General features: G+C 60.1%; 5 protein-coding genes across 7 annotated transcripts; 4 read left to right on the forward strand and 1 right to left on the reverse strand.

The window, feature by feature from the left end:
* Positions 1 to 19006: 19006 nt before the first annotated feature.
* Positions 19007 to 24359, forward strand: THY1 (Thy-1 cell surface antigen). Of its 2 annotated transcripts, XR_007908455.1 has the most exons (5): positions 19007 to 19120; positions 21390 to 21474; positions 21603 to 21938; positions 22471 to 22963; positions 23367 to 24359. XR_007908455.1 is itself a non-coding variant. In XM_051812280.1 (4 exons), exons 2-4 carry the CDS (start codon positions 21438 to 21440, stop codon positions 22581 to 22583), a joined length of 486 nt encoding a protein of 161 aa, XP_051668240.1. In that variant the 5' UTR covers positions 19007 to 19120; positions 21390 to 21437; the 3' UTR covers positions 22584 to 24359. The 2 variants fall into 2 exon arrangements, 1 of the variants encoding a protein (XP_051668240.1); XM_051812280.1 differs by having other exon boundaries at positions 22471 to 24359.
* A 1506-nt stretch (positions 24360 to 25865) lies between these two features.
* Positions 25866 to 40087, forward strand: USP2 (ubiquitin specific peptidase 2). 2 transcript variants are annotated; one of them, XM_051812254.1, is made up of 13 exons: positions 25866 to 26109; positions 29904 to 30643; positions 37399 to 37449; positions 37703 to 37826; positions 38120 to 38231; positions 38315 to 38425; positions 38584 to 38648; positions 38741 to 38844; positions 38921 to 39001; positions 39141 to 39219; positions 39332 to 39439; positions 39638 to 39758; positions 39862 to 40087. In XM_051812254.1, the coding sequence occupies exons 2-13, from the start codon at positions 29945 to 29947 to the stop codon at positions 39947 to 39949; spliced, it is 1743 nt and encodes a 580-aa protein (XP_051668214.1). In that variant the 5' UTR covers positions 25866 to 26109; positions 29904 to 29944; the 3' UTR covers positions 39950 to 40087. The 2 variants fall into 2 exon arrangements, with proteins under 2 accessions (XP_051668214.1, XP_051668215.1); XM_051812255.1 differs by lacking the exons at positions 25866 to 26109; positions 29904 to 30643 and adding an exon at positions 34317 to 34876.
* A 2039-nt stretch (positions 40088 to 42126) lies between these two features.
* MFRP (membrane frizzled-related protein) lies at positions 42127 to 46314 on the forward strand. The gene is made up of 12 exons (XM_051812304.1): positions 42127 to 42240; positions 42321 to 42489; positions 42634 to 42762; positions 43252 to 43561; positions 43643 to 43773; positions 43902 to 44027; positions 44149 to 44225; positions 44361 to 44509; positions 44689 to 44819; positions 45229 to 45363; positions 45471 to 45598; positions 45688 to 46314. The coding sequence occupies exons 1-12, from the start codon at positions 42187 to 42189 to the stop codon at positions 45910 to 45912; spliced, it is 1764 nt and encodes a 587-aa protein (XP_051668264.1). The 5' UTR covers positions 42127 to 42186; the 3' UTR covers positions 45913 to 46314.
* Positions 46315 to 47671: 1357 nt separating this feature from the next.
* C1QTNF5 (C1q and TNF related 5) lies at positions 47672 to 50107 on the forward strand. Its single transcript, XM_051812282.1, has 3 exons — positions 47672 to 47794; positions 48568 to 48800; positions 49340 to 50107. Exons 2-3 carry the CDS (start codon positions 48587 to 48589, stop codon positions 49855 to 49857), a joined length of 732 nt encoding a protein of 243 aa, XP_051668242.1. The 5' UTR covers positions 47672 to 47794; positions 48568 to 48586; the 3' UTR covers positions 49858 to 50107.
* A 4353-nt stretch (positions 50108 to 54460) lies between these two features.
* RNF26 (ring finger protein 26) lies at positions 54461 to 58286 on the reverse strand. The gene has a single exon (XM_051812262.1). The coding sequence runs from the start codon at positions 58072 to 58074 to the stop codon at positions 56632 to 56634; it is 1443 nt and encodes a 480-aa protein (XP_051668222.1). The 5' UTR covers positions 58075 to 58286; the 3' UTR covers positions 54461 to 56631.
* Positions 58287 to 65996: the final 7710 nt, after the last annotated feature.

Here is a 65996-nt window from a genome sequence, read left to right on the forward strand (position 1 = left end):
CCACTCCTGTGACTTTGCGGTGGTTTGCATGAGACTTTTTGATCCCTGGGGGAACAAGTGTCGCTCCTTTGGAGCCTGTGGCTTGGAAGAGTCTGGAAGCTCAAAGAGAAAACAAAAAGCAAAGGCAAGACCTCATCTGGTTCTGATGCAAAGTCAAACCAAGCTGCTCATGAAGCACAATCCACAAGCACTGGCACCCCGGTGGGTGCATTGTCAGGGTGCTTTCTCCATGGAACTCCTGGAATATGCTGAGGCACAAATGTTTAATACTGCCCTTAAGCATCCACGGTGCTGCCTTCTCTTAATGCTTTCCCTGGGAGCATTCCTAAAGCCAGAATTCTGGCAGAGAAGGAGAGGGAAAAAACCTGAGGAAGCGAGTGAATGCAGAAGACAAACAGAGAGTGGCTGTGAGGGAGGCAGAGCCTCAAATGTCTGAATTCACCCTGCACTGAAGCCAGCACTGTGTTGGCTCAGGGGAGGGGACTCAGCCCCCTCAGTGTTGTTCTGCATTGTTGGTGGGTTTGTAAGGTTTTCATCCCGGTTTTACACCAGGATGAAACTCTGCAGCTTCCAGACTGGCTGATTTGTGGCAGGAATCCCAGTGGCCATGCAGAACTGCCTCTCCTCGCCCATCTTCTCTTGCTCCTGAGGGCAGCTTAACCAACTCACCTGAAACATTATTTATTTGGCAGTAAAAGCCACAAATAAAACACAGCTGCCTAATGAAGACAACTTGGTGAGTCTGGCCCATTTTTAATTTTAATGTTGCATGTAATCCCCATTCTGGTCCATGGACTTGTCAGTGGTTTTTACAGCTCCTGGTTATATGAGTGCAGCAGGCAGAGACAGCTCAGTGGAAGAGCTGGGAAAGCTGCACTAACAACTGCCCCTGGGGAATCCAGCCACGGGAGCCAAGGATTTGTCTGCACTGTCATTGCAGTGACAGAAAGCAGAGGCTGAGCAAGCACTCTGTGGGGGTGTCCTTTTCACAACCTACCTGGCTGCTTATTTATAGGTAGTCAAATAGCTCTGGGCCTGAAGAACAAGGGAAGAGGAGACTCCTGCATCACCACCCATGCAGAGAGAGACACAAACAGGTAACTCTTACAGAAGGAAAGTGGATACCAGGGATTTGCCCATGGGTACAGGGAGGATGGGCAGTGGCAGGCCTTGGGGTCAAGCCTGTATAGCCAAGTTTGGAATCTTGGGCTACCCACCACTCCTCATCCTCGAGGCTGTCTCTGCCAGTGAAGGAGCCCATCGATAACAAGCAAAGCAGCCTCCTCTCCAGAGCACTGTCCTGCCAATAAAGCCCTCCAGACTCATTCACCTCCTCCCACTGGACAGGCTTGGTGCTAAACAGATCACAGACTGCAGAGTAAATCCATTCAGAGGCTAAGGATTTTCTGACAGAGAGATGGATATAGAGGAAGCAGTTTCCTTCCCAGCATGAATAGAGGCAAACACAAAAGGGTGGGCACATAAAAACTCGGCTCTGCTGCTCTCCTTTGGAGCTCCTGACCTCAGCTGTCCTGCAGGGCTTGCTCTTCTGCCTGCACAAGCCTCAGGCTCACTCCTTCCATTGTGCCATGAAGGGTGCCCTCCTCCACTGCTCAGCAAGCACTTCAGCCTCTGTTGTCCCTCCAGTCAGGGAAGAGAATGCACCCAGGAATGCCTGGAGAGCACAGAGGCTGTTGGGTTCAGCACCCTCACGGCTGAGGGAGCTGGATGCTGTCTCACAGCTGGAGGCTTGGAAGGGAAATGGGAGCTTTGCTCCATGGGCAGTTTTGCCAACCCAGGATCAGGGCTGAAGCAGCACATGGAATTCTATTGCTCTCCTGGATGCTGGGATGGTTGGCAGGAGCAGCCTCAGCCCTGGAAGGTTTGCATCCCCCATAGCCAAGGCAGGAGGTGCCCCAGCTTTTATGGGTGGGAGAATTTGGGCCAGGAGGAATTATACAACTGATGCACAGGGAGTCTGTGGCAGATCTCAGAGTTTTATCCCAGCCCTTCATCGCTTTGCCCTTCCTAGGACTCACAACAAGGTTTAATCAGGTCTGCATCCTCTCCCTTTACAGTTGTGTAAATCAGGAGTGACTCCCCTGGAATTTCGCTGTCCTTTCCTGCCCAGAGCCTGCTCTGAGGGGCTGAGCTCACAAGCAGGCAGCAATTGGGAAGGTGGCCAGAGAAGATGCTTCAGACCCTTGAGTCCCTCAGCCCCAGGCCTGCAGGCTCTCCACTGATGCTGGCCCCCTTTTCTTCCTGGGGAAATTGTGCTGCAGTGCAAAGAGTGCTTGGATACTGTCCACAGGCACCCACCCCCAGGGAGAGAGGAGGGCTCTGCTCCCCTGGCTCCCCTCCGGGGACCAGCGTGTCAGCCACACAAGATGCTTCTGGAATGAAGTGCAGAAACTGCCACCAGCTGTGGAGCTGGTGAAAACCAGCCCAGCCACTGACAAATGCTCCTCTGGAGACGGCTGACTCAGAGCCTGCTCTGCCTCCCGGCTGTCTCCTGTCGTGCAGGGCCTGTCTCAGAGCCAGCCAGGAGGGTTTTCTGCCTTCTGAGTTTGACCTTCTAAGGATGTTGAGCATCCTTCAGCATCTGGCCCGTCAGGGATGTGACATGTGGCACAGCTGGGCAGGACAGAGGCTCAGGCTTTGCAGTGACCTCATTCCTCCTGCTCGTCCTCCCATCTCTTTCCAGGGGCTGCAGACACGTGGGCTGCCTGACTCCTTCAGGTCACAGCAGGGACACTGGGACAACACACAACAGCACGTCCAGGTGACCAGGATTCTTTTCCTGAAGGAGGAATCATTGTCTCACCTTCCTCCCCAAGTGATACTCTCTAATCTCATGCTAATCCTTCATAAATCTGCAGATTGGACCTGGTGGTGAAGAGGACAGATTTTGCTCTGCTCCTGCTACCTTGCACACCTGAAGTCAGTCCCACTTTTAACCCCTTGGTTGCCAGCATGCTGCTAGGAAGCCCCTTTCTGCTGCAGCCAGACCCCTGGCAGGGCTCTCCATGGGATTATCAGCAATGCACTGCAGAGCCAGGGAAACCTCCTGCTGCCCACAGAGCAGGATCTGCCCCTCTCAGGTGCTGGATCACTGATTCCAAACGCTGCTTGGTTCAGTCCCTGAACACATTTATCTGTCTCCAGCCACAGTGGAAATCCCTGTGCACATCAGGGGCTCACCAACCTGGGCTGCAGTTTGGCTTTGTACCAATTCCTGACGCTGCCCTGCTGGCTGGGCTTCCCAAGGGGCAAGGAAGAGGCTTGTCTGCCTTTACAGGTAATTAAATCTGGATTAGAACAAGATCTTACTGGAATCCAGCCTGGGGGGAGTTTAAAGAGCTTCCCAGAGATGAAGCTCTACGACCAGAGTCCAGGCAGTGCTGTGCCCTCCTTCTGTTTCCTGTGCACACACTGCTGTCACTGGCTCTTCCTCCATCCCTCTGGGTGTTTTCCATGGTGTGTCCTTGTGACCAAGCAGCCACCACAGCTCCTGCTCCCTGCTGGATACCCACAGCTCCTGTTCCCTGTTGGATACCCACAGCTCCTGTTCCCTGTTGGATGCCCACAGCTCCTGCTCCCTGTTGGATGCCCACAGCTCCTGCTCCCTGTTGGATACCCACAGCTCCTGTTCCCTGTTGGATACCCACAGCTCCTGCTCCCTGTTGGATGCCCACAGCTCCTGTTCCCTGCTGGACACCCACAGCAGCTCCCTCCCGGCTGCTGCCGAATAAGGGGCCTGAAAACACAGAGAAAACTGATATGCAAATCTGACATTTTAATTTGGACACGAGGGTTTAATGAGGCTGTGGAGACTCTGCCACTCGCAGCCTCCACATCCTGCAACCTGCAGTCACAGAGCCCTTAACTGAGCACGTCCCCAGCACACATGTCTGGGTGCACACACGTGTGTGCACGTGCTCTCCCACACATCCCACCCTCTGCTCCCAAATCCCCTCTCTGCACGGGGACTGGGACTCTCCAGCAGCCACATCTGGTCTTTCCTAAAACATCTGTTAGGAGCAGACACACATTTTCCCACCCTGACCCGGGGACATCTTTTGAGGTGATGCTTTGGTTTGGTGGCTCCTAAAGCACTTCAGCTCTGCAGCCTCTGGGGCCAGGCAGTTCATGAGCTGCTGTGCTTTCTTGTTCTTGAAGACATGGAAGACCAGGAATTGGCTCTGCTGAGAGAATTGGCTCTGGCATCTCTGGGATGAAGAGGAAAGGGCACAGACTGTGCCCTGTGAGGTCTCTCCTCCCATCCCATGAGACCTGGAAAACACTTCCCTGCCAGAACAAGCTCTTCAGTCAGGGAGAATGTATCACATCCACTAGCCCCAGTGACAAAGCAGAGAACAAATAATCAAAGAACAAAGCCCAAGCAAATTCCAGGAACTCCTGCATGCAGCAAGGAGGTATTCCCTTTGTGCCACCTGCCTGAAAGCAAAGGCTTCCACCAGATCCCAGCAACAGAAACTCCACAGTCTTTTTATTTGAAGAGGATTATGGAGCTGCCATTCAGTAAATGAAGTGCCACTCCAACCAGCTGCACTGTGCCCTGCCCTCAGCTCAGACACAGAGCTGATGGGGCCCCGGGGCTGCAGGCCAAGGCTGCTCCTGGCCTTGGAGCTCTGCAGAACTAAGGAATGCTGGAAAGTGCATGCACAGGAGCCAGGAGAGAGGTGAAGAAGGTGGAGGAGAATGTTGTTTCATCATTGCTGCTGCTCCCCTGGCAGGTACAGCCAGGGTTTTCTCCTTCAGCTCCCTCTTTCCTCCCAGCTTGCAGCCAGAGCACCAAACCGCTCCTCTGGCAACCGAAATCTGGATCCTGTTTTCCCTGTTTTCCTGGGAGGGGACAGAAGGACAGGAGAATACGAGTCACTCCCCTTTCCCTGCTGCTTTATATCCCAACAGGTTGCTCCCAGAACCCCATGTTGTGGCCACAGTGATCACAGCACTCCCCACACAGGGCTGATCACCCAGCGCCACAGGAGACAAGGACAGCGAGCTGCAAGCCCCAGCTCCAAGTGTGCCACCCTCAATTCCCAGGGAATATGATCCTAGGAGAGGCCCTGCAGCTGGTGAAGAGACAGGGAGACCCAGCCCGGGGCAAGGAGGGAGGAATGTGAGCTGGGCTGGGGCAGGAGATGAGGAGGAGGAGGCAGGTACGTGGGCCATGAGCTCTCTTCAGCACGAGCAGGCTCGGGGATGAAATATTAATGCTGGCATCCTGAGCAGGCAGCAAGCAGTGGTGTCTGAGCTACTTGGCCATGAATAAAAGATGGTCCCGAAAATGGGGAAGAGCAGCAAATTAATTAATCGAAGCAAAAGTCTCTCCACTCCCATTAACGAACAAGCCTGGAATGCTCCCACGTGCAGCTCAGCTTGGGGAATGTGCAGGGGCACAGAGAGGAGAAGGAAGCAGAGGCAGGGGCTTCTCCCAGAGATCTGGGCTCTTCCCCTGCCCAGCAGTGCCTGTAAGCTCAAATTCACATCCTGGTTCAGCTTCCCATCATGTCTGACCTGGCAGCTTTGGGAGTTCAGCCTGTGCCAGCTCGGACTCCTCGCCTGTGCCACGGATACCTCAGGTTTTAGGGAAGGGGTAAGGTGGGAGCTGCAGTGACATCCCGGTCCTGGCACCAAAAGTGTCTGGTAGAGGTGCCACAGAGCTGTATCACCCCACACTGGAGCCAACATATTGCCCCAAGAGGGCTGAAGGAAGGCTGCAGATTCCCAGTCCTGCATATTCCAAGAGCTGTGCTGGCTGGAAGAGCCCAGCTCTGGGCCAAACCCCGGGGCCCAGCCAGCTGCTCCCAGAAGAACTAGCAGGAGGGTTCTCTCGCTGGTGGAGGGCTTGGAGATGTTCCTGCCTGCAAAGGGAAACGATCCAGTTTCCCTTGATTCAGAGCTGGGAATTTTCTGGGTGCTGCTTGGAGCTGCCTTGCCCAAGGCTGATCCCTTATGCTGCACCAGCTGACTGGAACCAGAGCAGCGAGGGCTGCTGCAGCTGGAGAGACACCCTCAGCTCCAAGAGACGACTGATCTCCCCTTCTGAAGCTTTGCCCATAAATTATAGATTTTAAGCAGTGTTTGTTTAAAATATTCAGCTTGCCACTTTAAAAAGAATACTCACACACACCAGGAACGGGGAAAAAGGATGGGGGCTGCATTCCCACTTGGAAGGAGGGGGAGGGAAGCAGACAGGAGAGAGGTGTTTCCTCCACTAATGAGCCAGCATCCCTGGCTGGGGATGTGCAGTTCCATACGTGAGGCACCTGCACTGCAGCTCTGCCTGCCTCTCCCTCCAGCACACAGCTCAGGCTCAGCAAAGGGCTGTGGGAGCCCCAGCCTCTGCCTTTCCACCCTGCATCCAGGTGTGGAGCTCATCCCACGGGCTCCCCTTCGAGCCTGCAGGACAATGGTGTGCTTGCGAAGTCGGAGCAAAGACAGCTCTGAGGTGCTCTGAGGGCAGGAAGGAGGTGAGAAGGCAGGGGAACATCCCCCTCTACACGATCCCTCTCCTTACCTAAAAACACGAGCATCGCTTTGATTAAAAATTCAGCTCTTCAGCTGCCGCGGCCACAGGGCAGGTCTGCGAAAGGTGGGAGGCAGGGAGCGGTGCCCGAGCTGTTTCTCATCAATGAAAAATACTCCCCTTCGTCTGCGCCCTGGGCACATCCCAGCCCTGCCAGGAACCAGAGCCTGCACTGCCGCCCGATGGGGAGGAAGAGGAAGGGCCCTGCTGCAGGATGAAGAGGTTTCTCCTCTAGGTTGCAGCATTTCCCGGGCTCAGGCTGGCTCTCACTGTCTTCTGGGGTGGATTTCCCATGGAACAGACTGCAGAGAGCACTGGTGAGGAGACACAGCCTTGCAGGAGGGGATGAAGGCATCCCTCAGCCTTCCTTGCCCAAGGAAGCTCACTCAGGGACAGGGTGCAGGCAGCAGCACCCTCTGGTCAGGAAGGCACAGATCTGTGAACCCTGCCTGTCCCACATCTCCTGTGATCTTAGCAGGGTCACACCCAGCTGGGAGCTGGCTCTCCCGAGCCTCAGGTAGCTCTGTGGGATGTCCCTTGGTCTGAGGATGGATGGATGCCAGGACCACCAGCCCAGAGTACTTTCCCTTCCCAGCCCAGCCTCCCGTGTGCCCAGGCTGCAGAGACACCCCTGAGCAAAGACACCTCCTCCTGAAGGGCCCTCCCAGGCTCAGCCCAGCAGGCAGGTAACCTGTGGCATGCCCTAGGTCTCATCCATAGGGAATAAACTAAATGCCTGCCAGGGAAAGCAGCAAGAGGTTGTCCAGGATGCTCCCAGCTCCATTTGGGTGTTTTAGTCAGCAGGTCCAGGGAGTCTGAGGCTGAACCAGCCCTACCTGCAGCTTGAGCACAGTCCAGGCTGGCTGCACCTCACTCCCTCTGGGTGTGAACAGCCCCCCTGTGCCCCCAGGAGACAGAGAACATTCCTTGCTCTCCCTCCCAGGAGACACTGACCATTCTGGCACGTTCTGTACTATATTTTTAATAAATTAGCCCCAAACTCCATTTGTGTGGATAAAAATAGCACCAACGGCTCTGCCAAGCTGTTTTTCTCCTGGTTAACACATTCATCCAAGCTGTTCTATTTGTCTTTCCTCCGCAGACTCATATTCTTCTGGATTCATTTTGTCAAACAAATTGCACAAGCTGGACTGCCCATTTACCCAGTGCTGTTTGATTACAGGGGTTATTTATGAAGCAGCAAGACGTATGGCATTAAGCTCCTTAATAATAATAATAATGAGAGAAGGGAAGGGGGAAAGCGCTAGGAGAGAGGAGGGGGAAAATGTTTTTTTATTACAGACAAAAGCTCCTGCCATCGGTGATAAATTCCAGACACTTTTTCCAGTTGCTCTTCTGCTGCTGGAATGTGATGGATGGCACAGGCAGCTCTGCTGCAGGAATGTGGCCACGGGCTGCAGAGAAAGGAGGGAAATGCTGGAGCATCCACAGGTGGTGAGGCTGGCTCAGGTGTGCAGGGGCCACCGGGCACTTCCCAGGAGGTGCAGGGACACCCAGCCCTGTGTTGGAACCTGATTCCCCCCCTTCTCTCTGACAGAGCCACTTGTTCCTGAGGAGTTTGGGGGCACTCCTTTCACCACAAGCAGAGCCCAGCTGTGTCCCTGAAGACATCCCCCTCTGACCTGGCCATCCTGGCTCTGATAGCAGCTCACTGCAATTCAATCAAAAAGTCTTTCAAAGGAAGATGCTCGATTAAGGGCCTGGGAGACTCTGAAAGCGGAGTCATTCCCGCAAAAGGAAGGTAATTAACCTTTTTAGCCGGTGGGCACTGATCTCAGGGGCTGGGGAAGAGAGGCAGCAGCAAACTCACTCCCACGGACACAGAGTGGAGCCCTGCCATGTTCCTGGAGAGCCCAGGGAAAGGGCTGGGAACTGGACTTGGCACACACCAACCTGCAGAGCTCTTCCACCACCTCATCCTTCTCCCTGGAGGGAACAATCTGGGCCATTCCCTGGGGCACCTTCTGCTTTCCCCCTCACCTCTGACCTTCCCTTCTCACCTTAATTCCTCAGCAGCCCTTAGCTCCCTGTCTGTCTTACAGGGAGGACCCTGGCAGTGGGATAAGCAACCCAAACACAGACTAAAGGCTTTCCCCTGGCACATGCCAACGTTCTGCAGCCCCAGCCCCAGCCCCTGCTCTCTGCTCCTCAGCTGGCACAGGTCAGGTGTGCCAGGCTGAGTTAATCAGGATTTCAATGAACTCCTGCATTTCATGGCCTGCATCCTAAACCTGCTCTCTGATTCCCCAAGGGAGAGGGATTTACACTTTCAATTTTATGTCTAGTTCGTTAATGGTCCATTACTGTCAGAAGGATCAGTAGCTGGAAGTTAAATCCATGGGGATTTATGATGAGGAGGAAGCAAAGGCTGCAGCAGAAAACATCCCAGGGAGGGCACAGGGAACACAGAGGTGGAGTTTGGTGAGGTGGGGAACAGGAAAACCTTGGATGATCAACAAACAGCTGTGTTTGGTAGGGGCTGGACATGGTTTTATAGGTCGAGGTAGCTCAGGCTGCAGCCAGGCAGACAGCACAGCCCAGTGCTAAACCCTGAAACCCAAGGAGCATTAAAAATAATTTTAAAAAAATATAAAAATAAATAAAATAAAACCATAATAAAAATATTTATTTATTTATTTATAAATAATTTATAAATAATTTCTAGATAAATAAGTAAATAAAGTTATTATTTATAAATAATAATTTGTTTATTATTAATCAAAATAAGAAATAAAAATTTAAAAATAATTAAAATAAATAGAAAGAAAAGCAAAATATTAAAAATAATGTAAAAGCTTAAAATAAATAGAAATAAGAATAAATCAAAATTAAAAAGGAAAATAAAAATGAATTGAAATAAAATTTAAAAGAAATAAAGTTAAAAAATAAATCGAAATTGCATAAAATATAAGTAAAAAATAAATAAGAAAATAAAAATGTTAAAAGGAAAAGTAAATTAAAGATTTTAATGCATAAATAAAATTAGAAATAAATTAAAAACGAAAATAAAATAAATTAAAATAAATCAAAATTACATAAAATATAAGTAAACGATAAATAAGAGAATGAAGAGAATAGAAATAAAAGTAAATTAAAAATTTTAATACATAAATAAAATTAGAAATAAATTAAAAACCAAAATAAATTAAAATACATCAAAATGACACAAAATATAAATAAAAATAAATAAGAAAATAAAGATATTAGAAATAAAAGTAAATAAAAATGTAATAAGTAAAATTAGAAATAAATTTTGAAAATAAATTAAATAAAAATAAAAATATAAATAAATATAAATAAAAAAATAAGAAAATAAAAATATTAGAAATAAGAGTAAATAAAAAATTTAATAAGTAAAGAAAAATAGAAATAAATTTTAAAAATAAATTAATAATAAATTAAATTAATAATAAAATTAAATTAAAATAAATAAAATTAAATTAAAATAAATAAAATAACATAAAATATAAATAAAAATAAATAAGAAAATAAAGATATTAGAAATAAAAGTAAATAAAAATGTAATAAATAAGTAAAATTAGAAATAAATTAAAAACGAAAATAAATTAAATTAAAATAAATAAAAATATAAATAAAAATAAATAAGAAAATAAAAATATTAGAAAAAAACAAATAAATAAAATTTAAACATAAATTAAAATAATAATAAATAATAATAAATAAAAATAAATAAAAATTAAAAATTAAAAATTAAGCAAACACCACCTTACCAATGGCCTGCAGTCCCTAGACAAACCCCAGGACTCCTGGGTTGTGGGATGGTTTCTGTTCACCTGCAGGAACAGCCCGAGCCTCCCCTTACCTGTGCCCACCTGCCCAGCGCGGGGCAATGCTGCCCTCCCGTGCTGTCCGGCGGGATAACACCCGGACCGACAGCGCTCCCTGACCCTGGCACAGCCGCGGGCACCCCCCGAAACCCCCCGGGGGACAGAGGTGCCCATCGTGCTGCCCCAACAGCGGCCACACTTCCACCAACACCCCCTGGACACCCGCGCTCACCTGCCCCCCACACCGAGCTCTGCTCTTCCCCTCCTCCTGGGGTTTTTTCAGTGAAAATTCCCTGGATTTTTCCGTGTTCCAGTGGAAGGTGGCCCTCACTGGAACTTTAATTCCTCCCCCAGCTCGAAGCACTGTGGGATTCCCTGATTCCCTCCTGTCTCTCCTGTGTTATCAGGAGGAGCAGAGGCAGAAGCCGGGGCTGGCAGCTCACTGCTTTGCGTGAGGAGGACACACGGGCAGCCTTTGTTGGTCCTTCACACTCGATTAATTCGTATTTACATCGCTTTGCTTCGTTTGACTGGAGCTTTTTGTGATTTATTCCTAATATATTTCCAGAAATGCAGCCCTGGCCTGCCAGCACAGACAGGAATTGCATGAAAATAGGCTGTGGGTTGGTTCCTAGTGCTTGTTTACTATTCTTGGAGTAAAACAGCAGGTTTTGTTGTTCGTGGTGCTTAATAAATCCTTGTTTTGTTAAGTGGGTGTTTACATGTAAGTAGAGCCTTCCCCTGTGCCTGTGTGGATGTATGATTATAATAGCAATGTTTTCCTCTGACAGTCCATGTTTTTCATCTAATTCTTTCCCTGCCTTTCTCATTTTGCCCGTCTTTCTATCCCTGACTCTGATTTACACCAACAGAATATTCCATTTCGCCTTTGTTTGTAAATAATTTGCTCTTCAGTGTTTTGTTTTGGTTGGTTGTTTGTTTGGGGTTTTTTTTGTATTTACTAATACGTAGCCCCAGAAACAAATTACTGCTATAAAACACTTCTTTCAAGTCAACAAACAGCAAGAAATAGAAGGAATCCTAGGGAATGAGTTGCTCACGCTGGATTTGCTGCACCAGTGTGCTGTTAAGTGCCCCTCAGGTGCTGCCAAGGAGCCCCTGGCACACCAGGAACCCAGCTGGGATCTCCATAAATACCTTCCCACCAGCAGGTAGGGGAGGCTCACTGGCAGTGAAGGTGTTGCCCAAGCACATTTCAGTCCCTTTTGCTGGCACACTGAGAGCTGTTTGTGCTTGCTGAGTCAGCTGCAGGAGCACAGGTGATCCTCTCTCTGGCACAAACCTGCTGGGACGAAGCTTCCTCCTTCAAACCCCAAACCAAACTGGAACACACCCCAATCAGCAGAGTGAACTTGCACTGGTTCAGCATTTCGTGTTGGCACAGTGTGTCCAACCTGATAGCCTGGATGTGAGCTCCCAGCTCCATTAAACATCAGACCTTTGACTCCTGAGAGTGGCGAGGCTCTCTAGAAAAGGTAATTAATGAAGCAGATATGGGGGTCCTGCTTTGCCTTGCTCAGGGATTCTTCTCCAGGCTCTTGAGTGCAGGAAACTAAAGTGCACTGGAGCTGACTGGGTGGCTCACCACCTCACCTCCTGAAATATAATAGAATTGTGGAATAACTTGAGTTGGAAGGGACCTTCTAAAGGTTACTTGGTCCAACCCCATACAACAAGCAGGAACACCTTCAACTTCAAGCAGGAACAGCTTCAACTTCTGAGCAACTTCAGGTTGCTCAGAGCCCTCTCCAACTTGGCCTTGAATGTTTCCAGGAACGGGGCATCCACAACCTGTGCCACTGTTTCACCACCCTTTTTTTTATATTTAATCCAAACTGATCCTTTTTCAATTTAAAACCAACCCCCCTTATCCTAATCCTGGCCTGCCCTTTGCCTGCTGTTGCCAGTCTGGTCTTCGAAGCCTCCACTTTTAAATTAAATGCTTAGAAATGTGTTGTGGTGAGACCAGGCCAAGTTTGGAGGGTTTGGGGGAGGTTGGGATAGTTATCAGACTTTCTAGTGCCTAAAGAAGATCTGAAGTTTGCTCTCTAGATCTTCTCTTTTTTTTTTCTGCCCTAGAATTTTAATTAATCGTGGGCTGATCATTTTTTTTCTGTTTCTGACCTGCTCTTTAAGGGTTTTTTGCCAGTGTCTTGTTTAGAATTCTTGTGGTATTTTTTGTCTCTCAACACATTTTTTTGGGTTTTTTTTGCACCATCTTTACAGGGGAGAAAGCATCTGGACCCCAGCATCCACAAAATCCCTGTCCTTTCTCTCCAGGAACAGCAGCTGTGACTTCTGTTCTTGCTGGTCCTCCGCGTCCTTTTTCATCAACAAAATGCTCTTTCGGTCTCTGTGTTTTACTACTTTCCATACACAATTTTTCTTTTCTCACAGCCTCACGATTCCACGGGACTTTTTTAACCTTTCCCCCTGCACCTGCGGGTTCTGATGCCGTTGAGGTGCTTGTCTGCCTGCCCTTGGTGCTCCCAAATCCCGTGTTGTTACCGCTCTGCACCGTGTGGGGCAGAGCTGCAGGACAGCAACGCTCCCTCTGCCAAACCCCCGTGAATTGTCTGTGGTGAAAAGGGCAGTCTGTGATCGAGTGCATCCTGGCAGAATTCCAAACCCCCTCGGGCATGGATGTTACACCTCGTGCTGTGTAGCTTCTGCTTTGGAACCTGCTCACATTCTCCCATCCACAGGGAGGGATTTCTTCCCCTGAATGCAGGCAAGGAGGCATTTGCTTTTTTGCAATAAGGACTTTAAGAGATTATTAAGTAAGTGTTGCCTTTACTTATCTGGTTTGGGTTGTTGGCACGTGGCGCAGTCAACCCTTCCCAGCTGTTCTTCCACGGATTCCTCAGCACCAGAAAGGAGGTCTTCAGCTGGGACTGAGGTGTGTGGTGCTTCTTGCCCAAACTTTTAAAACATGCTGGAAGTGGCAGATAATAAAAATACTGCAGATAATAAAAATAAGTAATAAATAATAAGTGATTGATACCGGATAACAAATAACATGTAATAGATGCCACAGTTGTGACAGGGAGGTGATCCTCTTTCCACCACCCAAACCAAACTGCAGCTGTGGTTTATCTTTGTAGGTAAATGCTGGTGATGGGGTGAAGCAGCCACGTTTTCAAGCATTTGATGTACCAGTGTTGGAAACACTCTGTGCCACGGCATAAATTAAATTATTGCACTGTGTTTGCTGGAGGGCCTCCATAGCAGTGGTACTGGTAAGTGTATTGCAGAGCCCTCACAGCAGCACAGTTCTTTGGGTGCCTGGGTAACTTCTCACTGCTACAATCCTGATTTCTCCCCCCCTTTAATTTCTATCTTTTTTCTAGCATGCTTTATTGCTTCTCCTTACCGAAGCTCAGTGCTTCTTTCTGTCTGTGCTACCTTTATCCACCATCTCTCCTAGACTGGTATTCCAAATCAGAGGGTTGGCCTGGACTGAAAAATAATAAAAGGAAAAGGAAGCAATTTCTTAGGATGTTTTTTTCCTGTGGCAAAACTGCTGCACAGGGCTATGAAGTGACCCACTTGCTGTCCCTGAAGGAGATGGTAGAAGAGATGGGGGCCTCAGGCTTTCAGGGACTCAGGCTTTCAGGGACTCAGGCTTCCAGCTCTGCCACAAGCTGTGGGTTCTCCGAGGTTCTCTGGCAGAGCTGGCACAGGGTGTGGGCAGGCGGGGCGTCCCTGGGGCAGGAGGGGCAGGGGAAGCCCTTCCTCGCTCACCCCACCACGTGCTCCCATTGTCCCTCCAACAATGGGGGAGAGGAGGGAGCTCTGGAGCCGATGACACCAACCCCAGCACGGGCAGCAGCTGCCTGGCTGCTCAAGGGATGCTCTGTGTGTGCCCAGGGTGCCAGCCAGGCCTCCTGGCAGCCTCAGCGAGCTCTGTCTGGTGCTAGAAAGAAGCAAGAACTGCCTTTTTTCTGTCATGGAATCACAGAATATCCACTGCCTCTCATGAAAATGGTGTAGGCTGTATTTAACCTGCTTCTCTCCAGCGTGAGGGGCTTCTCAGCTGCCTTGGAGCACAGGGGGACCCTGCAGGCAGCTGCTCCCAGTGGCTCTTGTCTGGAACTATCCCTAGGAACCTGTGTGCTGAGAGTTAACCACCCTGGCCTACTGGTTTCTTCATGAATAAGGAATGCTAATAAACACTTTCCATTCCTCAAGGCCCAGCAGGTAGGAAGAGAAAATTCGGGGAAGCTATTTTGGTTTTCTGTAACTCGCATTAGTCATCTCTCCTGAGACAGAGAGGAGAGAGCTTGGCTGGGGATGGGGAGCAGAAGCAGGGCAGTGCTTCACACCCCTTTCTCTGCCCAGCACCTTCCAGGGAGGCCCCCAGCAGCTTCTCCTTCCCCAGACAGGTGAATTTCCCTAAAACAAAGGGGTTTATATTTGCTCTGGGAATCAGCTGCTCATCAGGGGCTTCTAGTGCTGCCCAACCTGGTATCAGCCCCTTTTAAACCCTGGTTTAAAAAGGGTGCTGGTGTGTCACGGGTGGAGAAGGGGGGTTTCACTGTCAGAAGTGGCATCTTTTCCCAGTTCCAGCTCTCTGCCCATGTTGACTCCCAGCTGGAGAGCCCGTGGGATGTGGCACCCTTGCAAAGAGCTGGAACACACAGGCCCTCTGGCCGCTGGTAGGAGATGGATCTGCAAACTCTGAGCTGGGAGGTGTTAACCTGCCAAACCTGCCTGGCTCAGCTGGCAGAGGTGCTTCTCCTTCCCCCAGGGATGAGTCTGGCTCTGTGCTCGGCAGAGATCAGGTTTGTGGGGCACGGTGCAGAAAGCAGCTCTCCCAAAAAACCCAGCCCCTGCCAGGCAGGATGTGATGGGAAGCAGTGAGGAGGAGGCTGGAGCAGGCAGCCAAGCACCCTTCCCACTCAGTCTGGGGAGCAGATGGAGCAGACTAAGGACTCTGCACTTCAGTCAGCCCCCACTTCCAGCCTGAGTTGGCTCCCAGTGTCCTGGCTGGATCCCACAAGGACTCCCAGGTGTCTCACAGGACGATTTTAGTGGCCTTGTGCTAGAGGTCACTCACTCCTCCGGGTGGATACCAGTCTGCTCTGCTCGGGCAGGAGAGCTGCACTGCTGGGATCTTGTCTGGTGGATGCCAGCAGGGTGGAAAAGCAGCAGTGTCTGGTGAAGCAGGGATTTATTGTGTGGATATAGGATAACCTGTAGTGAGCACTGACTGCTGGCAGCCTCCCAGAAAAGCCTCCCTGGAAGGTGAGGCCCCATGACAGGCAGGAGGTCAAAACATCCCTGCTCTGCCTGGGTGTGAGCACAGAGCCAGGACTTTGCTGTGGAGCAGCCACAGGACAGGGTGTGCAGGCAAACAGGGAGGAGCCGACGGGAGGGAGGGATGTTCCTGCTGGGCAGGGCTGGAACTGCTTCCTCACAGGCACTTCTTAGCCCCTGTTAGGCTGAGGTCCTCAGCCTCTGGGGCTTCTCTGTGCACAGGACACAGCCCTGAGGCAGGTAGAGGCTACCAAGGAGGAGCCCTGTGTGCTGTGTCAGAGCTGGGGCTCTGTGCCAGCCTGCTGCCTCCTTTGCCAGGCTGCTGGAAGCCCAGCAGACCCCATGCCAGTGCTGCAGCAGGAGCCCTGCCTGCCCCTGTTTTCCCTGGCTCCGTGCTGCGTACAGGAAGGAGGGGAGCACAGTCTCCTCCACCCCTGCTCTGTGCAGCAGTGCCACAAAGCCCAGGGGCTTCTTATCTGGGCCATGCCACATTTAGCATCCGTGGGGCCTCACCAGGCTCCCAGGGGCCATCCTGTCCCTCCAATCAAGGGCAAAGCTCCTCTGCAGCCTCCCTTGCTTGTCCCTCAAAGATGGGGTGGGAAGGGCCTGGGTTTGGCTCAGTGCAGTGAATCCTTTGCATCCCTCCTGTCAGCTGGGGTCTGGGCAGAGCAGGGGGTGCAGGGGCAGCTGAGGTGTGGGGTGAGCACCAACCACACCTGGGGCTGCCATCACTGCCAGATCTGCCAGATCAATAGCACTGATTCCCCCTCCTTTACTCCCCAAACCTGTAACTCCCACCCCTAATGGCCTTGGGGAGGGTATCAGGGGTCTCTCCCCAGCAGTGCTGCCCCCAGGTCCTGTTGTGTGGGTCCTGACATCTCCCCTCCCCAGGAATGAGCAGTGGTTGCTGTGTGGGCATCCATCCTGTGAGCAGGACCCAGAGTCTGCTGCTGTGCAGTGCTGTGCAGGGAGAGACCCTCTAATTCCCGTGTTTGAGGTGGGCTGAGGGGCAGAGGAAAGATGTTCTTCTGGGAAAGGATGTGCATCCACCTTTCTCCCAGAAGAAGGGTGTCCCCTGCAGCAGGATGTCCTTGGGCAAGGCCAGGTTTTAATTGCTGCAGCATCACCAGACACCGGAGTCATGGTCCCCCTCAGTGCCTCTGCTCCCATCCTGCATCCTGCAGCTACTGGGGACAGTCCCTGAGCCACCAGCAGCAGTGAATCTGCCCCAAGGTCTCCCCACACACCCTGGCTTTCTCTCCAGAGAGGAGAGTTTGGCTGATCTGAGCTCCTAGGGGAGCTGCCTGTGCCTGCTGGTCCGTCTGTCCTGCCGCATCCCCTCCTGCCGGTGTCTGCACTGCTGTACTGCACTGTGCCTGTCTGGCTGCCTCCTTGCCCCTCTTCATTCTTGGCTGTGTGTCTCCCTGACTGACACCTGACACTGCAAAAGCTGCCTGCCCCCCTCTCCATTTGCCTGTCATTATTAGGATTTTTACTCCCCACCCTTTTCTTTGGCCGCCCTCCGGAGGCCTCTGCATTAGGTGTGACTTAGGCACTGCTTTTCCCCAGTTCACAGAGAGCAGCCAGGCTGCAATCTGCAGCAAAAGGACTGTCCAGAGAGAGAGAGCCTCTGCAAGGAGCCTCCTGAAAATGCCTGAGCAGGATATTGGCTGCCAGCACTGCCCAGAAACTGCACACTCACGCCTGCCTGCACAGCACCACAGCCAGGGACTGAGAGGCTGCTGAAATCTCTTGCAGTGGGACTTGGGCAAAAAAAATGCAGAAAGCCAGTCCTTGCAGCTTGAATTCCCTAGTTGCCTGTGGGATAGCTGGGGGTGAGGGTGGGGGTGTGGAGGAGATGTGAGGCTGGATGTAAAGAGGACGGGGGGTGTGTGCATGGTTGCATGTGCTGCCCCACATCACAGCTGTGTTTGGATACAGACCTTGTGCTTGCAGTTTTTCCACTCTGACAACACTGCAACGTGCCTCTTGTGTCTGTCTCCTTGCCTTGCATCCATCTGCTTCCAGTCTTGTTATCTTTCTGTGTCAGTTTGCCAGACCTTTAATCACATCCATAGGCAGCCCCACCAGTCTGGGCCATCCTAGGCCACCAGTGTGATGTGTCCCTGTGCTGTCACGGTGACACACAGCGCCCTTGACACCCAGCTGCCACAACAGACAGGGTCAGGCCTTTTCCCTCCTCATGGCAGCACACTGAAACCCTGCTGCACACTCCCAGGGCATCACAGGCCTCCCTGGCCAGCCTGGGGGTCCGTCCCCATCTGGGCCAACCCAGGTGTAGCCAGAGCCAAGCTTTTGTAGAATTAGCAAACCCCCCCTGCACAGCCAGCTTGCAAAACCTCAGCACTCGAGTGTCACCTGGGATCAGGTTCTGCTGGAGCAGAATATGACTTTTCATATCCACTTTCACAGCGTCAGCCCTTAATGCAGAGCCCAGCTGGGGGTGTGGGAGGAGGTGAGGACAGGGCAGCCCATCCTGAGTCCCTCTGTGTCTTCCTGGGATGCCTTGGGACCCAAACTCCCAGGCAGAGCAGCTCCCTCTCTTGTCATCTCCACCCTTCCTCGAGAGCAGGGAAGAGGTCTCTTCCCAGGCTGCTTTCTGGATCCAAAGGCATTTTGCCTGTGCAGAAGCAGCTCTGTTTGTCTCCTTCCCAACCATGTGCTGACAGGAGCCTGTGGGGAGCAAACCCTTCCTGTGCCTGCACTGCCACCAGCCCCAGACCTCAAAGTGATCGTTTGTGGCCAGTGGCACCACAAACAGAGCTTGTAGATGTGACACTTGGGGACATGGCTTAGCGGTGGCCTTGGCAGTGCTGGGTTAACAGCTGAATTCAATGCCCTTAAAGGTCTTTCCCAGCCTGACTAACTCTGTGATTCAGCTGTGTGTCCTGCTGTTCCCACCACCATTTTGGAGGAGACCTGTGTCACACAGGTCTTTGGTGACTTGGTGCTGACTGGCCTTGCTGGGGACCCGAGCTCGACTCACTTGGTGAGGGGGAATGGCATTGCCCCCCTCCCCAGCAAAGCCCACGCCAAGCTCTTCTTCCCCCTTCCCAACCTTTCCCAGCAAAACACCTCCCACGCTGCCGGGAAGGATGAGGGTTGGCAGCCCTTCTCCAAAACGATGTTCCCATGGCAATGGGGATGTGTCGCCCTTTCTGGGAAAGATAAAGGGGGGCGGGGGGGGAGCGAACGGGACCCTTCGCATCACTGCGCGCCCCTGGGGCGGGGCGGGGGGTGTCTGAGTCCCGCAGAGGCAGGGCCCCCCCCGCACCGCCCCCCGCCGCAGGGCCGGGGGCCGAGCCTCAGTGACGCCTCCCGGTCCCCATTCGCTGGGTCCGCCCGCCCAGCCCTGCCCAGACTGCGGGAGCGGCGCGCCCACAGCCCCGCCGGGCAGCCCCGGACAGCGCCGGCAGCCCCGCAGGCAGCGGGCAGCACCGGACAGCGCCCGCAGGTAGGCACCGCACCGGCCCGCACCGCGCCGGGAGCTGCGGGGATGCGCTGCGGGGATGCGCTGCTGGGATGCGCTTCTGGCATCAGCTCCCGGGAGCGGGACGCACCGCGGGGAGAGTCGCGCGGGGCACCTCGCCCCTCGCCCGGGGGATGCTCGGGGGTGGACGGGGGGACGCGCTCAGGTTTGCGCAGCGGTGTCGGTGCCCCCCTCGCCCCGACAGCCCGGCTCGGGACTGCGGCATTCCCGGTGGGCGCGCCCCCGCGCACGCCCGCAACAGCAGCCGCGTTCCCGCTCCGCGCTGCTGCGGGGGGGTTTTGGGGGGGAAGCTCGACCCCTTTCGTCCCCCCGAGCCCTCCTGCCCCTCGCCAGGGTCGCCTGGCTCGCTGGTGCCCCGCGGGGTCCCCGTGTACCCCCCCGGCGCGGTTCCTGCGGGTCGTGGTTTCTCTCATCCTATCAGTCTGGCTCTGCAGCCCCCCCCATCCCCATTCCCATCCCATCCCATCCCCATTCCCACCCCGCGGCTCGTTTTTCACCCTTAGCCTGCCGCTGTGGTGGGCACAGGGGGAGGTGAGTGGGTACCACCGTGGTGTGACCCCTGAGAGGTTGGAGGCTGTGCTGGGAAGCTTTGCCCCCTGCAAGAGCTGGAGTCCCTCCAATGCTGCCGTGCTCCCGAGCCCTGTCCTTACACCAAACCCTTGGGATCATGCAGGAGTGAGGGTTACCTGGAGAGCTCTGCTGTCAGGAGGACAGGAAGGGTCCAGGGGCTCCTGAACCCAGAGCCTGGAAGATGTCAGTGCTTTGGGGCATAGGTGGGAGGAAGATCCCTCTCTGGGAGCTTATTTGCACTGATTTTCTGGAGGAAAGACTGCCTGTGACCTAGATAGTGTCCCAGGACATTCAGAGAGGAATGGGAAATGACAAAGCAGGGGACAGGGGGGCAGTTTCTAGATACTCAGAGGAGACTCAAGTTGTCTCTTCCATCATGCCTTTGCCCTGATTTTCGATCTCTTGTTTGTCAAGACCAAACAGAATGGAATTTTGCTTCCTGGCCAAGGTTTTGAGGTTGTGGATAAAGAGATTTTTGAGAGCTTCAGAGTGAGCAAACGGGTTTGGTATTTCCTCCCTGAATGTTATATGAAAGACCCAAAAATTGCTAAATAAAAAAGATCCAGCTGGCTGCGGTGCAGGCGATTCCTGGCTCTTCCCTGGATGCTCAGCCAAGCTCAGAGGGAGCAAACTGAGGGTCTGCTGCCCCCTCTGCCAGCTTGGGGTACCAGGGGGGTGGTGATTCGCCTCCCCCTCTTGGAGCTGGCCCCACATGCCCAGCCCCGAGGAGTGACTGCAGGGTGCTCGGCGTGTCCTTCAGCCTCCCCCGCCCTCTCCCCTCCCTCCATTCCGCAGATCTGCGGCTGGATTCCCCACGAGGCTGCTTGGCCGGGCTGCAAACCTCTAATTACTTCCTTGTGGCTGGATTGGGCTGATTGGAATCAGCAGCCCCAGCGTTTTGATGGCACATCCACAAGCCCCTTACCCACACACATACATCCTGGAGAGAGACGGGCACCCCTGGGCAGGGACCCCGGGGGTGATGCTGCCACACAAACCCCTCCCTGCCCGTGGCTGGGCAGGCTCAGTGCAGCTCCTGGGGGCTCGGTGCCATCCTTCAGCGGTCTTGGCTCCCTGTCCAGCTGCTGTGTCCCTCCTTCTCGCTGCTCTTGGCCCCTTTCCCTCCACTGCATCGCAGTGACTCATCCTTGCTGAGCTCACCCGCTGGAGCCGCGGGGGGGGGGGCTGGCAGGGCGGGCACCCGCCGGCACCTGGAGAGGGTCCTTCACCTGGAATCCCCCTCCCCGTGAGCCACAGACCTCTGGGCAAGGTGTGCAGGCTCCAGGGGCATCATCAGTTCCCCTGCTTGAACCTTGGCTGGGCATGGGGCAGAAGGGGGGGAAGCACAGACAGGCCTCGCTGCAGGTCTGTGCCACACACATTTGGTGTCTGCTGGGGGGATCCAGACAGGGAAAAGAGAGAGTGGATGGAGCATCACTGCCTGAGGATGTGGAAAGGTGATGCTAGGCAGACACACAGTGCCTGGTTCCCCAGCTCACTGCAGTGCCAGCCAGTCCCTGTGCAGTGAACCAGACGTCGTGATGAGGAGGGAGCAGGCTGGGGAGCATCACTGGTGCAAGGGCACATTCCTGCACCAGAGAGTGCCCACATCTGTGTGCTAGGGCCACAGCCTGACTAACTGCCTCTCTCTCCCCCTGCCCAGGCTCCCCTCTCAGAGACAGCCCCCGGGGGGCACCTCAGAGACAACAAGATGAACCCCACCGTTGGCATCGCTGTCATCCTGACAGGTACAGCTGGCAGAGCACACCCCTCCCTGCTCCCCCGGCCCAGAGCAGCCAGGCCAGGGCCTGGAGGCTGCATGGGCACCCCCAGAGCTCTCTGTTCCCTGCCCAGCTCCCTCCTGCCTCTCTCCCAGTCCTCCAGGCCGCCCACTGTCAGATGATCAAGGACCTGAGTGCCTGCCTGCTGGGGCAGAACCTGCGCGTGGACTGTCGCTACGAGAACAAAACCAGCAACCCCCTGACCTACGAGTTCAGCATCACCAAGGACAACAGGAAGCACGTCATCCACAGCACCATCAGCGTCTCGGAGAACATCTACCGGAGCCGGGCCAACGTCACCATGCACAAGAACCTGGTGTGCCTCCACCTGCAGAGCTTCACCACCAGCGACGAGGGCGTCTACATGTGCGAGCTGAGGGCCACCAACGACTACACCGGCAACCAGATACGGAACATCACCGTCATCAAAGGTGAGGGGGGCAGTGGCACCTACCCATCATTCTGCCTCTCCTTCCCACCCTCTCCTTGGCTTGGAAGGGCCAGCAGAGAAAACACAACACCCAAACCCTCCCCGACCCCCATAAAGGTTTCCCAGCCCTTCCTACTGCACCCCCAGAGATGGGCTCACTCCGCCCCATCTCAGACTGCTTTTCCTGCCTCTCTTGGGTCCCACCTCAGGCACATCACCCAGGTGTCCTTTCACAGAGAGGACAGTGGGGATTTTCCACACCTACGTCCCACAGGAGCAGCCCTCCAGCTGCAGAGCCCTTTGTTTCACCTGGCACCCACCCCCTTGTCACCTCAGCCAGGCACAGGCAGGGTTATGCCTCCCAGGGTCCCCAAAATCCTTGCTGCAACGTGGTGGGAGGGAAATAGGCAAGGGGCCTGCATTTCTGTGACAGAGAAAAGGAGAGAAGCTGTGCCCCGGCACCATCATAACACCCTGTTCCTGAAGGATTTCACTGCTGCTCTTCTCTCCCTCCCTGTTCCTTCCCCCCGCAGACAAACTGGAGAAATGCGCCGGCTTCAGCCTCTTGATCCAGAACACCTCGTGGCTCCTGCTGCTCCTCCTCTCCCTGCCTCTCCTGCAAGCCGTGGACTTCGTGTCCCTGTGAGAGGAGAAGCCCCAGGCGCGCACACACCCGCCCAGGCACGCGCACACCCACACCCACCGAGCCCCCCAGCCGACCCGCCTCCCCCGCCAGGCCGCAGCCCTCGGGAAAAAAGAGAAGCCGACCCGTGTGGAAGCCGTGAAAGCTCTCTGTGTTATCTCTATATAGCCGTGTATCTAACGCTCCCCACCGCCATCCCACGCACAGTGCCCCGCTCTGTGCATGGCGGGCTCTGCTAAGGCAGCGTTGTTGCTTCTCCCACCGTGCCCTCCCCGCTCCGCAGGCTGGCTGGTTTTGCTTGGGCTGGGAGCGCTGGAGCCTCAGCCTCGCTTGTCCCGTCCCTTTAACTTTTGGGGTTTGCCCGTTCTCCACTGGATTGGCAGGTAAGAGAGGGAGGGGTGGGTGGTGCGAGAGCGTGCGGAGGGTCCCCGTGGTTGGTGCTGTGCCCGCAGCCCCCCGAGGTGATGGGGCTGTCGGTGTCCCCACCTGCCCTGCCCACCAGCCAGGTGACTGATTCCTCATCCTGCTCCTCGCCCTGAGTCACCCCAAAATGCCATGACTGGGAGTGGGCATGAGGCGAATCCTGTCTCGGAGCCAGCAGGGAGGAGCAGAGAGGAGCAGCCATGGGATGCTGGGCCTGGCCAGGCTGGGAGGAGAAAAGGGAGCAGGTCTAGGAGACACCTGTGAAAGTCCCCCCTGCCTCCTCAGGGTTCCTCTGAGGCCCTGGGAGCGGGTTCACTGCAAATGTGCTCTGGCAACAAGTTTTTCCTAATCTGTTTCTTGCAGCTGAGCTGGAAGCGAGGCCTCCTCCAGACACCATCTGGTACCTTTGGGCTGCCCAAGCCAGGGCCACCACTTGCTCTCCCCGGGGACCAGCCCTTAGCTGTGACGAGAGAGTTGCTGCCAGCACCCGCTCGCAGTGGAGGCAAGCAGAGCCTCTCTGAGCTAGACACAGCCCTGCCCTCACCCCCACTGCCCTCCCCAGGGCTCCCAGAGCTGCATCCAGGCTGCTGGGGAGGGGGCTCCCCTTTGGGAGCGTGACCCCAAGGTCTCTGCAGGGACTCAGTGTCTTCCAAGGGAACAACCTGGGGTCCCAATCCTTCCCCATGGGTGGGCTCAGCAGTCTTCCAGTCCCATGTGCCTCCTCCCTCCTCCCTTCCAGCGTTTCCCTGTCTCCATTTAAGAGCAGAAGAAGGACCTAAGTGCAGCCCAGCTCTTGCCCACCACCTAAGTGAGGCCAGGATGATCCCAGGGGTTGGCGAGAGTGGGGAGAGGGATTCCCAGCACAGCCCACATCCGCCAGCCCAGGGGACCCTGAGGAGCCTCCCAGGGGAGAGCACAGGGAGGGGAAGGCTCAGGCAGGAGCACCCACACCCACGGGGGTGAACCCCAGCGCTGCTGAGCTGCTTGTGCAGCCCGGGCTGTGCCGCCACGGCGTAGAGCAATTCACAGCAGCCGCTGCCCCACTCCCTGCTCCTCTGCAGCTGCCTCCTGCCCCCGTGCCCTTTCCCAGCCCGTCCCTGCCTGCTTGCTTGCTGTCTAGCTGCTGCTGAGGCCGTGTATAGCTGAGGGCTGGCTGTGCCCAGCTCCCTGGGCGTGCTGGTGAGCGCCGGGGCGGGCGCAGGGCCCAGCGGCAGAGCGCGGACGCGTCTCGAGTCTCTTCATTTTTTTTTGGTGAACATTTGTAGTTGTTTCCACAGCTTTGTCGTCAGAGAAATGATTCTGTTAAAGGGATGGTGATAAAAACCAAAAAAAAAAAAAAAAAAAAACAAAGAAGAAGAAAAGGTTAAAAAAAAAAAAAGAACCCTTACGAAAAGCAACAACGAAAAGAAAACGAGTTATCATGCAGGAGTGTTCCTCTCTGTCTGCACAATAAAACCCTTCCTTAGGTTGTGTGTTGGAGCCACGGGCACCTGTGTGTGAGGCGGTGGGATGAGGGGCTGTGGTGGGGCTGGGCTCCAGCCTGTACCAAGGGCAGGGACAGCCTGTGCCCTCAGCACCCTGGACGAGGGGTACAGCCCCCAGCGTGCTTCCCCCAGGCTTCCAGCACCCCAATCCCTGCGGGAGAGAAGCAGGCAGGGGGGTAAGACTTGTCCCCCCTGAGGAGGGTGACCCCTCCTGCCCGTCTGGAGCACAGACCCCTGTGCCCAGACCCCCATTCCCATACCTGTCCCTATCCCCCCAGCTCCATCCCAGGGGTCCCCCCCTCCGCCCATTGTGCCGGCAGGGAGGCAAAGTAGGGGACCCCAAGTCTGTTCCTGACCTATCCATCCTCTGGGGTGGGAATTCCCAGGCTGGGAGCACGCATGGGAGCAGGGCTTGGTGTGCACGTTTCCCAAAAATCCTGTGCCTGTCATGCCAGTGTCCTGCCTGTGCCCCTGTGCCCACACGCTGCCTGTGGGGCTGCCGAGGGATCCCGTGTCCTCTGGAGCAGCCAGAGCAGTCACTGCTCCTTGCCCAGGGTCACAATGCCACCCTGGCACCGTGGGACACGGTCACCCTCCGTCTGGGAGCAGCCACCACCCCCCGACACCATTGGTGACCCGGTGCAGCCTCCCAGAGTGACGCCCGGATGCGTCCCTCGCGTGTCCCTCCCTGTTTGAGGGCTGGAGCCGGGCGGGAGATGCCGCCGTAATTAGGTCCCTCCTCATTAGCCGCGGCAGGTGCTCGCTGAGTCACGGCCGTGCAGGTGCCGCCGTTCCCTGGGCGGGTCGGGCGTCGGGGAGCGGTGCCGGGCGGGTGTCCCTGTGCCCCCCCGGATCCGTGAGGAATGGCCATGCCACTCCAGCTGCCCCGTGCCCACCTTTGCTGCAGCCTTAGCGGGCTCTTCCCCCTCTGGCTTGCCCCAAGAGGGGCAAAACCCCGACCAATCCATCCCCTCACCCTCGTGCTCTGCTCCAGACCTTACTGGCAGCCACGGACGCCCCTTTCTTCTGCCTCCACACCAAGTCGTGTCCCACCCCGCTCCCTCTCTTAACCCTTCATCTATCCTTTCCTTCTCGGACTTCCATCTCCCTCCCCAAATCCCTCCCTTCCCCACACTTACCCTGGGTCATCCTCCTTCATTCCCACAGCCCCCGCGGCCCCCGCGGCCCCCGCAGCCTCTCCCCTCCCGGCACCCCCTTGCCGTGAGCCACCAGCCCACCTCGGGTTCACGTCCCCTTTAAGCCTCCCCAGGCTGGAATGCGAGAGGAGCATTTCAGCGCCCTGTGAGGTCAGATAAAGACACTATATTTATCTGGCCGGTAACCTGAGCCCTGAATTTCTGCGGTGGCATTTTTTTTTACGTGTGGCCCCACAGCCCTCGGGCTCGGCCCCCTCCAGCCACCGCACTCGCTCCCAGGGTAGAGGGGCTGAGCTGGGGGTGCCCTGTCCCCTCCAAAGGGCTCTGCTGCTGCCCATCTCCACATCTCCCCTCTCTGGGACCAGGGGAAGATCCCAAAGGAGGCAGGATCAGCCCCGTGGGCATCACCTCATGCCTGGATGTTCGTCCTCCTGACCAGCCATCGGCCGCCCACCCCACACGCAGGTGAGTGGAGGAGGTGGAGGGGACACAACCCTGGGGAGGGGGACTCAGAGACAGACAAAACTGCCCCCCGTCTTCCTCCATCTGCGTAAAACTGCAGGGGACAGGTTTCTCTCCAGGTTCAGTTCACACACAAAAAACTTGTCAGCTCCCCAGCAGCCTCCTCGTCCCCCCGGCGTGGGCAGAGCCTCCTGCCCGGGGGTCCCTTCTTTTTTTCTTGCACCCACAGACCTCAAAGCAATAACACATCATGCCCTGGGTCTTACGTCAGGGTTCCCCGTGGGTTTGGGGTTTTGCTGCCCGGGGGGTGGCCCAGAAGGGGTGAGCAGCAGGTTGTGCAGCCAGGTGGGGATGTGTCAGCAGCACCGAGCGAGTCCGGGGCGGTGACTCCCGGCCAGCACATGTGGTGTGAGTTTGGAGGGTTCTCAGGCTCAGGGTTGGTAGGGGAAGGGCCCTGGCCAGGCTGGCCTCAGCTGCCTGAGCCACTTTGGGCAGTGCCCATCGTTCTGGGGGGTGGGAGTGATGGGGGGGCACAGGGGAAGAGCACTGGGATCTCCATCTGTTGACAGGATGACTCCAGCCCCTTGTAGGGAGCAAACATTTTGCGGCACATTCTCCCCAGGGCTTCTCGGGGCCACTTTCCCTAGAGGGAGATGGAATCCCAGAGGGATCCCTTGCCTTGTGCCCCTTGGGGAATGTGCAGGAGGCTGTCCCACCCCTCTGGCACTCTCAGCTGGACATGGAGCCCCTCCATCCGAAACCTGTACACTGGAGCACACAAAGTGCCTCACACAGGGTCCCCACTCTGCCTCTGCTGGGAGCTCCCACGTAACCTCCAGGCTGGGACATTGTGTCTCAGGGGACAGGGCACACAGCTCCAAGCCTGTGTAAGTGAGAAGCAGCTGAGCTGTGACACCTTGGATGGAGCCAGCGCTGTGTAAGCTGAGCTGAGCCTGCTCTGGGGCTCTGTGGCCACCGAGGGGGACAGCAGCCACTGGGCACAGGCAGGACAGAGGGGACAGCTGCCACCAGGCATGGGCAAGAAAAGAGAGTCAGCTGCCACCGGGCACAGGCAGGAGAGAAGGGTCAGCTGCCACCATCATGGGCACAGCAGCAGCAGCTGGGGACAGAGTAGGGTCTCTGATCCTCTGCCTCCAGGGTGAAGGGTTTGCTTCCCCTCTTTTAGCTGAGCTTCCCTTTGGGAAGGCTGGCGGAGCTGGAGGCCAGGGCAGGACTCCCCAGCACTCCAAGCAGTCCCAGGGTGTCCTGCTGCCATGTCCTGGCGCTGGCTCCTGCCTGGCCACGTGAGTGCAGACCGGACATTCCTGTGCCTCAGCTTCGCCTGACACCTCGGGAGGATGATGAGGGAGCAGGAGGGCTGACTCAGCCGTGCCGGCCCCAGGGCTTTGCCAGGCAGCAGGAAAGCTCAGCACTATGACAGGCAGGGAGGGGCCAGGAGCCCAGGAAGCTCTGGGAGGACCCGAGGTTTTCTCACACCCCAGTCAGCTCCTGCGGCTCCTGGCACACTCCGCTCTCCCTCTGCCCTGGGATACACTTGGATGTGACGTGGGGACTCAGCAGCACAGGCAGTCCTAGCAGATGTGATGTTCCTCCATGGTAAGACCTTTCTTCCCAAGAGATGGGATAACTGCCATGCCTGGAGCTGGCTCCTGCTCCTGGGCTCCTCATCCCTCCATCAGCTCCCCGACATTCCCAGGCACCTGCTGCCCTGTGGAAACCTGTCCTGCTGCCAGAGAGCACCTGCTGCCCTCCTGCTTCCAAACTGGAGGCTCTCCTGATGCTGCCAGTGTCAGTGTTGGCACGGCACAGTGGGAGATCACGAGCAACACTGGCACTGGGTGATGGCACAGGGTGCTGTCAGAGAGCACGGGCACTGTTGGCAGTGGGTGATGGCATGGGGCTGTCCCAGCACTCAGATCATCTCTGCTGGCGAGGGGGACAAGGATCAGGGATAGCCCAGACAGGGTCCTGTGCCAGGCTGCTCCGTGCCCCAGCAGGGCAGGCAGCCAGGCACGAGCACACGGAGCCGAGGGGCTCTGCCATGCTCATTCTGGCACTTGCAGAGAGTGCCAGTCCCTTGGCTGGGGTCCCACATCCCTCCAAGCAAGATTCCCTCACTGTCCATGTCAAATCCTGACTGACAGAACCTCTCCTGGGCCCTCACTCCTGGTGAGGGCAGCGGCAGCCTGGCTGGGGAGAGCCGGGTGTTTCGTGGAGTCCCTGCCTGGGAGCAGGTTATTCACCCTCCAGCCTCTGTTCCCAAACAGGTCTGTGTGCTCCACCTTGCTCCTGCTTGTAAATATTTCCCTCTCCTCTGTGGGATGTGGTTGTTCCCTGGGCAATAACAACAGCACCCGGGATGCTGGAAAGCCCGGGGCTGTCTGCCAGGAGCCCATGGGTGCTTCTCACCACCCTCTCCTAAAAGCAATTCCGGGGTGTTTCCACACTGGGGTCACACCCCGGGGCTGTGAGCAGGAGGCTGGGCTCCCCCAGGATCAGGCAGGGAGTGACAAGCTGGGATCCAGCGCCCATCCCCAATCCTGGATGCACCCTGTGTGCTGCCGGGACGGGACCGTGCGAGGGACGGGCCAGGCACAGGCTCTGTCACCTCCCAGCTTGGAGCCGGGCCAGAGCCCGCCCCGGCTGGGCTGGGAAAAGCCTGTGAATCAGGGTCATCTCCCGGGTGACTGGAGACTCTCGGAGCCACATGAGCCACTGTCCTGCCAGGGAAGGGACACCAGGTACAGGGGATCTGAGCGCCAGCACCGCCAGGACGGAGGAGCTCGGCTGGGGTCCTGCCTGCCCCGGTGCCACCCACAGCCCCAGGACAGGTAGGGAACCAGCCTCGGCACGGGTGCTGAGAGAAAACTTTCCTCCAGCTCCACACAGCCCGTGTTTGCGGGCGCTGGAGGCTGCTGGCTGCCACACTGCCCTGTCCCTGCTCAGGGCTGCCTCTGGGTGCCTCTGTCCCTGTCCCCTGTGTGCTCCTCTCCTGTCCTGTGAGGATGCCATGGGGTAGAAGACCCCTGCTGTCTGTGGGGACCGAGTACTGGGGTGTTGCCCACCCTTACAGCCTGGCTTTGCCTGGAGGGTGGGGGCACAGACATCACCTCAACAGGAAGACTCGTCTTGAATTACTGATGGGAGGCTCCCAGGGCACAGCCATGGCGGGGAGATGAGCAGTCGGGTCCTGGCCTTGCCTCAGTTTCCCTTTCAGTTTGTTGGCAGCAAACTGAAATGCCAGGCCCCTGCCAAGCCCCAGCACTCACTCTGAATAACCCAGGGAAGGTGCTGGGCTGGCTGGATCAGTCCATCCCACCCGCCTGTCTCAGGCAGAGCTGGGCCTAAGCACGTGACTGTGACCAGGTGACCATCTCCCATCTGAAGGAGGCACTGGGGACACCTCTCCAGCCATGGGACAGTGTGTCAGGGATGCCAGGGATGCAGGCATGACTGCTGCAGTCCCTTGGCTTGGGTATCTGTGGGTCCTGGAATGCTGGGTGCCCTGGCTGTGCCCTGGGGCTCCCTTCTGTGGTGTGAGGTGCCTGAAGGCACATGGGTGGCAGTGCCAGCTGAGTCCTGCTGCCCCAGGCTCTTCAGGAACGCTGACAGGTGGCAGGAACCATGGTCACACTGCACCCCAGAGCACCCCTCATCCCCTGGATTCCCTGTCACCTGCACACCTCTCCCAGGGTGTTCCAGGACAGCAGGCTGCTGGGTGGGTGGTGGTGGTGGGTGCTCCATTGAAAGCTGACCCCTGGGCTCTTCTCTTGCAGTCGATGCCTCCAGGAGAGCCCTCTGAGCCCCAGCCTGCAGCATGTCCCAGCTCTCCTCCACCCTGAAGCGCTATGTGGACTCCTCCCGCTACACCGAGACCACCTACAGCAAAGTGCCCGGCGGGTACAGCTCCTACAGCTCCTATGGATCCACCCTGTCCTACGCAGACAGCGACAAAATCGGCTTCAAAGCCAGCTACCTGGGCTCCCCCCGCTACCACCACGCGGGGCTGTCCCCGACCAGCGGCTATGACAGGCTGCCCCTGTACCCCGACCCCAGCATCCGCCTGAGCCCCTCCTACATCCGCGCCCAGCCCCGGCCGCCCGGCGGGGGGCTGAGCGGGGGGGGCTGCTACTCCTTCACAGGGACCCCCACCAGCCCCACGGGCTACCTGCCCGCCGCAGCGCCCCTGAGCCGCCACAAATCCATCAGCCACTCGGACCTGGCGCGGGAGTTCTCGGGGCTGCACACCTCGGACAGCGCCTACGCGCCCGCCCGCGCCCGGCAGGAGCCCGGAGCCCTGCAGGGGCTCTACGAGGCTGCCACCCACTCCGACTACGTCCGTGGGTACCTGGAGAGCTACGGGAGGAAAAGCAACCACGGCAGCCTCTCCGCCGGCCACCTCGGCCCCTCTCAGGCCAGCCTGGGCTCGGCCCTGCCGCCCTCGGGCACCCGCTGTGCCAGCCAGCCCTGCGAGAGGAGCGACGAGCCCTGCGATGTGCCCGCCCAGGACCCCACGGTACGCGGTGCTGGCTGGGGCTGGGGGGCTCAGCTGTGTTGTGGTGTTGGTACACGGTCCGTGGTTGTGCTCACCCGGGGAGCCTGAGCGCTGGTGCTCTCCCGGGGAATCTCCACGTGCTGTGCTGTCCCGGGCCTCAGTCTCTGCGCCTGTCCCTCCGAGATGCCCTTGTTGGCGCAGCAGTGCCGGGCTGGAGCTGCTGAGGCAGCCCGTGTGCCGCCAGGAGGGTGTCCTCTGAGGGCTGTGCTCACCGGACACGCTGCTGGGAACAAACCTCTCACCCCGTGGCTGAGGGTGCCCACGTCCTGGCAGGACTGTGCCCACTGCACCTTTCTGCGTGCGTGTGTGACCCGTGGGTGATGGCCCCGGCCCGAGGAGGGGCTTTCTGCTGCCTCATCCCGGTGAGAGAAGGTGACATGACCAGGCTGGGCACTCACAAACCTGCTGGGATGGCTGGTTTTGCTGGTGCTGGCTCTGCCACAGTGAGTTGGTGCCCAGTCAGGTTGCTCACTGGTGCCCAGTGATGCCAGTCCCCTGGCATGATCCATCGCTGCCGTCTCGGGGCTCTGTGCCCCAGCCCCTGTGGCAGCAGCAGTTTCCCCGTGGCAGCACTGCTCTGGGCAGGGTCACCCAGGGTGACAGGTACTCCGTGTCCCAGGTACCCCCCGGTGCTGCAGCAGCCCCAGGGCCCTTGCCCGGGTCGGGAGCAGGAGTCACACACAGCCCGGCTCGGGTGTGCAGGGGAGCAGCCTGGTAATTTTCCACTCAGGTTTCCTTCCAAGATCTGGTCAGGCTGTGCCTGCCGTGTCTCCCACTTTGTTTCCATTCCCCCCTGGTGGAGGCTGGTCTGCCCCAGCCCAGGGTCTGACCTGCCCTTTGCTTCCCTGCGTCTCTGTCCCACTGACATCTGCCAAACTGTGAGGAAAAGTGCTGGAGGATTCTTTTCTGCTTCCCTGGGAGCAGGACAGGAACCTCTTTCCCTTGGCAGCCGGTGCTCTCATATACCTTACCATGCCCTTTTCCCAGTGTCCCTTCCATGACAGAAACAGTTGCACCTGCAGTGCCAGCAGCACCCTGCCCTGGTGTGGGACCCCCTGTGCCCACCTCCCTGATCCCTGGGGCAAGGGAGCAGGTTGGGGAGCTGGGAGAGTGGAGCATCACTGCTGTGGAAGGGAATTCCTGCCTCCCCCTCCCACACCAGGCCCTGGAAGGGGGGGACCAAGGGAGGATCCAGTGGCTGCTGCCAGGCATGTGCACTCTGGAAAGCCCTGACTGCCACTGCTAAAGAAGGGTCCTCACCCCAGTGCCCACACACTGCTGTGATGTGGGTGCCAGCCTGCTGCCATGGGATGTCCATGGGGCATAGCCCCAAACCACAGCCCTGTGGTCTGCACGTGAACACAGCCAGGGCTGGCTGACGGGTGGCAAAGGTGGCTCTGGGACAGCACCACGCCGGGGCAGGCTGGGTCAGCCACACTGGTATAGGTTTCCTTTGATGGGCACACCTGCTATTTTCCACTGCCGTGCCTTTTTTCCCCTCTCCCTTTCCCAAGCAAATGTCCCGATCGTAAAACAGTCTTGGGTGCCTGCGGCCGTGCCAGGAGCCGGAAACAGGCGCATGTTGCAGCCCCGGCGCTGCCATTGGTTCTGCCCCATTACCCAGCCCCTGAGGGCAGTGCCAGCAGCACCCACTCCCGACAGAGCCAGGGCACAGCAGGGCTGGCTTAGTGCCTCCTCTCATCCCTTATTCCCCAGCCACCTCCTGCCTCTACAAGCCACCCTGTGGAGGGGTTTGCAGCCAGCAGGTGAGGGTGCCGGTGTTTGTCCCTGCCCACACCATCACTCTGTGCCTCATTTTACCATCCCACAGGGTAAAGGTGCAGCTGCAGTGAGTGGCTGTGCTTTGCTGTGCTGGCTCCCGGGAAGGGCAGGCTGGTGAGGGGCAGGGCTGGAGCAGTGCCGCCCCATTAACCACCCCGGGTGTACAGAGGGTCAGGAGGCCAGAGCCACCCGCAAACCCGCCGGCAGCTCTCCGCAGTCCCATCCTGAGCAGCTGACGTCCCTGGCCCGCAGCCAGTCCCGGCCCTGCCTGCCGTGGCGGTGCCAACCGGGCCTTGTGGCAACCTCTGCCCGCAGCAGAAGGTCACCGCTGCAGAGGGGACAGCTGAGGGTATGGACCTGGCTCTGGGTGATGCCACCTCACCAGGTCTCCCCTTCTCTCTCCTGCCCCAGCCTCGCCCTTAGAGCCTGTGTGCCGCTCTCTGGCTCGGAGGGGAATTTGGTCCTTGGCCCAGGGCGCCCGATGACACCAGGGCACGAGGTTCAACAAGGGATGTGGCTGAACGTCACCCTCTCACCACAGAACCGGCTCTGCCGGCACGGTGCAGCCCCGTGGGGAGTGCTGAACCAGCATCCCGTGGGGCAGGCTGTGCTCCGGGGCTGATCCTGCCCCTGGGATACCCACCCGGGCAGGGTGGCAGGAGCTCTGGATCTCGGGGAGCTGTGCCACGGCCCCGGGGCCCAGGCTGTGACCCGTGGGAGCGCTGCAGGGCAATCCCACAGGGTGGAGAGGGCAGTGGGTGGGTCCCCACATGTGAACGCCGTGTCCCCACATGTGTACGGTGTACACAGCGCGGGGTGTGTACATAAACACACGTGTGTGAGCACGCGCGGGGCCCGGGATTACGACAGGCGTCCTGTTGTGGTGCCGAGAGCCCCGGCCCTGCAGATGAATAACGCTGCAAGATGCCTCCTCAGATATTTTTTGCCGGTGCCAAAAATAGTCTCCCTTCCTCCCTCCCCCCTCCTCCTTCCCCAGTCAGCCCCTCAGCCGGCTGTGCCGCGGACAGGGGAGGCTGCGTCTGCAGCCGTCAGGATTCGGCAGCCCCTGCCTCTGGATGGGGGTGTGCTGGGGGCTGGCAGGGGAGGGGAGCAGGCGCTGCTGGGTACCCTCTCGGTGTCAGAGCAGCCCAGCCGCACTCCCTGCCTCGGTCGCCCATGGAAATTTCCCTGAGCGGGCGGTAGGACACCTGGGCACGCTCAGCAGGCGCAAAAGCTCCGCCGCTCGTCCTGCTGCGGTCAGAGGGGTGAAGTAGAGGGAGACGCAGGACTAGGACGCAGGACACCCGGGCTCCCTGCCAGCCTCCGCATCTGCCCTTGCTGCAGGAGAAGAGCTGGAGCCCTGCCCGTGCCGTGCCTCAGTTTACCGAGGGGAGACGCCAGGTGGGGTCTTTGCTCCACGTAGGATTGGGGGGAGCTTTTTTCCCCCGCGCGGGGCACTAAAACACCTCTGAGCTCAGCGCCACTGCATCCCCTGAGGAGGAGGGTTCCCCCAAAATGTGTAACCTGGCACTGGCCCCGCAGGGAAGGCACATGCCCGGGAGCCCCACGGCCCTCTCTGACAGCCCCTCTCTGTGTGTTGGCACCCCCTGCACCCACATGCTGTGGGGCCGCCCCTGCATTACCCAGACAGTGTTGGCGAGTGACTCCCGCGGCTGGGTAGCCCCGCTCTCGGCCCGTGCCTGCTCAGAGCACGCCGTGCCCGGGGCCGGACAGCCGGTGCCATCAGCCCCGGGAACGCGGAGCCGGGAGCACGGGGGAGCACTGGGGGGGTGGGCGGGCGCTCCTCCGGCTGCCGCCTTGCCCAAATGCCCCATTGCCCCGCACGGTGCCGGTGCCGGGGTACGGGAGAGTTGAGAGAGGTGCGGAGGGGGTATGGCATCCCCCCGGAGCCCCCCGGAGCAGTGTCCCCCCGCGGTACAGCCGCCCCTCGCGGGCCCCCCCTGTGTCTCCCGGCGCGCTGTACCACGCGGTGCGCGGGGGCTGGCCCGTCACCGAGCCCGTCACCGAGCCCGTCACCGAGCCCCGGCTGCCGCCTCCCCACCCATTTGATGTCAGAGCCGCTCAGGTGCCCGTCAGCCCCGCAGCCGGCACCGGCCCCGGCCCCGCACGCCCAAGCACGGGGGGCTCCGCTCCTGAGCCCGCGCCCCCGGCTCCAGCCGGCCCCGGGCGAGGGGTGCCCAGCCGGCACCCCCCGGCTCCCCCCTGCCCTCGGCGGGTCCTCGCCGCCCTGCCGTGACTGCCGGGGCCACCATGAGGGACTCCTACACCGTGACACTGCCCGAGGAGCCCCCCGCGCTCCCCGACCTTCACAAGGACCTGCGGCCCCGCGCCTCCATGCCAGGGTCGCTGCTGGTCTCCACCTTCGTCGGGCTCGTCCTCAATAAGACCAAGGTATGAGATGCCCGCAGCCCCCCGGTGTGGGGGCAGAGAAGGGGGGCCCCCCCGCCCTCGCTGGGGAGTGTGGGGTACCCCGTGGCGGCCCCCGTGCCCCAGGATGGGGTGCCCGGGGGCGGGTGCTGGCCGCGGGGACGGCGCGTCCCGGCGTCCCGCAGGATGGCAGGGAGCAGGTGAACGCACGTGTCAGGACACCTGGGTTCCCCTCCCGAGCCCTGCCCTTGTGGTGACCTTGGCCAGGTCCCTCTGTCCCAGCCTGCCCACCACAAGGAAGGGGTCTGCTGGCCGCACTGGCCCCTTGGCAGTGTCACCGGACTGAACGCTGTCCCCAGGGCTACGGTGGCGGGGCGGATCTTCCCTGCAGGGATGGCAGAGCAAGGGGCAGGGAGGGCAGGGGCTGGGCACTTATGTAAGCCTGGCTGCTCCGGCTCTCCCGCTGCCCCGACGGGCACGGGGTGTGCGGACCTGGATGGGGCAGGACGGTCCGGGTCGTGTCCCCTGTCCCCATCCCCTGTCCCTTGTCCCCGTCCTGCAGTGCAGCCTCGGGGACTCCCCAGCCGCGCCGCGTGAGCCAGCTCTCCTTCACCGCCTCTGAGCATGTCGTGTCCTAGATAAAACCCTGTACGGGAGAGGGGGATTAGCTGGAGTTGAGTCACCCAGGGGAGGGAAATCCAGGGGGGGGAAATAACACCTTGGTGCACACAGGCTTGCACCACGGTAGGGGAGTACCTGACCCCCTCCCCACCCTGCAGCCCCAGCCCTCCCCTGGGGTCGTTCCAGGCTCTGGGAGGAATCAGGACCAGGCTCAGGTCCTGGCTGTGGGGGAATGCTAGATCTGTGGGGAGGTTTGCACCCACATTGGTGGGACAGCCCAGTCCCTCTTGGCACACAGGCAGGAGCTGCCTGGCCAGGGCCACTGGACAAGCAGTGTCCTGGTGGGGATGGCTGGGGAACACTGGAGCAGCTCCCAGGGGTTGCTGCTTACCCCTGGCACCGTGACCTTCCCTGTGATAGCTGTGGGGACACAAGCAGCAGTCCCTTCGAGGGTCAGACCCTTCAAGTGATGGAGACTGTTGGGGCACAGACCCACCTCTCCTGTGCCTGCTCGGCCCTGTCTGTTTGTGGGCCAAATCCAAGCCAGCTCCTGCAGCCGTGGTGTGGCACTGACCCATCAGACACTGCTGGCACCCCCTGCCCAACCAAGCCTGCCCTCAGCCTGGGGGTCCCTGGGGAGAAGCCGGGGGGGGTTGCCTGGCACTTTTGGACAGCCAGCCCCTGGCGCTGAGGTCTGTGCTCAGCCACATCTGGGCACCACGGGGCACTGGCGTGGCACACAGGGTGCGTGGTCAGTCTGGCAGGGCCACGTGTGCCCACACAGGGCGGCCCGGTCGCCGCTGGTGCCGGTGCCCGCTGCGGTGGGTGATGCCTGTGCCGTCGCTAAGGAGCACGTGTAACTGGATCTGGGTTATTTTGGGCTGCTGTCAGGGCTGGGTGCTCAGCACCTCCCACACACACACCAGCTGCTGCTATTTCGGAGCTGCTGGGCCCCCTCCCCTCCTCTTCCTCTTCCCTCCTCTCCTCCTCCCCCTCCTCAAGCCTGGGGTGGGCAGCTGGGGCGTTTGCCTGAGGATCCTTAAATCCTGGTCATCTGAGGGAGCACTGTCAGCAGTCTGACCCTGCTGGACCCCACCCCTGCTCTGGGACGTTTGTCCCATCACTACCCTGAGCAGGACCCCTGGGCTCCCACCACTCCTCCCCAGCAGCACCCTGTCCCACACGCTGGGAGAGGGCTGGTGGACCCTCCAGACCCCTCTGTGGTCTCAGTGTGTCCAGCAAAGAGTGGCAATGCCTCCCGGCCCCAGAGCCCAGCTGCCTATGCATGTTTCCTTGGCCCAGCTCAGGGAACACCTGGGGACCTGGGACAGCCCCCATGGCACAGGTACAGCACAGCCAGGGCAGTGAGAGGCTGGGAGGGCACCGCTGGGCACACAGCCCTGTTCTGCTGCAGGGTTGGGCTTGCACTTTCTCAGGTGGACTTTATCCTGCCAAATACCTGTGCCAAAGTCTGGGCTGCGCTCGTGCAGGGCGTCCTGGAGGGGACAAGGTGGGCAGTGACAGGGGACTGTGCTCCTCCTGCAGCGTGGGGCAGGCAGGGGGCACTGCCATCCCCAAGTGTCCTGGGGCCCAGGGGGGACAGTGGAGGCAGCCGAGGGGGCCGAACTGGCCCACGGCCCAGGGCATGGGGCAGCAGTGTCACCAGGCAGGGAGAACTTTGAGCCCTGTGCATCGCCCTGGGCCAGCAGCAGCCGTCTGGCAGGCAGGACGGGGCAGGCCAGCCATGGCTTCTCCCCAGGCCCTTGGCCCAGAGAGCAGCTGCGGTGCTGGCCCTGCCCATGATGTCACAGCGGGATGGGGCCTCTGCTGGCACTGGAGGGTCTGCTCCATGGGGGTGTCTGTGGCACCATGTCTGTGGCATGGCCAGTGCAGCACCATCTCAGCCTTCTTCCCTCTCTCTGCAGAGCTCCAAGGCGGTGCAGGGGCTGACTGGGCTGCGGAACCTCGGCAATACGGTGAGTGTGTGCCCAGGCACCACGGCCCCAGCTCACCCCTGCACATCTGTGGGGCAGGGGGGAGCCCTGGTCCTCCTCCTCGCTCTCCAGCACCCACTCTGTCACCCTGGCAGCTCCCTGCAGGAAGAGCTTCCCCTGCTCTGCGCTGCTCTGTCCCCATCCATCCTCTGCCCACCCACCCCAGGTGTCCCCCTGCCACCGCCTCCCTCCCTCTGCTTCCCGTTGCCATGGTTTTCTCTTCTGCCTCCCCCAGTGCTTCATGAACTCCATCCTGCAGTGCCTGAGCAACACCAAGGAGCTGCGGGATTACTGCCTGCAGAACCAGTACCTGCGGGACCTCAACAACAACAGCCGCATGCGCACGGCGCTCATGTCAGGTGAGTGTCCATCGCCGGCCCCTGGGGACTGCGGGGGCTCCCCTGCAGCACAGCCCCGCAGCACAGCCCTGCAGCACGTCCTCGCCCCCCCCGGGATGCCCCAAATCCTGGGGATACCCACCCCGAGGTCGGTGCTTCTCCCCAGCCTTGCTGGGGCGGGCGCTGTGCTGTGGGTGCTCAGCCAGGGGGAGGATCGGGTGCAGGGACCCCCAGGCGGGGTGCTGAGCTCTGCCCTGGGGGGGTACAGCGATGCCACGCCACCCCAGCTGGCTGACCTGCCTCTCTGCCCGCAGAGTTTGCAAAGCTGATCCAGCTGCTCTGGACCTCGTCCCCCAACGAAAGCGTGAGCCCCTCCGAGTTCAAGACGCAGATCCAGAGATACGCCCCCCGCTTCGTCGGCTACAAGTAAGGGGGGGTGGGCGCAGCGGTGGTGGTGGGAGCTGAGCCCCCCCTGCTGCCGCTCACCGGCAGTGCCTCATGCCTTGCAGCCAGCAGGATGCCCAGGAATTCCTGCGGTTCCTCCTGGATGGGTTACACAGCGAGGTGAACCGCGTGCTGGTGCGGCCCCGGGCCAGCACGGACACCCTGGACCACCTCCCGTAAGTGCTGCCTGGGGTGGAGGAACTGGGTAAGACGAGCTCACTGCCTGCAAGCCCAGCCTAGGGACAGTGACCACACGGGTCTCTCTGGGCTGGGTGGCAGGGCCGGCATCCTCCAGGCCACGCTCACTCCCCGTGTGTCTCCCCACCCCTTGCAGTGACGACGAGAAGAGCCGGCAGATGTGGAGGAGGTACCAGGAGAGGGAGGACAGCCGCATCAGCGGTGAGCAGGGCTGGGGGGACAGGAGGGCAGGGCAGGGCCGGGAGTTGGGCTGGGAACCGGGGGTCTCACCCTGCTCTGTCCCACCCCCCCAGACCTCTTCGTTGGGCAGCTGAAGAGTTCGCTGACCTGCAGCGAGTGTGGCTACTGCTCCACCGCCTTCGACCCCTTCTGGGACCTGTCCCTGCCCATCCCCAAGGTGAGGCACCCCCAGTGATGACCCCTGGCCCCCTGCCCCTCACTCCCTGTCCCTGACCCTCCCTGTGCTCCCACAGAAAGGCTACGGGGAGGTGACGCTCATGGACTGTCTCCGGCTCTTCACCAAAGAGGACGTGCTGGATGGGGACGAGAAACCGGTACGGGGCAGGGGGGCTTTCCTGGGGGCAGGGTGGGCACCTTTCCCCCCCCCCCCATGCCTGTGTTACCAGCACTGTGGGCACAGGGGGGACTGGCCTCTGCCCTCACCCTCCTGCTTGTGCTGTTTGTCTCCCACAGACGTGTTGTCGCTGCAAAGCCAGGACGAGGTGCACGAAGAAATTCAGCATCCAGAAGTTCCCCAAGATCCTGGTGCTTCGTATCCTTTGGGCAGAGGGATGGGGGTGGAGGGAGTGCTGGAGGTGGTGGTAGGTGGTTTCTTACGGGCCCCCCTTTGTCCCTTTGGCCCTCCTTGACATGACGCCCCCCAGACCTGAAGCGCTTCTCCGAGAGCAGGATACGAAGCAGCAAACTCACCACCTTCGTCAACTTCCAGCTGAAGGACCTGGACCTCCGGGAGTTTGCCTCGCAGAGCTGCAGTGAGTCCCAGTCCCTGCCTGGCTCCAGCACAGCCCTGAGCTTCTGGTGACTCCCATGTTCCTCGTGCTCCCCTGGGTGTCACAGTCGTGGCGGGGGACAGGGGTTTGAGGGGTGGGAGCCACAGAATGCAGGGGATCCAGCCCCGTGCTGGCATGCTGGGGGGCAGCGGGGCTGAGCAGCACCTTTGTCCCCCACAGATCACGCCGTTTACAACCTCTACGCCGTCTCCAACCACTCGGGCACCACCATGGGGGGACACTACACAGCCTACTGCAAGAGCCCCGTGTCCAGCGAGTGGCACAGCTTCAACGACTCCCGGTGAGGCTGCTGTGGGATGGGGCAGGGCCAGCAGGGAACCCCCTGCTCGGGGAATCCTGGTGCCCCACCCCTGTTTCTCACAGTTCTCCTGCCCTCTCCGCAGTGTCACCCCGATGTCGTCCAGCCACGTCCGCAGCAGCGACGCCTACCTGCTCTTCTACGAGCTGGCCAGCCCGTCCTCCCGCATGTAGCCAGCCCTGCTGCCTCCCTGGGGACCCCTGTGCCACCCCCCAGAGCCAGGTCCTGGCCGTGTGGCCCCCCAGCTGCAAGAGGGAGGTGAAGAGGAGAGCCCCCCGAGGTGGCTGCAGAGGGAGCAGCCAGGAGCAGAGCCCGGGCAAGGACAGCCCAGCTGCGAACTGAGGAGGGGCAGCTCATGGCAGGACAAGGCTCAGGCAGCCCAGGCACCTTCTGGTTGCTGGCATTTGGTTTTTACCTTGGGGGTTTAGTTTCTTTTTTTTTTCCTTTTTTTTTCCTTTTCTTTTCTTTTTTTTTTTTTCTTTTTTTTTTCTTTTTTTTTTTTTTTGGTGTGTAATAAAAATCCAGAGCAAGGGACTCTACAGGAATGGGGCCACCTGTCCCATTGACTCAGCCAGGACCTCTGCTCCCCTGGGGCAGCAGCACCCAGAGCTGGGGACCCAGGAGAGCCTCACTCATCCCTCCTGGCCTCTTGGCACTCCTGTACCTGCTTGGCTACCCCAGAGGATTGGTGAACTGCTCCCGCCCTCCTCCTGGCACTTCCAAACCTCCTGGCAAAGGACTCCAGCACTCCAGTTGCCTCCTCCAGCAGCTCCCCAGCAGCTGCCCCACACAAACACTCCTCACAGCAGCCTGAGCTCAGGCGCCCAGACTCACGGACAGGAGGGAGGAGAACATTTTGTGGAATTTATATGTATTTATAGTGGACTTTGCTTCACCTGGAGCACCCACCCCGCCGCTTCCTGCCTCTCCAGGGACTGGTGTCGGGGGATGCCTCGGGTAGGTTTTTACCTGCCTCCTCATACAACGGTGCCTTAAACCATTTAGGGGAGCGGGGGGCCACTGGGGTTGCACAGGAACATCCTCCCCGTGGAGGAGAGGGAGGGGAGGACAGTGGCTTTCCGGGACCATCTGCAATTGGGGCTTTTTCCTCCCCGTGATCAGGAGCCCCCCCCTGGGTGCCCGGGGACCCACCCTGCTGCTCCGTCCTCCAGCTAAAGCAAATGCCAGTGGCCTTTTTAGCCTTTTCTCTAATTTATTCACCTCCTCCCCGTCCAGCCTTTGCCTGAGGTGCAGTGGGAGGAGGGACGGGCCCGACCCAGCACCATCCCAGCCTGCAGGGCAGCTACATCCAACCCAGCACCCGGCTGGCTTTGCCCTCACTGCCCTGCGGGCACGGGCTGAGCGCTGGCACGAGCACCCTGCCCAGCCTGGGGCATCCCAGCGGGGCTCAGGGAGGGCAGGCCGGGCTGGGGGGGCTGCCCGGGGCAGGTACTGGACTGGGGCAGCGCTGCTGCTTGGCAGGTGGCTTGTTTACTGTGTAAGCAAGATGGGTGGGAAGTGTCTCATACAAGGGAGACTCGTGCGGGAATAAATTCGAGCTTGAAAAGAGTTCTGCGTGCACGTGGTGTTCTCTGGGAGGGAGGGTGGTGGGAAGCTGCCACCGGTGCCAGGACAGCCTGGCTGTGCATGGCTCTGGAGACCCAGCAGCTCCCATGACCCTGGAGCACCCATGTCCCTGGAGCAAGGTGTGTGCAGGTGGCAGTCCCTCCACTGTCCGGAGATAGAAGGAGCCTTTCCAGCCCTGCAGTGCCCAGACTCTTTCCTCAAAGCCCCTGAACAATGGCCCCTTTCTCCCCTGCTTAGGGCCCAGACGGGCACCGAGGCATTAAGGGGCAGCAGGAATGCAGGTGGCTGGGCTCGGGCACCCAGTGAGGCAAGGGGGGACACGCTCAGCCTGGGGTCCCCAGCACAGCCCCCTCAGTGCTGCCCTCAACAGTGGGGTGCCCAGGGTCAGCAGCCAAACCCAGGGAGCCCCTGTGCCCCCAGGAGCAGGGTCCCTGTCAGGACGGGCTCCCCACGGGGTGGGTGAGAGCACAGTCCCCTTTAAGACTCTGGTTCTCCGTGCCAGAGCCTGACCTCGGCATCCTCAGCTGAGCTGGATTAACGGGGCGAGGGGGAAGGGGCCTGCAGAGGGGACTGGGGCTGCTGCCTCCCGGGGCTCCCTGCACTGCCGGCACGGCGGGCATGGCCCTGGGGGCTCCTCGGGCTGCGGGGCTGCGCTGGCACCTGTAGGCACAGCCTGGCACTGCCACCACCCGTGCCCGGTGCCCACAGCGCCCCGGGGCCCATGGGGGCGGCTGGGGAGGAGCGGGGTGTGGGGCTGAGAGCTGTGTTGGGGGGCATGGAGTGCTGGGGGTGCTTTTAGCCAGCCAAGGAATCGCCCGCTGCCATGAGAGACTTCACCGAAATCACGCTCTGCCCCGAGGCTCTGGACCACAGCAAGGTAGGGTTGGGGGTGTGGGTGCTGCTGGAGGTCCCCACGTGCCCGCCCCCCCGGTGCCACCCGCGCTTGCTCTCCTACAGACCGAGTTCTGCAACCCCGTCTTCGAGGGTGAGGAGCCCCGGGCAGCCCCGAGCACGGAGCACCCGCCAGACAAGGATGGGACCGGCCCTGCATCACCCCGGGACGGCCTCGGTACCAGCCTGGGGGTTTGTACACACACACCCCTGCCCGCGGGGCTGGCAGCAGCGGGCTGGTGGGCTCTGGGGCTGCTTAGGAGACCCGGGAACAAGAGGAGGGGACGTGCCCAGGCAGGGCTCAGCCAGCCGTGCAGGGAGGTGGGGGCACGGCTTAGCAGCACCCGGGCTCTGCCCGCTGTCCTCGCCTTCCCCGCAGGCCAGCAGCTCTGGGGACAGGTAGGCTGGAGGTACCGCGCCGACTGCAAGTTCACCTGGCTCTGCGTGGCTCTGATGAGCACCATCCTGCTCTTCCTCATCGCCCTCCTGCTGGGCATCGTCATCCACCGTGAGTGCCCGAGCAGCGAGGGCTGGGGGATGGCTGTGACTGGGGGGGGGGGGGGACAAAGAATTGGCTCAGAGGGGGAGAGGGACGCTGAGAGGACACCCCAGGGTCTGCCCGCGGCGGGGACAGAGTGCCCCCAGGCACAGGAGCAAGGGGGATCTCCACCTCCCTGGGATGTGGTAGGACCACTGGCCGCTGGGAGAGCTGTGTGGGATCCCCTGGGAACTGCACACCGGGGCTGGGTGGGCTTCCTAAGCCCCTTCCCTGCACTGCAGCCACCTCTCCCTGCTGGGGCTGAGCAGTCCCTGCTCTTCCCTGGGCACAGAGCTGACGTCCCCACACCCACCTGGCGCCCCAGCCACAGCCCTGCCCGCCCGTGGCACGGCCACCACCACCACAGCAGCCACCCGAAGGGACCCCCCAGCCCCCAGAACAGCTGCCACCCCAACGCAGAGCTGGGTGCCCACAGCCCGCACGGCAGCACCGGGTAAGTGCCCCCGCGTGGGGCAGTGTTTGGGGCTGGGGGTGTCCTGCACCAGCTCACACTCACGCTGTTGCCCCGTGCAGCCTGTGGAGGGACCCTGCGGGGCCCCGAGGGCTCCTTCAGCTCCCCCAACTACCCCGGGCCCTACCCCCCCGACACCCTCTGCATCTGGCGCATCGAGGTGGGCCCCGGGCTCGCCATCCAGCTGAAGATGGAGACGTTCAGCGTGGAGGGCACGGCCTCCTGCCTTTTTGACCGTGTGGAGCTCTACGAGGAGCAGGGCGTGGATCCTGCCCCGGCTCGGGGTGGCCCCACCAGGTAGGACCCTCACACTTGGGGAGCGTGGCGGTGCAGTGGGGAGGGGGCAGCGAGCAGCGTCACCCCTTGCTGTGCCCCCAGGTTCTGTGGCAACGTGGCCCCCCCGACCTTCAACTCCAACTCCAACCGGCTGCGCGTCACCTTCGTCTCCGACAGCAGCGTGGGCGCCCTGGGCTTCAGCGCCCGCTACCGCGCCGTGGCCCCCAGTGAGAGTGAGTACCCCCCACCCCGGGCACTGCCAGGGCTCCTCACTGTGGGGAGAGCCAGGGGAGTCCCTCCAGGAGGGGACAGTGCCCAGCGGGATCACCCCCCATCCCGAGTTGTCTCTGCCTGCGTGCAGAGAGCTGCGCCTGGGACGAGCACCTGTGTGACCAGGGGCTCTGCCTCCACCTGGGCTTCGTCTGCGATGGGTTCCACGACTGCACCGACAAGAGTGACGAGGCCAACTGCAGCCTGAAGCACAAAGGTGGGTGGGACACAGCCCTGCTTGCAGCCCCCAGCCCTCAGTCACTGTGGCACAGTGATGAGTGGGGAGATGGAGGGAAGGGAGAGGGAGGGGGTAAAGCTGCATGTGTGTGTCCCTGCAGAGTGTGGGGGGCCACTGACTGCCTTGGAGGGGCACCTCTCCACCCCGAACCATCCCCAGCCATACCCACACCAGCAGGTGAGAGAAGGGATGGAGGTGGGAGCAGGGTGAGGGTGAGGTTGGGCAGGGAGGAAAGGCAACCTCCCCCTGGGGAGGGCCGGGGGTGCCCCTGCCCAGCTTCACGGGTGTCGCCGGCTGCCCCCTGCCCTGCAGCTGTGCCTCTGGCAGATCTCAGTGCCCCTGGGCCACGTCATCGACCTGCACTTCCACAACTTCAGCCTGGAGTCGCACGAGGACTGCAGCTTCGACTTCGTGGAGGTGCACGACAGCGCGGGCACGGGGGCCGCCAGCCTCATGGGCAGGTACAGCCCACCCCCCTGGCACCTCCAGCCCCACTGCACCAGCCTGGGGGCACGGGGCTCCCCTGGCTCTGCTGGGGAAACTGAGGCACGGGGGTGGCTGGTGGGGAGGAGCCGCCGGAGGGCAGGGGTTTGGGGAGGTGCTGCTCAGCCCACCCTGACCTCATCCCTCACCTTGGCAGGTTCTGTGGCCACCAGCTGCCACCCTCCCTGACCTCCTCACGACACGTCATGACGGTCCTGTTCGTGGCAGATGAGGGAGTAGCAGACAACGGGTTCTTTGCCACCTACCAAGCCCGCAATGCCACAGAGAGTAGGTAGCCAAGCAAGGGCACAGGATGCCCAGGGGGGCTGTGCCGTCACCATCCTTGGGGGTCTTCAAGGCCAGGCTGGATAAAACCCTGGAAAAAACTGCTCTTGCTCTATAGCTGACCCTGCCTGGAGTAGCAGGCTGGGCTACAGGCCCACAGGGGGCCTGAATTACCCTATAAGGCCATTGATCCTAGCTGTGGGAATGTGACCTGGAGAGGCTGACCTGCACAGGAGCACAATCCATCACCTGAAGGCTGCCCCTAAACAACCCAGGGAATTTGGGATCTCCCTAAGCCAGGCTGGGGACAGTCACCTCTCCAACCAACAAGAAGAGCAGAGACAGGGGTGGTGAGCAGGCTGACTCCCAGCCATGCCCACGCCCTGCCACACTGGCCTCTGCCACCTTCCAGAGACGTGCAGCCCCGCAGAGTTCTCCTGTAGGAACGGCGAGTGCCGGGCGCTGGAGTCGGTGTGTGACGGCTGGCACGACTGTCCCGACGGCACCGACGAGCTCAACTGCACCGGGGTGTCCTACCCAGCCTTCGGTGAGTGCCACCCCTGGGTGCTCCACTCAGCACTCAGCCCCCTCCTGAGCCCCCCTGGGGCAGGGGACATGGTGCTGCAAGGACTGAAGCCCCCCGCCCCGTGGCAGGGTCTGTCTGCGAGCCCGTGCACGTGGAGATGTGCCTGGGGTTGGGCTACAACGCCACCTCCTTCCCCAACATCTGGCTGGCCATCCCGGACCAGGAGGGAGCCGCTGAGGTGCTGCAGGACTATCAGGTGAGCCACCCGCGGGGCTGCCCCCGGGCTGCATTCCAGGCTCCCCACGGCATTCCCGGCATTCCCGGCTCACCGACGCTCTCCCGCAGACGCTGATGGAGCTCCCGTGCTTCCAGCACCTCCGCCTGCTCATCTGCAGCCTCTTCGTGCCCAAGTGCACCCCGGACGGGGGGGTCCTGCAGCCCTGCCGGGCCGTGTGCCTGGCGGCAGAGCTGCGCTGCAAGCAGTCCCTCGGCCTCCTGGGCATCCTCTGGCCCATCAACTGCAACATCCTGCCCGACTCCAACGACCCCGTGGAGTGCTTCCAGCCCTGACCCCCCAGGAGAAGAGGAGCAGGGGATGAAGACACCCTCCCCACCCCAAATGTCCCTCCTGTCCTCTTCCTGGTGTGAATACCCAGCTGCTGGGGTGGCCCCCACCCGCAGCCCCCTTGCCTGGCTCCTCACCTGCCCTGGGTCAGGCCCTCTGCCCACAGCTCCGAATCCCTCGTGAGCAGGTGACACATCCCACAGGGAAAGGCTTGGGCTGGAGGGGCTGTGCTGGGGGCACCAGGGAAAGGGCTAATGCTCCCCAAACGGAGCAAGGCCAGGCAGAGGCGAGCCAGGCTGCAGGAAGAAGAGCCCAGGGCTGCCTGTGTCCAGCAGCCCCAAAGCCAGTGGAATAAACAGCTTCAGCAGCTGACAAACCCCAATGAAACAAGTGGCTCATTGGGGGAGGGTCTGTGTGTGGCTCCTGCCAGATCCTTGGGGAAAATGAGGCATGGGCCAAGGGAGGGAAGTCAGGGATGGAGTGGGGGATTTCAGCAGAAATGGAGGGCACAAGGGAGAAGGGACAGCTGTACCCTCATTGGGCTGGGGGCTTGCAAGGTCCCAGGGAGATGGATGGGTATTGGAGGGGGTCATTTTGGTGGCCCCATGGTGCAAAGAAGGGATCCTGCCTGAGCAAGAGCTGTGGCCTTGCTGGCTGAGCTGGCTGTGCTGGCTGGAGGCCACCCTGATGGCCACAGGCCTGGCAACACCCCACGGCCACAAACCAGCTCCCAGCTGGCCAAAAACAACAGTCCCTTCACACCTTGGGAGAGAGGAGCCAGGCGGCTCCCTGCCAGCACCCAGCCTGGCCCCGGGCACTGGGGTCAGGAAGGCTCAGCCAGCAATGCCACCACACTGCTGTGGGCACTGGAACGGGGAGGAGAGAGCCAGCAGTGCTTCCTGCTGCCCCCACCCCTCCTGAGCATGTGGGGAAGTCCCCAGCCCGGCTGGGGTCACTGGGAGCAGGACACACCGGGGTCAGCCCCGCTCTGCCCTTGTACCCAGCACGGCACCACCATTCCCACATGGCTCAGGGGGCTCGAGCCCGCCTGGTTCCTTCATTCCCTGCATGTCCCACTGGCTGTGGGGCACAGGGACTTCCCCCAGCCACGGGACTGCCCCGCTGCCCGGCGTCTGACCGTGTCCCTTGGATGCACTCGGCTCTGGAACAAGTTAAAGGCAAGCTGGGAGCGCCCTCGAAAGCTTCCCCACGTGCTCCACGGTCCCCCGAGGGCCAGCCCTGCCTCCTGGCATGGCCACAGCGCTGCTCTGCCTGTGCTTCCACCTGCCCTGCCCCCTCAGCCACCCCCTGGATGGCTCCTGCAGCTCCCCATGGATTCTCCCGGGGCTGGCACTGCCAGGCTGTGTGCCCTGCCATCCCCCCTTGCCTCAGCTCTGCTGCCAGCAGCAGCCCTAAGGTTGCCAGTCAGGAGACCTTCACACTCCGAGGGCTCCCTCTTCCTCCCAGTCTTTGCTGGATTTCCCTCCCTCAGCCTCTCTGTTGTTCCCTTTCCCCCCCGCTGCCTGTTTTCCCTGTTTTCCCTCCCCTCCATCCTGCTGCCTGGATGCCCAGATGTGTTCAGTGGAGGCGATCTGCAGCCCGTGCCTCCCCTCCCTTGTCCAGGCTGTTTGCCTCGCTCTCCCTTCCCCCTGCTTACAACACTCCCGACACCATGGGATTATTTTTCTTTTTCCCCTTGTCTTGTAGCTTTTGGCTCCCAAGGCCCTTGATTTCCTTTGGAGTTTGGGAGGAGAGACGTGAGGAGGAGGGGGGGGTGGAGAGGCTGCCTCTCCCAGGGCCTTCGTCAGAGTGAAGTGGCCGGGAAGAGCCGCAGCCCTTCCACCCAGGAGAGCAACGAGGCACCGGGGCAGGAGCTCTGGGACCGCAGTGAGTGGGGACACCCAGCCGGGGGCAGCTGGGACTCTCTGAATTCCTGGCTCCGGCGCCTGGGCGGAGAAGAGACACTTTTTCTCCTCCTTTTCCTCTTTGTTGCAGTCGTGGAGGGGGGAAGAGAGAGCGGCTTTTCTGGGTCGAGGCCACGGGGCGGGGGGGGGGCCAGCGCCGGCCGCGGGGCTCTGTTCTCGTTGTGGGAAGGGCTGGGGGCAGCGGGGGCAGCGGGGTGGTCCCGGCGCCGGGGTGGTCCGGGGATGCTGCAGCCTCCAGGGAGCCGGGCGGGCGTGGAGCGGAGCCGGAGCCGCCGGGATGCTGCCAAGGGCCGGGCCACGGCACAGCCCCGCGCTCCCCGAGCTGCCGCCCCTCCACTCGCCCCCAGATGCAACAACCCCACCCACGGACACCCCTAAATCCCCCCTGCCCGCTCCCTCGGAGCCGGGCACGCTGCTGATGGGGCAGTGCCCACCCCGAACAGCCACCAGCCACACCCCCAGAGCTGCCTGTGCCACAGCCCCCTCCCCAATTCCCTGTCCCCAGCACCCCGGGAGCCACCCCAGGGGCTGCAGGGTGGTGGGATGGCACACGGGCCGTGGGGATGCTGCAGCAGGTGCAGCTGCAAGGAGCTGCCAAAAAGGCAAAGGGAAAAGAAGAGGGGAATGTCCCCTGCTGACCCCCCCACACCCACTCCCTGCCGAGCACTGCCAGCCCATCTCCCAGCCCTCTCTGCTCTGGTTCCCAGAGCCACGACCCTTCTCTGCCCCTTCCAGCCCCTCCACGGTGGACGAGATGAAGCAGCTCTTCCTCCTCCTCCTGCTCGGGCTCATCACCAGCTCCTTGCAGATCGAAGACAACAAGATCCCTGGGCTGTGCTCGGGGCAGCCAGGAATCCCAGGGACTCCGGGCCTGCACGGGGGCCAGGGTCTGCCAGGCAGGGATGGACGAGATGGCCGGGATGGGGCCATGGGGATGCCCGGGGAGAAGGGCGAGATGGGCCCTCCTGGTAAGAACAGACACACTCCTGCTGGGGAGGGGGATCTGCTCTGCTCTGCCCTGTCTGTGGGGAATGCTCTCATGCCAGGGAGTGAGTCCTGGATGCTGGCACAGCCCCAAGTTGCCAAATTGAGGGTGAATCCTGCAAAAGTGCCCCTTCCATGCCACCACCCGCCTCTGGTGCTGCCTGTGGTGACCCTGTGCTCCTGTAAAAGGCAGCAGCTCCCTGTCACTGGCAAAGCTGCATTTGTCCCCATCCACGATGTCATCCTTTTCTTCCAGCCCTGCTTTAGGAGAGTCCACCAGGCAGAGGGCTTCATCATCCCTTCCCTGGCCCTAGGGTGGGTTTTCTCCCAGCCAGAGGGCTATCTCCAACAAACCATTGATGCTGTGCCAACTTATCTCAGGCACCCAGCCCTCCCCGCTTGTGTTGCTTCCCCAGGCAGTGCCCCGGGCGTGGCTGGTTGGGGCAGGGCAGGGTGGTTGGGGGAGCTCGTGTGGCAGTGGCGACATCCTAGAGGTAACCCTGTCCCCCTCCTGCCCGCCCAGGAGTGCCCGGTCCCCGCGGGGAGGTGGGCAGCCCCGGCGTGGACGGGCTGCACGGCGAGAAGGGGGCGCAGGGCGAGTGCGCGGTGGCTCCTCGCTCCGCCTTCAGCGCCAAGCGCTCCGAGTCGCGCAGCCCTCCCCTGCCCGACCAGCCCATCCTCTTCGACGTGGTGCTCATCAACGAGCAGGGCCACTACGACCCCGCCTCGGGCAAGTTCACCTGCGAGGTGCCCGGGCTCTACTACTTCGCCGTGCACGCCACCGTGTACCGCACCAGCCTGCAGTTCGACATCGTGAAGAACGGCCACACCGTCGCCTCCTTCTTCCAGTACTACGGGAACTGGCCCAAGCCCACCTCGCTCTCGGGGGGCACCCTGGTGCGCCTGGAGCCCGAGGATGAGGTGTGGGTGCAGGTGGGAGTGGGGGACTACATCGGCTTCTACGCCAGCGTGAAGACGGACAGCACCTTCACCGGCTTCCTCGTCTACTCCTACTGGCAGAACTCCCCCGTCTTCGCCTGAGCTCGCCCTGGGCTGGGGATGTGCCCCTTCCCAGCCCCCAGCGCGGTGGGAGCCAGGGCACCGGGACCCCTGCCCTGCTCGGGGCAAGGAATACAGCCCCTCTGCCATGCTGGGTGTGGCGAGGAGCACCCCTCGAGCTCACTGTTATCTCGGGCACTCGGCTCGGGGGGAGCCCCCATGCCCTGGCTGTGCGGTACCCACCGCACGGTGCCCGGTCCCTGCTGCTCCCCAGGCCGGCTCTGTGGGGCCAGGAGCCCGTCCTGCCCCAGCCATACCCTCAATAAAGGGCTGCTCAGCCACGCGTGTGCCGGCTGCCTGGGTGCCCTCGGGGGGGCCACGACGGCGGGAGGGGGCTGCGCCGCCCTGCCTGGAACGTGAGACAGAAGGACGGGGACACGATGCCGGGGTTGTCCCCGCAGAGCCAGCGGGAGCCACTAGATGGTGGCAGCGGCGTCCCTGAACCGCGACCGCGGCGCTGCGACAGCCCCCGGCACCTCCCCGAGGCTCGGGAGGGGGGGAGCGGGGCCAGAGCATCCCCGGTGTCCCCCCCGAGGACCGACCCCTCGCCGGGAGGGAGGGTCCCGGTGCCACCAGGGCCACCCCGGGGGGAGTGGGCTTGTCCGGGGCGAGCAGGGACCCCACTCCAGTGGGGGGTGGGTACCCCTCGCTCCTCGGACGGAGTTTGCGGAGCCCCCCGTGCCCGCCCCCCGCCCCAGTGTGAACGCGCTGACCCGCGGCTGGGAAAGGTCCCTATTTTTAGCAGGGGAATGAAGAGCTTCCTCATTCCTGCCCGAAATAGGTCCCTGGGGGGACCAGCCGGGGGAGGGGGCTCTTGGCCAGCGGCCGAACCCCTTGATGGGCTGGAGGCGGTGCCCTGCCGGCCGTGGGGTGCCAGCTGGGACCGGCGCTTCTTCTGGCCATCCTTGCAGCGGTCAGAAGCCCAGGACCCCCTTACACACCCCTCCCCTGCCGCAGATCCCCACTCCCCCCATCCATGCTGGATGGCCCCCCAGCACCAGTGCTGTGCCCATCAGAATGAGCAAACCTGTGTCCCTGCTCAGCTGTGCGGGCTGGGAGCTGGGACAGACTGGCAGCAGCCCTGGGGCCACATCTGTGCCCCCTTACATGGACAATGCCACCTCCAAAAGGAACCCCCAAGGGATCCACGGGCACCTCTCACCCCCAGCCCGGGATTGGGTTGCAGCGGAAGCGTCTGTTTGGGTTCGTGATGGCCTTTTGTGTAAGCAGAGCTGCCTGGGGGCAAACAACGCCACGGATCGATGGCCAGCGCTGTCTATTCTGGGAGGAGGAGAGTGAATTTTCTGGAGATGAGGTCTGAGGGGATTGTGTGGGAGCTGGGAGCGTTCTCTGGTCCCTGTCAGGATGTGGGGGAGCACGGTCAGCGGAGCAAGACACAGGCACAGTGCTTGGCACAGCAGTTTCTGGGCTCTGCCTCCTTTGGGATGCTCTTGGTCTTTGTCTGGGATCATGGTGGGGGTTGCTGGGAACCCCCTGAGGAACATGGGGGTGCCTGGGGAGGATGAGGAAGAGGATAAGGAAAGGACAAGGAAAAGGGAAGGAGAGTCACAGGAGACTGGCAAGTTTTTAGTAAGCTCCAGCTGCTTTTGATGGGCTCTACAAGCTGCCCTGGGGAAGGAGAGCTTGGAGCCCCTGTTCCAGCTGAGCCCAGGTTAGGAGGGGCCAGCATCCCTCAACCAGGGCAGGGGAGAGGCCTATAAAAGAGCCAGGCTCAGCCCACAGGTACTGCAGGGCAGCTGGCAGAGGCAGTGGTTTGTGTGGAGAGTTGGGTTGTTTTGTTGTTTCTTTTTGTGGTTTTGTGGTTTGTTTGTGGGCTTTTAGAAACAAAAATAACTGCCAGCACATCCTCTCAGAGCAGCACACGTGTCCTTGGCACTGCAAGGTCACTGGAGGAGGCCAGCAGGCTGGGTGGCTTCGGAGATCAATGGGATCATCTCTGAGACCCTACAGGAGTCCGGACCTTCCACTCCAGTGTCAGTGTTCACCTGCACAGGTTCAGTGCCTTCAATGCTGACAAGGTGCAGGGAGCACTCTCCAGCCATCTCCAGGTGACCTCTGCCAGCAGGACTGCGGACCTGGTAAGGACTTTAGACTGGGAATGGGCAGGGGACAATCCTGGCTCTGGTGGGGATGGAGTGGGCAAGGAAAGGACCACAGGCCTGGATTTTAGGACAGCAGGCACTGGCTTCTTCAGGGATCTGCCTGGGAGGATCCCATGCCCTGGTGAGAGGAGGTGTCTGAGAGGCCAAAGGATCAGTTTCTCCAAACTGGAGTGGTCCATCTCAGTGAGCAGGAAGCAGGTGGCAGGTTCTCAGTGTTGGCTCAGGAGGAGCAGAATTGTCTGAGCAAGCAGGGCTGGGGCTGGGGCCACTTCAGCAGAGGGAAATGCCAAGTCCTGCACCTGGGGAGGGATAACCCTCCAAAGACAATGACCCTACAAACCAGCACCTACTGGTGGCTAACTGGCCAGAAAGGAACTCAGGATCCCCAGGATCCTTTCTGGTGGGCAACAAGCCTACTACAAGCCAGCAGTGTGCTCTTATGGCAAGGAAGGCCACCAGCCCTCTGGTCTGCATTAGCAGGGGCATTGCCAGCAGCTCCAGGGAGGTGATCTGGAGGTGACCCATCCCCTCTGCTCAGCACCAGGTCCAGTAAAAGACATGGACATACTGGAGAGAGCCCAGCAAAGGGCTCTTCATCTGCTGTGAGGGTGATCAAACCTGGCCATGGGTTGTTCAGAGGGGCAGTAGAGTCTCCCTCCATGGAGATATCAGGAACCCCACTGGTCACAGCCCTGTGCAAGCTGCCCTGGGCTGTGTGTCCCCGATGCCCCCATCAGCCTCATCCTTTCCGTGTCCCCGAGGCACTGCAGCTCCGAGAGGGATCGCTGCTGTGCTCGGGGAGCTCCCTGTGCTCAGCCACTAATGAGGGAGCCAGGCTGGTGCCAGGAGCAGCCCAAAGGCCCCCCGTGGCTCTGCTGCTGATCCTCACCTGCTCCCTCCCTCCCTGCCGGCCGGGTATCGTTGGCTGCTCCTGCTGCCGCGCATCTGCTCCCGCCGGCTCCCCGCTGTCCCGCCCGCTCCCCGCTGTCCCCAGCCTGGCACTGGCGGCTCATTAGTTCGGGGGAGCCGCAGCTGGGCTGACAAAGGGATTTTCCCAGGGCCTGGGGGCCCCCCGGTTTCGGCAAGCTGTCAGCCCCGACCAGCCCGGCGCTCCTGAACCGCAGTAACCCGGCAGCATCGCACTCCTCTCCCTCCCCGGGGAAGGGCCTCGGCGTTTTGATGAGCTGAGAGCAGCCCATTCATCTCGCACATGAGGCTCCCGAGCTCCTGGAGCAGGCAGTGCCCCCGGGAACTCCAGATCTCCTGCCCTGGACCGGTCTGTGTGTGTTGTCCAGGCAGGGCAGCCCTGCCCCAAAAAGCAGGCTGTCAGCAGCCTCCCTTGCCCATCAGCCAGGGGGTGGTTGCATTTCCCTGCTCCAATTTCTTGCTGCTTGGCCAGTGTGTGCAGGATGGCTCCCCGGGGAAGGCTGTGTCCTGCACATCCTGTCCTCTCCCAGCTCAGCTGCAGTGGCCTGAGGTGGCTGAAAACCCTCTCCATCCCCTGCTGGGACTTCTGGGGGAGGGGGGGACAGGGCTGGGAGTATCCTGCCTGTACATGGGATGGCAGGCATTCCCCTGCTGGCTCCTTCCTCCTCTGCAGCCTCCCCAGGTGCCCAGCCAGCCTCGGGTCACACCCTGGGAGCAAGGCAAGTGCCTCAGTTTACCTGGCTGTCACCCCCCTGCAGCCAGACCCCCCCAGGGCTCAGGTGGGCTGCTCCTCCCTGTGCCTGCAGCAGATATCCATCTCTTTCTGGGCTTCCAAAAGCTCTCATCTCCCCGGGGTTGGTTTTCATCCTGGTTAAAATCAGCCAGTTTGCTGGCACGGCCCTGCCAAGGCAGGTGAGTGCAGGGTAGGGTCAGAACTCCTGGAGCCTCTGCCCATCAGGGCCCTGAGATGCTTTTCCAAACAATTTACAAGGATGCAGAGTGCTTAAAAGCACAAAGCAACCTGCCAGGAGCTCAGGTCATGGCCAGGGAGTGGCTCATTGTGAAGCAAATGTATCTGCTCCCCAGTAGCCCTGAGTGAGGCAAGGCCAAGCCCAGTGCTGCCTCCATCCCTGGGATAGTCTGAGGATTGCCAGCACAGGACACTGAGGCACCAAGGACATGCAGGAACAGGGATTACATGTCCCTGAGCATGTTCCTGCCAGCCTGGAACATGCTGGGGAATCCCAGCCCCTCCTCCCTGTCCCCTTGCACAGACATATCCACAACCACCTCCTGGCAGAGCAGGGGCTGGGAGCTCTGGAAAGCCCACCCACAGTGGGTTTGGGTGTAGATTCATCTCCTGGGTGCCAGATTTTCCCTGTGCAGCAGCCTGGCCCCGGGATATCCCACAGCACAGCCCTTCTGGGAGCAAACACCCCTGAGTTTGCTGGTGATGTTGATCCTCCAGCTCTGACCTTTAGTGGAGAGTGATGGAGACACAACCACAAGAAAACCCTTCCCAAGAAAAAGGCATCTTTTGGTAAAGGAGACTTTAATCTGCTCAGTATCTAGTCCATAGTGCAAAGAGTTAAACTTAAGGCAAAGCTTTCTCTTTATAAACAGCAGACAAACAGGCCCTAAAACAACAAGCGTGACTGCTACAACAAAAAAAAGGTTTGAGGGAACAAACTGCATTTTTGGGGAGGTGTCCTTCTCTCCCCTCCACCCTGTAACTCATGTAGGAAATATTGCACCCAACAATCCATGAGCTGGTCCTGACCAAAAGCTGCTGCCTGCGGCCAGAGGCACGGCCACACTCCCACTCCTGGTGACTCCAGAGGCACAGCCAGGGAAGGGTGCAGCTCCCTGTCTCCCCTGGGACAAAGCCAGACCCCAGGGAGCACAGCCTGGGGGGTCACACTCACTGCTTTGGTGAGAGCCTGGCTACTCAACTGTGAGTTTTGGCAGCTGGAGAGAGCAAACATTACCGAGGGAGGTGTGTGGGAGGAACAGGGACAAGAGGCTGAGTAACAGGGAGCTTTGCATCTCTTTGAAGTGAAGTGGAAGCAGCTGACGGCCCCAGGGCCAGGGAGTCCCTCCAGCTCCCAAAAAATGTGAGGGAAAACAGCCCTGGCAGTGCCTTCTAGAGCAAAGCCACTCAACAACAAGACAGTACCTTGCCACAGCTCAGTTTTACAGCACAGAGGCATCTCCCAGCACTCCAGGCCTCTCTGCTGCCTCTGTTTTGGCTTAAATTGCTAATCAAGAAGGGAAACAGGGAAGGAAAAGCATGCCAACTGCCCTCAGGCTCTTGGCTTGCAGTGCAGCAGTCAGCTCTCTCCAGCCTGGCTGCAGCCAAAGTTGGCTGTGGCGTGTGGCTGACCTCAGGCAAGCAGCTGGAAAAGGAAAAGCTTTTTAGTGCAAGGCCCCCTGGCAGCCCAGCAGTTTCTTGGAATGGTGCTGGTTGCCCAAGCTGGGATGAGCCACCTCAGGTCTCCCCAGCCAGGAGCAGATGCTCTGGTTAGACTTCAGTGGACACTTTAAAACCAGCTACATTTGTGACAGACAGTAAGACAAAACAACAGAACAACCCTGCCCTAACCCAAGGTATCCGTGGTCCTGGTGCTGCTCCGTGCACACAACTGCAGATCCCAGCAGATGTGCAGGGCTTGTGCCTGGAGCTGGAATGTCTGTGAGCTCCCAGGAGCTTTGGGGTGTCCCCCCTCTCCTCCCAAAGAGTTCCTCCCTCTAGCCAGCCCAGCCTGGGAAGGAGCAAGCAAAGCTCTGGTGTGAACCTGACTGTTTCAGGGCGCTCTGAGCCTGAAAATATGTATTATTTGGAGAGGGCTCTCCACCCTTGGCTCAGAGCTGGGCTGCTGCTGCTGCCAGGGCTGGGAGCAGTGCATGGGTGGCCACCCCTCAGGTTCCCCAAGCAGAAAGAGTAACTCCCTCCAGCCTCCCTTTGCAGGAAAACCTGACATGTGCTTGCTAGTCTTGCATAGGTGATGCGTGGAAGCAGCAGCAACACTGAGCTCTGCAGGGCTCCACGCTGTCCTGGCAAGGAATATCCCTCAAAAACCAAAGCCACTGAGTGGCTGGGATGCTGAAGTACCCCAGGAAACTCTGTTCTCCAGCTGGGAGCCAGGCTCAGCCCTCTGGGAGCGGAGCCAAAAAAACTTGAGTGTGCTCCTTCCTCTCCCAGGGAACTCTCTTCCCCCTTCCCAGGGAGGTCCCCCACTTCCATGGTGGGAGGAGAAAACAGAGGCCTGAATGCAGCCAGCCAGGTAGACCTTGGGAAAACTCCTCCCGTGCCTTGCACCACCCCCTGTGATTCCCAGGGGGGCAGAGCCTTTCGCTTTTCCATCAGCTTTGGCTACGAGGGACCAGAGCATCGCTCTGCTTTGGATCTCAGGCTGCTGCAGGCTCGAGGCACACAACAGGCCTTGAAAACAGCAAAAGTGGTCAACAAAAAAAACCCCAGGTAACTCTTCCAGCCCCCTGCAGAGATCAGTGTTGTGCTTGCTAGCAAGAGCTACAACCTAGGTAGGTAGCAAACGTGCCCAGCAGACACCCCCCCAGTGCTCTGCCCTTCCAGCACCATCCTCAGTTCTTTGGAAGCTGCTCGGGGCAGCCCTGGGAAGTGCAGGTAGGGCCGTGCCTTCGACCTGCTCGTGGGAAAACAACTCAACCCCCTGTGCCGTGGGGCTCACAGGTACACGTTGAGGGTCTGCAGGATCATCTGGCGGCACAGCGGGCAGTTGCGCTGGTAGATGGCCTGTTGCAGGAGCACCTCTGTGCACTCCTGGCACAGGCACAGGTGCCTGCAGGGCAGCAGCAGCACTGTCTTGGTTTGGTCTTGGCAGATGACACACTTCTTACGCTCCTCTTGCTCTTTCAGCAGCGCCCAGGGGTCGTCGTCCGGCGCTCCCTCGGCGTTCCCGGCTGCCGCGTTCAGCTGCTGCTTCCTCGGAGCCTTCCCCCAGGACGTGCCCGGCTCCTGCCTGCCTGCCTGGGGACGCTGGGCTGCGGCAGCACGGCTCAGGGCAGGGCGTGGCAGCGGCATGTGTCCTGCCTCCAGCTGCTCCTCATCCTCATCCAGCAGCCTGCCCACGGCCACCCTGCCATGGGCCGCCCCGGCGCGATTCCCGGGGCGCGGCTGTGCCACCTGCTCCTCAGGCAGCAGCCGGCCCAGCGCCCTGGGCACGGCCACAGCCCCTCGCTGGTCGCTGCCCCGGTTCGTCCCTCTGCCTCCTCGGCTCCAGTTGGTCACCTGCAGGCTCCAGTCCGTGACCTGCAGCGCCCAGTCTGCCAGCCTGCGCCAGGGCTGGGAGGTGATGGCCATGCCCACGCTCAGGATGGCCACCTGGTAGAGCCGCCACGCGTCCCTCTTCAAGCGCTGGAAGGTGGGCAGAGCGAGGAAGTATCCCTGGAAGTACCCCAGGAAGTGTCCCACCAGCGTCCACAGCAGCCCGGGGTTGAGGAGGAAGGTGCCCACCGCCACGATGAGGAGGAGCAACCCCAGCCCGTAGACGTTGACGAAGAAGACGCTGACGAAGATCTGGGCGGTGGTGCAGAGCAGCTCGAGGGCCAGCTGGCAGGGCGACCACAGCAGGATGGACACGGCGATGGCCCCGCTGGACACGTGCGCCAGGAAGGCGGCGAGCAGCTCGGACAGCCGGAGCGCCGGCCCCGCCAGCGAGTCCCAGAGCGCGGCCAGCAGCGTGAGCAGGTTCTGCGCGCCCAGCAGGCACACGTTGACCAGGCTGTTGGCCAGGTACATCAGCAGGCTGCCCGCGATGGCCAGCGCCTCGCACGCCTGCCGGCCCAGCGCCTGCCCGCAGCCCAGCGCCGCGCCCAGCCCGCGCTGCGCCAGCTCCCGGCCCCGCAGCGCCGCGTGCGCCGCCAGCCGCGCCGCCGCCCGCAGCACCTCCAGCCCCCCGCAGCACCCCCGCGCCAGCGCCAGCGCCAGCGCGTCCCAGCACGCCAGCGCGCCGCCCGCCGCGGCCGCGGGCAGGCCGCAGGCGGCGGAGAGCAGCCAGAGCAGCGCCGACACCAGCGAGGACACGAGGAAGAAGTTGAGGTCGAGCACCAGCAGCAGCAGGTCGAGCGCCAGGCGCAGCGCGCGGAGCAGCGCGAACAGCGCGTCCATGGCGCGCGTCCCCCCCCGCGGGGCCCGCCCGGCGGCGCCGCCTCAGCCGCGGCGACCCCCCGCCCTGGGCGCCGCCATCTTGGCGCGGCGTTCCGTGCAGCGCCGGGCCATAGCAGGGGAGGGGCCCGCCCACGCCCCGCGCTCATTGGGCGGTTCGGAGGACGCGGCCACGCCCACTGCCGCTCATTTAAAGGGCCAGCGCCGCGCCCGCACACCCGCGCAACTTTTAAAAACTTGAAGTGAGTTTTTATATTATATTACCATATAAAAATCACGTTACTATATAAAAATTATATTGCATTAAATTTAGAATATATATAATTTTAAAAACATGAAGTATTTTTAATATTAAATTATTTCATAAAAAATTACATTGCACTGTATTTAGAATATATGTAGTTCTTAAAACATGAAATGAAGTATTTTTAATAATAAATTTTATTATAACATTTATATTGCATTGTATTTAGAATATACATAATTTTTTAAACCTGAAATTAAGTATTTTTAATATTATATTACAATTTGAAAGTTGCATTACAATATAAAAATTATATTATAGTATAAAAATTATATGACATTATATTTAGAACATCTATAATTTTTAAAACCTGAAATTAAGTATTTTTAATATTACAAAATAAAAATAATATTACATGGCATTATATCTATAACATACATAATTTTTTAAACCCTGAAATGGAATATTTTTTAATATTATGTCACAATATAAAAGTTACATTATAACATAAAAGCTATATTATGATACATTCTATTTATAATATATATAATTTTTTAAACCCTGAAATGGAGTATTTTTTTATTATATCACAATGTAAAAGTTACATTACGATATGAAAATTAAATTACATTACATATCATATATGCTGTGTAGAACATAAATATAATACAATATATTATATTATATTCAAAATATGATATTATATTATATTACTGATATGAATTATATTACTTAATGTTAATTATTTTACTCGGAGGCTTTTATATTATAGCAATATATAATATTAATATAAACATAATACTAATATTATAATATTTCGGTAATTCCCGGTCCCTGCGTGGATCTGCCTGAGCACTGTGGTAAGAGGAGCAGCCCGTGGGCAGGGCCACCTTCCTCTGGAGCGGGTCGCTCGGAGCTCCAGCCAGCCCGGCCTTGGCTCGGCGCAGCTCGGAGCTGTTCTCCCGCTGTTTCCTGCGGGACATCTGAGAATAAACCCCAGCCGTGACTCACAATCAAGGTTGCAGCCCTGGAGCGGGTCCGGCCCTCCCTGCGGGCTCCCGGCCAGGCCGTGGGGCTGCCGAGGTGCCCCAGGGGACGGTCCGGCCCTGCCGCCCTGCCGGTGGTGACAAGCTCAGGAAAACCCAGCCCTGGAGCCCGAGGCTTTGTAAGGAATGGCAGAGCGAGCGCGGCGGATGATGAGCCACACGTGCCCCAGGGCAGCGAGGGAAGCCCCACACCCCGGGGGACAGCAGCGGGGCCGGGGACAATTCCTGCAGCTCCTCCCCTCCGCCTTCCCCCCGAACCCCCCGAGCCGGGGCAGGAGCGGGGCAGGGGGCACATCCCGACCCGGGCTGCGTGCGCTGGTGCCGCTCGGTGCCACCCGCTCTCTCCTCCAGCCGTGTCTGTCCGTCCCTGCCCGGGCTCTGTCCCGCTGTCCCTCTGCCCCCTCCCTGCCCGCCCGGCGCTGGCCGTGGCTGGGCGGCAGCGGGTCCCTGCATCCCCACGTGACGGACCGGGATGCTTTCGGCATTTATGGAGATGTTTGCATTTCTCAGCGCCTCACCAAGCGGGACGAGGGCAAAGAGAGCCGAGCCGAGGGCCGGGCCTGCTCCACTCCTTCCCTGCCGCCGGCCGGCACCTGCCTCCCCCTCCATCCCCCCGGCCGTGCCCGGGCTACCCCGGTGGGCTCCTGCTGCGGGGGCTGCAGCCTTCACACGTCCTGGCTCCGCGCCGGGGCTTCTCCATCACTGCTCCGTGGGATGGAGGGGAGCTGTGCCTGCTTCCCATCGCGGTAGGATTGTCCAGCTCCGCAGCGCCCAGTCCTGCCGGAGAGGGGCACAGGGCTCAGGCAGCCCCGCGTGGGGCCAGGAGGGGGCTCAGGATGGGACAGCGGTTTGCTTGGAGCAGAGGAGAGCGGGGCTTTGGGTGCAGGGATGGAAAGCCTTTCCCGGGTTTCTGCGGGGGGACAAAAGTCCCTGCCTTGGCACTGTCCTGAGGCAGGAAGGGAGTTTCTGGAGTGTGGGTCCCGCTGGCATCACTCCAGCGCTCCCAGCATTCCCACAGCTGGCTCAGCAGCTGGCACCAGCCCCAGGGTGCCCTCCCCTGCAGACCCCCGGCCCTGTGGCAGCCCTGGCACCCGGGATAACTCCTCCCGGGCACTGCCAGCAGCCATACCTCGGGTGCCCTCCAGACGACCCTGCCCAGGGCTGGGCAGGTCCCTGGGCACGGGGGCGGGTGCTGCAGCCCCGAGCTCCCGGCCCAGGCTGGAACAATGGCTCATTTCGGTGCATCCGCTCCGGAAAATCCCCCGTCCCCACTCGGGCTCGGCTCCAGGATGATGTGGCTCGCTCTTCCTCTGCCCTTCCCTTAGCCTTGGAGGTGCAGGGCATGGTGTCCCCCAAGCCACGTATCCCTGCTGGCAGGGAATCTGCTCCCAGCCTGCTGGCGACAGACTGCAGGAAGGACTGGGAGCTGCAGGGAGCCCATCCCGGTGTTCCCAGCAGCCAAAGGCGCCTTCCCTGCCTTTGCTCACCCTGCAGACCTGTGGAAGAGCAGGAGCACAAGGGCCCACCCTGTTTCTGGAGGGCTGTGTGTCTCCCAACGGTGGGAGCTGGGATATCTCTCTCCTCCTGGAGCCCGGCCAGACGGCCCTGGGAAAAGCAAGTCCTCAGCCCTGGGAAAGTCCTGCAAGGAGAAATTCCTGCTCAGCCAGGCCAGCCCCACAGTTCCCCCGGGCCCTGGTGCTCCAGCGTGTCCCCAGTGCTGTGGGGCCAGTGGTGTGGGGAGGTGGGATGGCGACTGTGCCCTGCTCGCTGCCTTCCCCCTGGTAGCCTTGTCTGCCTTCACCTTTACTCCCCTCTCCATGGGAAGCCTTCCCAAAGCCTCCAAAGGGATACCCTGTGACACGGGCTCCCCCAGAGCTGGGGCTGGCCCAAAGCTGCCTCTCCTTAGGCTTTCTCACAGTTGATCCTAATGAGCCACCTTGGGGGAGCCCCAAGCCCTGCAGGCAGAGCAGGCAGGAAGACATCCCTGCCTGGAGCCCACAGGCAGCACAGGGAGCCCACGCCAGGATTTCCATGTGGGTGCTGGAGCAGCTGCCCCTCCTGGGGATGTCCCAGGGCAGGACCCCATGGCTGGGCACAGGATCTGCCCCTTTGTGTGGGCGAGTGCCCGACCCTGGCCCGTGTGGTGCCGGGATAATGGAGCCTTTTTCTGGCTGGTGCTGGGGGGAAATGGACTTGGAAACATTCCAAAGGAAAAGGCGGCTTTATACACAGCCATCCCCAGGCTCCAGGCTTCTCACTCAGTGCCCACCTCATCCAGCCCCAAAGCCTGCCCCCCGTGCCAGGGCAGCAGTGCAGCAGGGCTGGCAGGGGAGCCGGGAACACATCCGTGCCCAGCCCAGCTGAGTGTGTGAGCGAGGGGTCAGCACGTGGCTGTTCACAGCCTGTCCCAGGCCAGCACCTGCTCTGGGCCATGGGGCTTCTGCACCCCCAGGATGTGGAGGGACAGGCTGGGCAGAGGACTCCCTCTCCCTGTGCCTGGGCTGTCAGCTGGCTGAGGTTCTCCCAGGAGCTCTCACTGCCCCAGCTGTCCTTGTCCATCCACCCCGCACGCAGCGAGGGTCATGCCCAGGGTGTGAGGGGAGGGCTGCACTGCATGGGGCTGGCTGACCCTTACCAGTTTGGCTCCTTTTTGGGGCTTTGCCACTGCTCTGCACCCCCTGACCCCCCCGGCCATCCCCGTGCAGCTGCTCCAGGAGATCGTGCTCATCAGCACAGAAATCCAGATGTCACCTTCCTCCCCCCCTCCCACTCCCTTCCTTCCTCCACCCTCCCGGCTCCTCGTGGCTCCCGCTCCCGGCCCCTCCTGAACAAAGGCCCTGTAGCCATGGTTAATAATCCCCACAGAAAGGCCCTGCAGAAGAGGAGAGGAAGGAGAGGGGAGACACAAAGGAGCCGCTGGCAGCCCAGCTGAGGAAGGGGGTTGGAAGGAGGCGTTTTCCTGAGCTGAAGGACAGCAGTGTCAAGGAGGGCTTTCAAAGGTGAACAGACAAGGGCTGGAGGTACCCCAAGGTGCCCTCATGGCATGTAGGATACCCCATTCTTCATCGTCTTCCACCCAGGGAATGGGCAGCCAGAGGCTGGGCAGCCCAGGCAGGTTCCTGTACTTACCCCAGAGCTCTCGAGCACCCCAAAACGCAGCACCAGGGCCTGGCAGGAAGGTGCCCAAGGGCAGTGATCCTCAGCACTGCCGTGGCCCAGCGGCAGGGAAGCAGCCGGCCGCTCCCGGGGCGGTGTGGGAAAGCACAGCGCTGGCCCACATCCCGTCCCTTCCCTGGGGAGCGGGGCCCCTCTCGGCCCTGCCGGTGTTGTGTGAAGAGGTGCAGCCTGGGCGGATGCAGCCGAGGCTTCCGCCCTGCACGGCTGCCCTCCAGCCCCCCTGGAAGCTCACGGGGAGCTGGGACAGCCATGGTCCATCGGCACTGCCACCGGCACTGGCTGCAGGGAGCCGGCACAGAGCACCCCAGGCAACCCCACAGAGCCCTCCAGAGCCCCCTGAGCTGCTCTGGGCCCCACGGGCTTGGCTGGGGAGTGCAGGGGTTGGGGAAGGCACAGGGCCCCCTGTCCCCACCTGGGACACATGTCGGGACACGCACAGCGAGAGCACAGCCAGCTCCCTCTGGCAGCATCCCTCGGTCCCATATCAGCAGGGATCTCACTGGAAAGGTGGAAGGGGCTGAGGTGTGTGCTGGGATGCAGCCTGTGCTCAACCCCTGGCTCTGTGCTCCCCTCTGGCTGCAGCAAGCCAGGCTCAGTGGGAGCCAGGGGAGAGGAGGCAAATGCAATTACACACTTCCAGATCATTCCTGCAACCTGTGATGCTCCGATAACGCCGCGGAATCAGCCCCGCCCTGGGCACGGTCCTGTGCATCCCAGGTTTCCAGCAGCTGTGCCAGGGACTGGCAAAGCCTCGCTGCTGCCAGGGGCAGAACTGCCTGCCCGGGCACAGCCTCAACTGAGAAGTGGCAGGAGGGATGGAGGAGGAGAGTACTGGGATCTGGAGGGGCCCAGGCACCAATATTCCCTCCACTGCCAGAGAGGGAGAGCTGTGAGCTCTGCTCTGTGCCTCAGGTGGGTCCAGACCTGTGCTCCCTGACCTTCCCACCCTGGCTGCGTGTGTGGGACCAGGACAGGGGAGCCTAATCCATGTTTGTCTGCGTGGCTGTGAAGGGGTGCCAAAGCCAAATCCATTAAGCAAGCAAACAAACAAGAGGGCGTGAGATCAGGCAGCAGAGAGGGAAGATGAAGGTGGCCAGCCCCGAGCCCACTGGGTGCCACACACAGCGCAACGGGGCGATTTCGTGCCATCTGTTCCTGCCTTGCTTTCAAATCCTGCCCGTCTTCCCCAGAACCATTAGTTTGTTAGGGGGGGGGGAAAAAAACCCCAAGTTTTCTTCAAAGTTTAACAGACTGAAGCCCAACCAACTGGAGGCACAGCCATGCAGTGGGAGCAGGAGGCTGTTTGAGGGTGGCACGTCCCCCCGTCGCAGTGGCTGGCTGGCCTGTTTTCTCCAGGGAGGGGCACTGCCCTTTCCAACTGCTGGGAATTTTCCTGCAGAGGTTTTCTTAGCAACATTCTGCTTTATTTTTAACGCGGAATAAAAGTTAGCCCCGGAACAGAATGCATGAGCAGTGTGTCATCTGGGTCCTCCCGCTTGTTTGTTTGACTTGGTGGGTGCTTTCCAAGGCAGCCCTTGGGCCCCCTTCCCTCACAGGGTGGCATTTGTGGGGCTTAAATTGGGGTATGCTGTGCCAAGTGGAAGACCCCTTTCCCTGCTCTGAGGGGAGCAGAGCCTGAGGCTCCTCTAGTGCTGCATCCTGCCCTTTGGAGGGAAAGAGTGAGCATGTTCAGGGGGTCCCTGAGTGCTGGGCACACACTCAGGGGGTGGCTTTTCCCACCTACAGACAGGGAGCTCCTGCCCACCGGCTGTGGAAGCTCCCAGTCCTGCAGCTGTGGGGCTGGAGAGCAGCTCCTGAGCATCCTGTGGATGATGGCTCAGCTCCCTTGCACTTGTTCCTCCCGGCGAAGGGAGGAGGCTTCCCCTCTCCAGCGGCAGCACAAGGGCTCCGAGCCTTATCGCTGCCCAGCATTGCCATTTTAAGTAACTAATCCTATGGGGAAAAAATTTAATCATTTCCGATGAATCATCAAGTCTTTGGCTGGGAAAGTGTTGGGGGGGGTGCTGGTCAGGCATGAAGAGGAGGAGGAGGCAGAGGAGGAGGAGGAGGTGGAGGAGCAGGGCATGGGAAGCGCCGCTGCATGGCACCAGCGGGGGAGCAGGGCTGGGGCTGGGGGCCAGCACAGGGGTGCTCGGGGATTCCTGGGAGGAATGTGGTGCCTCAGGGGAACCTGCAGCCCAGCCCTTGGGTGGCTCAGCGGGGTCAGAGATAGGCAGCCCGTGCTGCCCGGGCCCTGGAGCACAGATCCTGCTGCAGGGAAAACAAGCAGAGGAGAGTAAAGGATATGCAAAGGTTCAGAGCCCCTGGGGTGAGAGTGGAAGGAGAGCGCTGAGCTGGGGACAGCCCTGAGCCTGTCCCCGGGTGGGGTGATCCCGAATCAGTGAGCTTTGGGAGTCCTGTGAATGGGCAGTGAGCACGGTAAACAGAAGGACTTCGAAGGGGAAGGAAACCCCAGATCGGACCAACACAGCCCCTCCGGCTCTGACTGACCCGGGGGGAACTGGGGCACAGAGCTGGGCTGTGACGAGACAGGGGCACTGTCCCCGCCTGTCCTGCGTGGTTTGACTGCGGGCAACTCACAGCACCTGGGGGGGTTTACTGTGCTCCTCCTCGGGCTGCCGGAGGGGCCGGGCTGCGTCCGGCTGGGTGATTACCCCTGGATAATGGGAGCCTTGTGCAGCCCTGCGAGCCCCCCCGCCCCCGGGCCAGCAGTGCTGCCCCGGCCCCGGCGGCGAGCGGCGTCTGCACAGCCGCCCCATTCAGCAGCAGCTGCGCGGGGGCTCGGCCACGGCTCCCTGTGCCCTGGGGCCCTGCCTCGGGGAGAGTATGGGGCTCTCTGTGGGGCTAGGGACACCGGTTTGGGGTAGGAACCCCGCAAACCTCAGTGACCTGCCTGGGACAGCGCCTGGGACACGACCCTGCTGCGCCCCGCGGACCCCGCCGTCACCAGGTGCCTCCTCAGAGCCCAGACAATGACAAAGAGTGGTTCCCCCCCCGTGTTTTTGTGTTTGCTCTGCGGGTTCAAAGGTGAGCCAGCAGCTGCGGCTGGGCTTTAGGGCCGAGTGTGGGGCTGAGCGGGGGCAGCAGGTCCCTCCTGATCGTCGCCGCTGACACCTGCACACTGAACTCCCGGGGACCGAGTGCCTGCCGCCGGCATTCCCCAAACCCCAAGGAAAACAGCCCGATCCCAAACACTTTGCGAGCGATTCCACCTCCAGCGCCCGGCTGTCTGCCTCGCTCAGCCCGCGCACGCCCGGGCAGGCAGGAGCTGGCAGGAGCTGCGAGCCCCTCCGGCACCACTGGGAACGCCTGGAATACGCGGGGCTGTGCTGGGGGGGGGGACGCCGGGGAGGGGGTGTGGGACCCCCGAGCTGAGCGCTGCCCGCTGCCCGCTGCGGGGATGGGCACGGCGCTGCGGGGATGGGCACAGCGCTGCG

Source organism: Manacus candei, unplaced genomic scaffold, assembly GCF_025592945.1.
Source record: "Manacus candei isolate 608988 ecotype Guabito, Panama unplaced genomic scaffold, ASM2559294v1 h1tg000086l, whole genome shotgun sequence".
Lineage (NCBI taxonomy): Eukaryota > Metazoa > Chordata > Aves > Passeriformes > Pipridae > Manacus > Manacus candei.

Coding starts and splice junctions, on each gene's coding strand:
- C1QTNF5 (XM_051812282.1), top strand. CDS start 48,587: ATGAAGCAGCTCTTCCTCCTCCTCCTGCTCGGGCTCATCACCAGCTCC. Junction 48,801..49,339: donor GGGCGAGATGGGCCCTCCTG/GTAAGAACAGAC, acceptor CTGCCCGCCCAG/GAGTGCCCGGTCCCCGCGGG.
- THY1 (XM_051812280.1), top strand. CDS start 21,438: ATGAACCCCACCGTTGGCATCGCTGTCATCCTGACAG. Junction 21,475..21,602: donor CATCGCTGTCATCCTGACAG/GTACAGCTGGCA, acceptor CCTCTCTCCCAG/TCCTCCAGGCCGCCCACTGT. Junction 21,939..22,470: donor GAACATCACCGTCATCAAAG/GTGAGGGGGGCA, acceptor TTCCCCCCGCAG/ACAAACTGGAGAAATGCGCC.
- USP2 (XM_051812254.1), top strand. CDS start 29,945: ATGTCCCAGCTCTCCTCCACCCTGAAGCGCTATGTGGACTCCTCCCGC. Junction 39,220..39,331: donor CCCCAAGATCCTGGTGCTTC/GTATCCTTTGGG, acceptor GACGCCCCCCAG/ACCTGAAGCGCTTCTCCGAG. Junction 39,440..39,637: donor GTTTGCCTCGCAGAGCTGCA/GTGAGTCCCAGT, acceptor TGTCCCCCACAG/ATCACGCCGTTTACAACCTC.
- MFRP (XM_051812304.1), top strand. CDS start 42,187: ATGAGAGACTTCACCGAAATCACGCTCTGCCCCGAGGCTCTGGACCAC. Junction 43,562..43,642: donor GCTCGGGGTGGCCCCACCAG/GTAGGACCCTCA, acceptor CTGTGCCCCCAG/GTTCTGTGGCAACGTGGCCC. Junction 45,364..45,470: donor GGTGTCCTACCCAGCCTTCG/GTGAGTGCCACC, acceptor GCCCCGTGGCAG/GGTCTGTCTGCGAGCCCGTG.
- RNF26 (XM_051812262.1), bottom strand. CDS start 58,074: ATGGACGCGCTGTTCGCGCTGCTCCGCGCGCTGCGCCTGGCGCTCGAC.